Genomic DNA, 72,089 nt, shown 5'->3' with positions numbered 1-72,089 from the left:
CCTTGCCTTGTCAAGGACCTTCCACTAGGCCAGGGATGGGGCAGCCCCAGCTTCTCTGGGCAACCTGTTCCTGTGCCTCACCACCCTCTGAGGACAGAATTTCTTCTTAAAGTCTAATCTAAGTCTTTCCTTTTTTAGTTTAAAGCCATTCCTCCTTGCCTGATCACTTACCTGCCAGTGTAAAATGTTGCTCTTGCTCTGTTTTGTAAAGGCTGCTTTAGGTACTGGCAGGACACAATGAGGTGTTCCTCAAGCCTCCTCTCCTCCAGGCTGAAAACCCCAGCTCTCCCACCCTCCCTGAGAATGCTTCACAAAAAGTGCAGCTGGCCTGGGGGGCGTTGGGCAGGTGCTCTGTGGTGTTACAAATGCATTGCATTCCAACAAAAGGTTCTTTGTACCCTGAGATGCAGATACACCAGGTGTAACTGAAAAATGATTTAATGAAAGGTATTTCATGGGTTGAAATAGTATTCTGTCCTCATTGGGGAGTGTTAAACTTACATTTAGCTCCAGGCTAGCAGATGAAGCAAAATAATCTGGTTTACAGTTGCTGCAAGCGGCTTCATGATTTTTTTTTTTTGGTGGAAAGATCTTTCTGTCTCTGTCCTCTCACTTCTCCCAAAGACAGGGTGCCCTTTTCCTTAGCTGATGCTCCTAGAGACCAAATCCAACTGCCCTGACAGCTGAAGCAGGATCACAGCTCACCACGCCTTGCCTTGCCTTGGCATGGCCTTGAAAAACCTAAAGGATATAACCTGACATTTTGATTGTTTCTTGTTAGACTGATTTTACCTTAATATTAAACTAATAATTTTTGCAGAATTTATGCATTAAGCCCTCCTTCTTTTTTTCCATTAGTAGCCCCTGGAGACCTTTTCCTGTCAGCATGTTTCAGTATGGAAATAGCAGGTGCCTGGGATTCCCTGAGATGAGTTTTCCTGGTGGAAAAGGAAGCACCAGTTGTGTTGTTATAAGACTGCCTGGGCTGTGTTGTGAGGTCTTGAACAATTTCAGCTTTTGGGCTATTATTGCTTCTTTCAGGAGAGTGATTCAGAATATTCACCATTTGGAAAATACATTGTGCTTCATATAATGTACCTACAGTGCAAAAGTAGAGCAGCAAAGTCAAATCTAAGCAGAGCCCTTAAAGAATGCAGAACATTACAGGGAAATTAGGAACTCAATAATTCTGTGAAGTGAGTATGAGAATCATCCTTCCTTTTGCTTTTTAAGTCAGTAGCTTTTCCTCACATATGCAAATAATTTTCCACACATGTAATGTAATTGAGGAGTATTTTTTCTTTTATTATATTATTATCAAATTTCTTGTCTAAAAATGGGATGTCTCTATTTCTTCCCATTTCTCTTATGGAGAGTTTAAGTTATGCATTATTTTTTGCATTCTAATTACAGTATCACTCTTCTGAAGCCCTCTAAATGCAATAATTTCATTGAAATAGGCAGAAATGGTAGGGTTTTTTTAAACTTATTATCTTCCTATTATACAATTCTTCAGTCAGTGACACAAAACTATTTCTGGAAAATTAGAAATTCTTGCAGTAATGGTTGAAAACAGATAAGTTGCATTATTATTATCTGAAAAATGGAAAAACAGTGACCTGCCCTGGGGCACTAGCTAACAACAGAGATTTCACAGCAAAACCAGAAACAACTTTTGACTCTCAAGGGGGCTGTACTTCTACTAAACATCTTAAACCTTTTTCTGCCAAATAATCATAGCAGGGAAAAAAGTAGAAGACAAGTTGCATGTACTGCTATGAAAATGTTCAACATTTTTGTCATGTTGGAATGTTTTGTAAGTTCAAGATTTGTGAAATCTTGTTGGAGGTTTCACTTGTTCATGGCATGATTTGTTTCCATCAACTACCCAGAACACAAGAGAATGTAGCAAAGGCAAAACCACAATTGAACATTAATATTTGTTAATTTTATTTCTCTCCCTAGAACTGAACATTATTTTCCACTAGTTTGATTTATCTCTCCTTTGTGAGCCCTTTCCCTGTAAACCTCTTGCTGATGGGCTGAGCTGCAGCCTGGTGAGAGCAGCAGGATCTCAGTTACACATCCCCCTTTGCAGAATTCTCACCCAAGGGTGAAGCACAACTCAAGGCACCTAAAGAAAGCTTTAACAAGTGTAAGCAAGGCATGGTCCTAGGTGAGTCCCTTTCTAAAGGGGGAAGTTTCACTCCAAGGAGGATCCTCCTGCACTATAACTCCTTCTAACCCAGGGGAAAACCCAAACCTGCTAGTGATTCCTAAAAATTTACATTCACACATGGGTAAAAATACAATGAATTTGGAATGAGCCATCTGAAATGATTTTCGAGCCCACTTGGCAAGCAAAGAGTGTTTTTTTTTTCCAAGGCACTTTATTGAAGGAAACATTCACTGGCCTTTTATCCTTTAAAGTCTGGTATTTACAAGGGAAGCTGCTGGCTGTCTAATTGCAGCTCACAAAAACATCACACAGTCTCATCTAATCTCTCTCAGTTGTTGCTATATTTAGTGTTCTGTGGGATAATTTACATATACCTGAACTGAATTCTTACTCAAGTTAGAGGAGAGAAAGAAATGAAAAAGACTGAAAAAAATCCCTAATATGATTTGCATGCAATTTTTTTCTAAGCAAAAAGGAAACACTTCCCTGTGGAGACACAAGGATACCCATCCCTACACTTTACAGAAACAGATCTGGTGCCAGTGACACCTGACACAAGGGATAACTTTCCCTCAGAATGGACACTTGGATGACACTTGGAGTGGGAACAGCTCCCAGTCCCACAAAACTAACCTACTTATGTGAAGGGCTTGAAGTGAGGACAGATGGCTCTTGCAGACCTGCACCATGTTCTGATCCATGTGAGGGCATCACTCAGCTGGCCCCCCCAAGCTCTCCCCGGTTTCTGCCTCGCACCTCAGTAGCACCACATCCTGGTTTCTGTCTGGCTTTGGTCAGCAGGAGCCCCAAACTCGGGTTATCCAAGTGAGAGGAAACTCACTGCTGGTTACAGCTGTATAATAAAGTTGCAAGAAACAGTTCTCAGGGGTAAATGCAGGGATCACCTCTTCACTGGCAGTGGGGAATTACTTTTGTTCACCAAGGTCACATCTTCAGCCCCATAAATGAAGAAAAGCTGTCTGGACTTGAATCTTTCCCTGTCTAGATGGAAGATGATCACTATCACTATTTAAAACATTTTTCTGTCCTAACAGTTCTCAGTCTGGGGAAATACACATGGTGGGGAAGAGGGAGATGCCATGGCAGGGAAAGGATGGTTGTGGTGTGTTCAGGGAGTACAAACCCTGTGGTGTTCAACTGTGGGACAAATGTTTCTCCCTTTAAGAACATGTCTGTGTGTGGCAAAGCTGGTGGGCAAGAGAATTTAAATTTTAAATTCCACTAAATAATCAAAAGACAGATGAAGAGAAATAGCAAATGGAATCAAGAACCCTATAGTGGAATCAGCCAAGATGTAGATCAGAGGTAAGAATCTAACTCTGAGTACTTTTTGCTTTCCAAGATTTGAATACCATTCATTAGTATGAATAACCTTTTGAAACAAGTAGATTTTCCCTGGGTATCTCTTTCACAATAGGCAGTTTCATTTGCAGAGTCAACACACGTCAGTAATACATGAGGAATGCAGGATAGAAAAAGTATCTCACAACACACAGTGACATGTTCTTGCTTTTGCTTTCTGAATGTATGTTATCAGTTTGCTTCCTGGATGTCTGTGATATTTTCAGACTTTCTAACTGTGCACTAAAAATCTAGACAAGCCGTGTGTCCTTTTGTCTTTTGGGTGCTGATTTTTTCCTGGTAATCTTCATCTCATTGTTATTTACTTACTTGTATTTCTTTAAAAGTAAATTCTGATTTATTTGCTAACATAAATTAGGTGATGTATGGTTATAAAGCATAATAAATTGGGAGATTATATGTGCTACATGAAGACTTATTATAGCATTTCTATTTCCTGTAAGTTCATTTTTGACTATTCTTGTTTCTGCAATTAATACTTTAAAAGATTCTGGTTTATTTGCATTTATTACTGCCATGAGGCAGCATTTAAAAGCAAGCTTTCTACTATTTTTTCCAATGCAGTTGTGATGCATTGATGCCTCCCTGTGATAGCTATGAAAGTTACCGTTCAGCATTTTGTCAGTGTTACATTTCATGACACTTCAACATTTACCTATCCTGGTTTTATTGGCCTTTAAATCTTTCCCCAATAACATACCTCTAATTCTTTCAGCCAAAGTTTCTGACCCACCAGCTACTTTAACTTTTTTTTATAAAGACTATACCTGAACTCTTACCATGGTCTCTAGTGCCATATCTTATTAAAATCCTTTTTCTCTGGCAGTACCTGAAATGGAAATACAAATTCTAAGTATGTAGACTCTTCCTGAAGTACTTCCCTGAGATAACAGCTCCCTTATAGAACACTGTGTTTCATAACTGCGTTTTGAAATGATTTGGTAAACTTTCTCAGGAAATGCAGAAGGCCTAGTGCAGCTTTATTGCATAGGAGCTCAGTCTGTTGTCCATAATAGCAGTTTCGATTTATGGGCAAAAATGCTCTTAATGACACATATGATTTCAGCATACACATTTGCTTTTGATTAAACTCTGTAACACATTGGTACACCCATGTAGAACTGACATTTGTCTTTATGAATCTCATGTAAAATGACACTTTGAGTCATGCATAAGGAATTTACAAGAAGAACATGACAAAACAATGTCCTTTTTGTGAATAGAGCCCATATTGTAAGCTTTTATTGCTTTACCAGTAATACATAATTAAATATGTCTACAAAGTCTGGCTTTGATCCTGGGGCTTTCTTCCCTGGGTTTAAGCTAGATACAGTTCCTGTATCCACGATATGACTACCTAGTAGGTAAGGTTTATGCCCAGCCTGTACTGTTAAAATCAACTCTCTTGTGAATTCATTGTTCTCTAAAAACAATCCCAAAGAACAGTTTAAAGCTACAATGGCATTAAGATTTCGAGTCAAAAGGTCTAAAAACAGATGAAGAGTGGAAGATGATCACAGATGGACGGCACAGCGCACAGCAGTTGCTAAAAGACAGTATGACCCATGGAGGATGTCCCTGCCCAGCCATACCTGTTCAGAACCACCCATCCAGCTTTGCTCCAGGGCTCCCTCCACTTACACCACAGCCAAAACTCATCCCCAGGGTAGTTGTGGAAAAGCTGAACTGGGGTAAAATAATGTGGAATTCTGTAGAAACAGAGTGGAGGGTGTATTGAAAATTGTGAATCTTCATCCTTTCCATGTCACTGCTTTGCCATAGATGTTTTAAACTAAAAAAATATGAATAGCTGACACTTATTTTTGTTTTAGCTTGTCCTGAGCAATCTTTGCTGGGAAATTACATGGGGTAAATAAGAATACTTTTGAAAGAAGGCAACTAAGTGTATTTTTTCACAGTGAAATGTAGTTTGATTTTCAAAGGTATTCAGCATCTGGAGTTCCCTTCATAAAACCTCTGGAGGAAATAAATATCTATTATTTTCCCAACAAAATTTAGTCTCCATTGCCTCTATTATATTTTTGCTTCACAGTATTTACTTTCTAAGGCTAACTGATTATTACTATTTGATTCCAACTTCTTCAGCAATTAATACCTCTTAGAAAATTTTGAGGTATCTGCATACAGAACTTGATCCTCACACATACTATGACTGCAGGTATTTTGAAATATTTGGACCAAATTCCCTGTTTTGAAAATATTTATAGTAGGACAGGCAAGAGATCAACTGGAGGAAAGGATTCAAATGCTGCCAAGGAGAATTTGTCCAAGTTTCAGAGAACATCTGAAAACTCCTGTCCCATAATTTCAAGGCTATGCTGTCTCCCTTCTGACCCTAGAGACAGCCAGACTGTGTACGGCAAGGTGGGGAATAGGAACGGTGGTGGCAGCAAAACTGAATGAGAGAGACATTTGTGTCACAACTGAGACATCTGCATCAAACTGAGACATTTCTGTATCACTGTAGAATTGTTTTTTCTCAATCAGATGGATGGCAAATTGATGAGTGTTCATAGTCCTCTTTCTCTTCTGGGGAGAGTGTGACAGCACCTAAGTAAGATCTCAGACTTCTCAGGGCAGGAGCCCTCTTGCAAAAAAACCATTGCCAGCACTGCCTCTTTGTACTGCAGGAAATTCAAGGGTGTTTGATGAAGTGAAAAACATTCATTTATTTTTATGTTCAGGGTTCAATGTTCAGTTTTCTAATTTTCTCTAGAGAGACAACCAATGGCACCAGCTCTATTGGTCTATGGCAAAAGATAGAGCCTAACGTGGTGCTGAAGGCTAAGCTTGATGGCAGAAGAGGAAAAACAAATGAACAAGTGAAAATTAATTCATGACTCCAGGAAAACACCTGAATTTGTGCAACTACAGCCATCAAACTCTCTGCATATGAGTTTGAGTCTTCATTTTTGGTGCTGCAAATAGTACTTCATAGAGCCAATGTTTCCCACACCTCCTAGAAGATCTCACTGTCCGTTGTTCCTGATGCTCAGACTTACACTGCTCACACCCAATCATCCTGTATCTGCCTTTGACCAACGTTTGAAAATTTTAACACCAAAATTTAAGCTCTTGTATTAGTCAAAAATATGTTGTTTTCTCTAAAGTAGAAAAATAAACCCCAATCTTAAATCCTTTTGTCGGACAAACAACTTAAGACTAGCAGAGTTGTCCTCAAACGAGGTATGTGCTTTTTCCCAATTTGACCAGTAAATATGCCTCTTATTTCACACCTCCTGAGTGGCAATGTGCAAGGGCTTAGTAAATAATTCCTCTAGAGATCTATCTGCAGTGAACACAGCCCACCTCCACATGGCAGACCTGCTTGCTGCACTGCATTGGTAGGTTTTCAGAGGTGCTTTGAATAAACTTCCCCTTTAACTGCAATTTCTTGTAGCTGTAACTGTGAACCATGTGGATCCAGGCCACGGGACTGAGACCTGAGACACCTGAATTTCCAAAGACCCAGGTTTTGTGCAAACAGCACAGGACAGGGAGGATGAGGGAATAGGAATGCCTGACTTTTTGTGTTAGAAGAAAAGAATGAATGCGATGCCAAGAAGATTGCCTTAAAAAAACCTCTTAAATCTTCATGTTTTCTTTCAAATGGTGTCCTGGTAGCCTATTCAGATTATAATGCTCAGTTTTTGCCCTTTTCTGTTTTCTTTGCCATCTAGATCAGATCTTCCAGACACAGTCAGAGCAACACACTATAGCACACAGCACTCCCTCCTGACTACATTGCAACCTGTTTTCTGTTTTATTTTTGCTTTATTTCATTGGACTTGCAGTGCTTTTAACTTTTTAAAACCCTCATAACAGGGATTATCTATTTATCACTATGTTACTTGATGAACAAGTATATTGCTGGAAAAATGGAGAAATATCAACTTAAAATATTTTGATAAGAGAAAGAGTACAAAGCATGTGACCATTCAATTTTGTTTTAACATAGTTTATTAATTCTATAGGAAGCTGCACTTGGGGTTATTCCCTCCAACTCCCCAAGCAAGCAGATTGTATGTTACAATTCCACCTTTTTTTTCAGTGTGTAGCTTCTTTTTCCAGTCTATTACTTCAGTTTTACTTGGCCTGGATTCAAAAATGTTCTGATTTTAGCTTCTTTTAACCTTCACAGTCCCTACTGTATTGATAAACTGGTCAGCTCCTATTAACACTGCAACAGTCTTCAGATCGGGCATTTCTTTTGCTAGGTGAATATTTTCCAGAGTCCAAAGGACACTGAGCTACTTACACCCCTCCTTGATTTAATTTGTGGATATATCTCTCTCTATCATCACATTTTTCCTTGGAGTTTAGGCACCATTGACACAAATACTTTTTCTTTACTTTTTCCTGCATCAAATCTATTACAGGACTTTCCTCATTTCATAGACCTTGTAGTTTCTCATAACTCTTGGTTCTCAGGTTTTGTGAAAAGGAGGCAGGATGCTGAAAGTTGACATTGCATTTTGGGCTGACTTCTAATAGGTCTTTATATGTAGGTCTTTTGCTACTATTACTTTTAATTGAAGAGATGTTTCTTCTTCTTAACATTTTATTATATTATGTACATAGAGTGGCCATGGGAAAAGAAAAAAAAAGCAATAGACTACAATTTGCTTGGGAACAGGAAAACAATTGACTATACAACAGAAAGGTATTTTGTGTAGTGAAAAGTACAAGATTTAATGCTAGTAGTTTAAAAGAAGCTGCAGATAGAGTTGTCTCCTTCCTTATAGAAATATGAGTCTACAAGCAGCCTGTGTGACATCTTAACAGTAGCAGTTGAAGCACATGTACAAAGCAGGAAGGCTAAAAACACTTCCAGAAAGACCATGGTTTTCCCACAGGAAAATTTTTGTTGCACTAATGGCTGGCACTTAAAATTAAGGACAGTTTAAGAAGTATGGATAAACCTGAATTAGTTATTTCATTAGGAATATTTGTTTTGTAAAGATTGCAAACATACCTGTGATTTATCCGAGATAACTCACACTGAAACTAATAGCTAAGCCTTGATCTAGTGCTTTTTGATAGAATAAGAAATAAAGAACTTTTCAGCTTAATTTGAGTGTGGGTATTTCAAAGAGTGTGAGTATTTGCAAACTCAGAAAAAAAAGACCTTTTCATTAATCCATCCTTTTGGAAACAGTCACACTAACCCTCAACCACATACAAATACAAAAATCCTAATGGGACTATTTTCTTACTAAGCCTGTAATAGTTTACATTCACCTAATGGCCTGGGGTTATAAGCAAACTACTCAATTAGAGAATTTAGGCTGGTTGCCCACATATTTTAGAGCAAATTATCCCTTCTCAAATGCAGAACCCCCTATATAAAATGCCTAAACAGTCATTCCTGTTAAAAAAGCAAAAATACTATTCCCTAAATTCCCACCTTGAGTCTACTAAGTATTTTTCTTTTTCTTTACACTGGTGCAGCCATTTTATGGAGAAATATTTGTTTTTGCCTCACGTACCTCAATCTAGACCCTTTTGTTGGAATGTTTTTAACCTACCAAGCAGCTAAAAAATGCTAATGCAACTTGGTTTTTTTTTCCTTTCAGATTAAAATTTTAAAGAGTAGTTTCCCACACTCCTTATTGGTGATACTGGAACACAGAGGTCTTCTGAACACCGGGAGTTTTGAAGCTTCCAGGATAAGATTTCCCTCTTCTAAGGGCATTCTGAATTTGAATTATCTTTTAGCAATTACTATCTCTTCTACTTCTTTTTTAATTTAAAAGAGAGGTTGATGGTTTTAACCTATAAACACCCATTAAAAGTTCCTCACCCTATTATGCCAAACTGCTGCCCTTAATTGTATGCAGCTGGGTGGATCACTGAATTCTCATGTCAAAGACAAAGATTTTAAAACTACAATTAATTAGGTATCAACTTCTCATAACATACCCATTTCTGACATGTAGATAAGAGGTTTTCCCCATGTGCTGGGAATTAAATCCTCCCTTGTAGTGTTTGACCACAGCAGGGCAAGACCAGCTCAGGCCCAAAGTGCCATGAGTCTGGTTTTGGCACCAGTCGGGTTTTGAGGCTGTGGATGAAGGGGTTCCAACCTCTGCTCCTGTTCTTCCCTGCGTTCTCCTAGTTAACCAAAATGACTTTCTGGGAGATGTAATATGAGCTGAAGGGACTCTTGGTTGGTGGACGTGTAAGGAGATGAGACACAGGCCTTTCTGGAAATGAAAATATTTTATATATGTGCCATGAGTGCTGTCACAGTTATGAGCACCAGTGAAGTGCCCTTTCTCTTGTTTGAGATCTGGGGTGAAGGATGAGCTGGCAGCTCTTACTCTAGGATCTCTCTGAAACTTAGAAAGGCTTCTTCTGGGATTCCTGTCCAGACAGAAGCCTTGTGCTCTACCATAGAGGTTGTAGATGTCCTTGCCCAAGATTCTGGTGAAGTCAAAGAGCTCATCTGAAGACAAAATTTAGTTCAAAATATGAAAATGTATGCAATGGGATGTAAGTTAATAACTAAAAATAACCTTTCAATAAAGCAATGCGATAGTGAGGAAAGTTCTGAATGTCCAAAGATGACTTTAGAGCAGAGAAATTTTCCATTTTTGACATGTTTAACATTTTCAGTTCTAAGTGCCTCCATTTAAGGCTTCAAGTAGCCTTCTGACTCCTAAAAGTCAGAATCTCTGGAGTTTCTTCACTATGACACTGCTTTGGAAGGCATGGGTGTTACAAAATTAGATGGATGGGATAATCTCCTAGACCAATGCCCAGTTCAGATAATGCAGCAGCAAAGATAAATGCACATGCCATCCTTCAAAGATGCTAGTCTTCAAGCACTGTGAGGGGCAAGAGTTGAAAGAATAGATTAAAAGTCTCAAATAATTAAGATGTGTGTAATGGAATTAGCAGGTTTCAGTCCTGTATTAGGGGTGGACCCCTACCCCTGAGTAGAACCCTAACAAGTTCTGGGGAAGCATGCAGATAAAATATCCCACTACAACTGATGAGAGATTAGGGCATCATTTAATGCAACACTTAAACAATAGAGAAAGCATAATTTCTAAATTGAGGAAAGAACATGTTAAAGAACAAAAGATGATGCCAGCGTAATAAAAGCACTGAAGTACAGTGTGAAAAAGCAAAGAATTATTATAGCTATATAAAATTTTTATGTGGTGTCAATATTATAGAGATATAGTTATTAATTAATTTATTAATGCATATACTTTTTCTGCTAAAAAAAGTGTCTTCAGGAGAGTTTTAAAATCAGTAAGCTGCAGGTGGCTATTCCATCAGCAGGCTGCTCCTTTTTTTAGGGAAATCAACAACAGCTATACCAGTAGGGAGTCACACACTCAAGAAAATTCTTAACATCACCAGAAAAACAATAGGCAAATACACTTCATTTTCTCTAATGGGCTCATTAAGCAGGATTTATTCTATTAAGATAGAATTTCCTTACAAAGAATTTGGTAAATTATTTACAAAGCTAAGATTATTATCAAAGGAATATGTAAGTATTTCTGGACTCAGGATCAGACCCAAAATTCTGGAGCAATCTGGGTAAAACCAAAATGCCCAATCTATCCGTGTGACAGAATTTGATTAAGTTTTACTGGCTTTTTACTACAATTTCCAATTTGATTGGCCCTACTAAAGCTAAAATTGAACTTCATATACAAAGCTTATGTGGTTATGTTTGTTATTAGCATTGTCTTCCCTGGAGATATTTGGATTTTGTTTAACTGAAAAATAAACAAGTTAAATGCTGAATTGCCTGGCTAAGACAGTTATATGATGTGGTCTTTTCCTTTCATTATAAAGATTGTGAGTTTTGGGATTCATGTTTAGGAGTTTGTGGTTACTTTACTTTAAATCTAATATCATGGACATATAATGTTTTTGTTCAATGTTCTGCTTTTTTCATATAAAGTTCTGTGTCCTGGCCAATTTATGGCCAGACTTATCCAATAAACAACTTTGTAGGAATGCATTTATAGATGGTTAGAAATATGTGTGGTGCCTGCATTTTTCTCAGCAATAATGTAATGATTTATTTTGACTGTTAATTTTAAGCTATATTATAACAAAAAAGGGAAAATAATTTACATACCTCAGAGGTTATTTTCCTAAAATTAGGAAAAAATAGGAAGGTCCATAGGTCAAGATTTAAAAAATATTTAGCAAGTGGGAATGAATTCCTCTGCCCTTGACATTTAAACCTCCTTGATTTTCAAAGGTTAGACAATTAGCACTTGCTGAAAATCAGATCCCTTGCAGTATCCCACCTGAAGCCTTTCTGAAAGTTCTCTTGGTAAATCAAATAGTAAGCAAACAATTCAAAAATAGGAAAGCCTATTATTTGTCAATGCATATATGAGAGAGGTATAATTTAGTACACTATAAAATAGGAGAAGGATAATTGTGCTGTGGAAGCTCCCAGGAATCCTAGGATCTAATTTGCTAGCCATGGGTCATTTAAGCATAAAACAGAGACAGCAGCAAGATGTATATATCTTATATTCAGGGAAAGAAACAAAAAGCATGCATCAAGAAGACATCAAGAAGACAATACCACTTAATTATCAATGTGCCAAATATTGCTATTTTTCACGGGTCTTCTCAGTGTTCTATGATGCTAGAACTCCTGTGAAAATGAAAGGAGCTCGTGATGATTTGAAGAACAAGTTCCTAAAACAGGCAGCTAACAATGAGAGTAACTAAGTTTTCATTGTACTTTAGGTTAATAGGTTTGAGATTTGCACCAATCTCTCTTAAAATGAAGATAATTAAAAGAATGCGTAAAACTACTATTCCGTATAAAGAATTTAAGTCACTGACAAACATAAAATGTATTACACCATTTTTTTTTCTGATTTTCTGGCATGAAAGAACTGATCTAGTATTGATAAATGTATATCACTTAAAAAAATAACAGACCTAACAAAAAATATATTTTGTCCTAAAACAAAAGCCCTAGACTCCACAACATGTTATTTGTATTTTCTAGTAACTCCCTTTATTCTCAACAGGACTCAAATTGATGTGCTGTTTCTGCTGGAAAATCAGTCTTTTCTAATGCATTTTATTCTGGTTCATTTTGCCTAAACCTCTAAAGTTTTATTCCAAATTCTTCTCTTTCCCCACACCTCATCTACATTTTATCTTTGACTCATCACACCTTTGCCATTGGCCTTGCTTTTCATTTGTTGATTATGGGTCAGTTTGCAACTGGAACATAGAGAGTACCCCAAAAATGTGCAAGGAAACCCCAACACACACTGCTATAAACAGTTTCCAAGTGTGTTTTTAAAACTCAAGACACATTAATTTTATCTAAGCACCTCTATGTAGCCAAAGGAGGCTAGAAGTGATTTTGAATACTACCATTTGAAGTCATTGGAGTGATTACAGTAGGAGTTCTGCTTTTTTGTCCTACTTCTAAATGCATTTAATGAAATAAATTAATTTTGAGAAAGGGAATATTTTGGACATTCTTCTAATATAATTAATTCAAGCTCTCTTTCAGACATTTATTAGTATGACATACCAGGAGAAAATAATTTTGCCTGGGAGTTTTGCACATGACAGCACTGTAAGTTCAGATCTTAAATTCTCTAAACCTGAAGCAGTAATAGTTGTAGCAAAGGATACTCAGTAGCTGCAAAATGTTCAAAAATTCTGAACACTTGCAAATTTCACATTCTTGGAAAAGTTATTTGAAAATCCCATATGAAAAGACTAGCGGAGTTTATACCATTAAATATGAACACAAAGCAACTGTTCATTGTCCTTCAGCTTGCAAGATATAGATTTGCTTTCAAGGGGAGCCTTAATATTTGTCATCTTTAACTGAATGAAATCACAGATACTTTTACATGTGGATTTTATTATAAGAATTGGTTTATAAGCCTGCTATTTAACATGATTCTATGAATTACGAACTGTGATTTTATTTCTTTTATAATCTCTGTAGAGCTTGCCATTACTTTTACATGTCTGTGTCTGGCATTATGCACCTTTGAAATTGTGCCAGAAATATTTATTGTCCTATTTCTGGCATTCTGGGACTCTTGGTTCCGTTTGGTTTCCAACAGAACAAGGCTTATTAGCAGATCCAGTTCTTCATACTTTACTGAAAACAATTTTATATGTAAATTTAATACTTCATTAAAGTAAGCTCTTGTAACAATCAGGAGTATGTACGAAACGCATTCAATGTAGGTAATGTTCTATCTACCATTTGAGCAGTTATCAAAAGCAAAATATATGTACTAATTAGAACTTTCCTTCTCATTGCCTGTCTCCTCCAGCTTGACTAATAAGAAAGCATTAAAATGCAGTCAGGTTGAGCAGAAATGGGACACCCTTCCTGCACTTGCCTGTGCTCTGCACACACAGGCAGTGCCCTGGAAGGAAGGCTTGCTGCAGTAACAACAGCACATTCTCCTTCACCCCTTGAATCACATTTACTTGGTTCCAAATTCCATTATTCTTAATCAAGTAAAAATCCTGTTAAGGTCAACAGAAGTTTCATTCAAATTACTTCATAATTTGGCCCTCATTTTGTTGGGGTAGTTTCAACTTTGCCCAGTAGGCACAACCATATTAAAAAGGCTTTTGGAAAGTATTCTTTATTCCACATAGCTTCAAGGAATTAGATGTTAATAAAATTTAAGGATGTACTTACATGTTTATTAAATAGGAGGAATCTTGTTGGATCAGAACTCTAATTTGTTTAAAGAGCAAACTTCTCCAGGAAGCAAAAATGTAACTGACTTAGGTATTATACAGCTCAAATATTTTTAGTGAGAATAATCACAATTTTATTTGGAAAACAGGTAAAATTAGGTAAAATTGATTAGTAGATTAGTATTTTTATAGGTAAAACTGAGGTTTTTTTTTGGTGGAACATTGAGTGCTTGTTTATATAGTTATTTTTATAACTATAATTATAAATTACTCATTATAGCCATTAAGGGTCAGAAGCTTGAAGTCATGCCTATTATGGAAGCAGAGGTTCTTGCAACTTACAACATAACAACTGCTTCCAAAATTTCATACATGATCTGAAGTATGACTAATCTCAAACAGAGGCAAACCCATATTTCTGCTTCTCATGTGACAATTTCACATCAGACTTCCTCTTTTTTGTTCATGAGATCTTAATGGCAGAATATATTAACTTCAGTATTTTATGAGAAATCACTTGCCTAATTCATTGTGCCACAAAAATAATCTGAAGTTTGACCATGTTCCTAAACCTATTGTCAGAGATGTATAGTACTCAGATTAAGAAGAGCCTCTCATTTCTATTTTACACTTGATTGCCTTCCAAGTATATAACAGGGTATCAACCAAGAGGTTTGACACAAAATACATTTAATTAATTATATAAAAAAAGAATTAAATGCTTTTAAATGTTTACATTTGTGACAGAGAAATAATCGGTAAAATAACCATAGAAATAATAACAGTAACAATTGTAATAATAACTAACTACATAGTTATTAAATGTTATGTAACAATACCAACAGTAACAGCAATAGTAACAGTTGCCATGACAATAACAAAAGTAAGTAGTAGTAATAATAGCTATATTATTAACCAAAAGCAAAGATCTTAATCACAACAAGAATACTTTATGGGGTGGAAAAGTTGATCTTGGCTTCTTCTGATGACTGTATGCAACTGCTAAGAGATTTTTATATGAGCCTTTCACTTGATATTACACCTTTTGACCTGATAGATTATATATTTCTTTTTGAGGTAATAATTTTCTGGCAAGAGTCACAAGCAAAGGACTTAATGAAAGTGATGGAGCATCCAAATGCCCTACATGCTGAAATACCAAAAGGCTCAGGGAACTGGAGGCAGTTGTAAGAATACAGACATCTGAGTACTCCAAATGCTACAGTTGGATCAGAACATCAAAAGAAGCATATACTATTACACATGAGAAATTAAATCAAAACCGGGATATCTTTCCCAGTGCTGTTGCTGTGGGACACATTTTAAAAGCACATCTTGTCAAAATATGTCCCTGAAGTCACCCCAGCTAAGAAGTTCCACCTTTTTTGTATGCTCTGAAATTATTTGAATGTCAAAAATGAAGCACAATGTATTTGGTTAATCCAATTTTAACCTTTCTTGCAGCTATCAATTTATATCAGCCTTCAGGCCTCAACTCCTTCCAGCTCAGCAATTCCTTCTATTAGGGCTCTATCTGTAATATAAGCAATTTTCTCTTGCTCTTTTCACAGTCCCAGTCCTAACTGGAAAGTGCAACAAAACAAGACAAAAAAATAGTTTGGAGTCATCATAATCAGTCACATCAGTAGAGGCTTTTTTTACTACAGATATGCCTACATAAAATCAACGAATTGCATATGTATTTCCTTGCATTGATAAAATAGAATTTCTTCCTATATTGCTTTTCCAAATATATTATAAATAAAATATACACAAACATAATTATATTTTCCCCAAAGCTGAATTACATAGAACATTCAAAAATGCGTGTCAGTTACTATGTGTGTGTCATTTATGAAATACCAGCAAGCACCCATTCTGTTCAAGATGCAGAGGAAACAGATTCCAGGCCTCAAGACACGTGGTCCATTGTTGACCAGATGAAATTTTGGTGCCCACTAACACCAGTGGCTGCGGTACCTTCCACTGAGGACGGCGTGTCAGGATGCTGCAGCCACCCAAACCCGGCACCACCTTTATTCCCCCAGTGGTGGCAAAGCGGCTTTGCAGGTGGAGAGCAGAGCCGAGGAGAGCCTGGATTGTGTCCCTAACAGCCTGGGCTTGTGTCCCTGACAGCTTGGGCTTGCTTTCATCACCGAGGTGCCCACAGGGCATGAGGAAGTGGCCGGGAGTGAAGCTGTGCCCTTGAGGAGTCCCCTGTGGTGCACAGCAATGAGCCCAGAATGGCCAAGGCACTCCAGGTAACTGGGTACCCCAGTTTCAGCCTGAGCAACGCAATGCACAGCAGCACCTCATTCCCAGGGACTGGGATGGGAAAGAAATGGTGAGATGGCACAGAGTACAGTCACAGTCCAAAAGGATCTGTTTTAAATAAAAAACCCTCAAGTAAACACAATTTGGCAACTCTAGGTTCCTCTTAACCAGACAGCGTTTTCCAAATGATGCACAGACCCATGAAATTATTTAGAAAAATAAATTGGACTACTAGGCTACATATATTGATAAAATATAGGAATGCTACAAATGTTACCATGGGAAAACTCTTCTCAATAGCAGTGTTAGGGTGAGAGACCAAAACATTTTAAACTAAACTTATTGTTTGATTTTTAAAATAAGTTGATTGTTCAATGTTCTGCATATAGAGGGACTGAAAGTGCTAAATGCTGCCTGTAATGCTGGGGAAAATTCTGAAGATGTACTCTGCTGCTAAAGTGGTTATACAAAGTCAGGTTAAACACTAATCCCACTGATAATGAAGGATTTTGAAGAGAGTCTATTTAAGAGTTTTAAATACTCTGTAGGGGGCAGTTTTGAACCAGATTAATGAAAATTTTAAGCTGGCTGATTCAAAATTATGTTTTTATACTCAGTTTTATTATCCTCAGCAGTTATATGGGCATAATTTATTTTTTTTAGGTAGATCTTGGTGCTTAAGCAAACAGGGAGCTGCGTGCTATTGTATAACATCACCCAGCTGAGAGGCTCATCTGCATGTAAGGTTCAGTAATGGTAGATAACAATGATTTTTTTAAACCACCGGTTACAGAGATCCATAACTGAAGAGCAATGATTAGAACTTCATGGCAGAGGCCTGCATAAAAGCCAGCTCTGCAGAAGGCCCCAAGGACAGAAGTAGAGTTTGGCATCTCCTTCACAATTCTGGTTCAGCCCTGAACTAGGAATCAATTTTGTTGTGACTTGAAAGTATTTATGACATTTCTGGAAAAAAGAAGAAAGAAAAAAAAATGCAGCTGATTCTTGGAGACATTAGTATTACCTGCAGCATTTCCAAATGCCTTTAAACATGGTATCTCCATTATTTGCATTTATTTTAAGTGGATATGATGCTAGATCATGGAAAAAGATGTCAGCACACTTCAATGTGTTAGCTTAAAAATTAAGATTTAAATTAGCCTCTCTCCAGCAACATACCACTTTGAAGTATCAAAGTCAGAAGTGGACCATTGATCTGAAACAAAAAAGAAAGATATCCTCTCAGCAAAGTGATGGTCATTGTTGCAAGGATGTAAGTAGAAGTGGCTCTAGAGTACAACTTGAAGGGTAGGAGAGGCTCAGTCACTGAGTCTTTTTTCCCCTGGAAGGGAAGGAACAGTCCAGGCCTCAATGAGAAACATGAAGCTGTACATGTAGCTGAGCTCTGTAATCGATGGCGGAGTATTTCCAGTAGAGTCAGTGACCCCCATTATTTTGATCTGAATGAAGTGTCTTGAAGCCAGTTCTAAACCACGATTCACAGCTAAAGTTGTTACTTATCTGATACTGTAATCATGTGAGCAGCCAGATCCACACTGAGCACTGGCGGGAACTAAAGGGCTCAACTTGCCAATGTCCAGACTAAGAATGAATGCTTGCAGATGATCAGACTCGGCAGCTCTACCACTTAAAGCTTGAAGCTGATTGTGTTGCCTGGACAGCTGGTGGGATATCTTTTCTGTCCTTTCCTGGCCTAAAAGCTTTTCCTATTCTTTTTGAGTTCGTGTACAGGGTGTGGCTGGGATGCAGCAATTTTCTTCACAGCAGTCCATATTCTGCTGTGTTCTGTATTCTGTGACTAGAACAGCACAGTTGACACAGCAGTGTTTTGGCTTTGCTGAACAGGACTTGCACAGCATTGAGGCTTTACCTTTTCTCATGCTCTGCTCCCTTAGAGAGTAGGCTGGGGGTAGGCAACAATTTTGGGAGGGGAAACAGCCAGGACAGCACACCCAAACTTGCCAAGAGGATATTCCATACCACATAATGTCATTCTCAGCAATAAAACTGGAATTGCAGAATAAGAAGGTGGGAGGGGGTTTGTCTTCCAGAATCATCAATTGCTGGAAGACTTGCTGGGCATCAGTCTACTTGTGGGAGGTGGTTAGTTATTTCCCTTGTGTTACTTTTTTTTTTTTTGTCCTTTCATTCACTTACTAAACTTTCCTTTAACCCAACCCATGAGCTCTCTGCCTTTTCCTAGTATCTCTCCCATCTTCCTGAGGGGGAAGGAGCAGGAGGTTGTGTGGGTGTTTACCTCCTGACCAGGGTCAACCTACCACAGCTGGAAAACTCCCAACATTTATAGGCTGTATTATGATGCACTGTTACATACAAGAATTTCAACAATGCAGGGTCAGCTGAAGATATACAGCTTTTGCATAGGAGTTTTTACTACAGGCACTTGGAAGGACTTTCCTCCACATCTGTGCACAAGCACTTGCGTTACTGTAGCGGTAAAACTTCTGAACAGGGCATTTCAGAAGCACAGCACAAACAGAGCAAGCATTTATTCTCTGTTCCTGTATCCTCTCGGCATGAGGCAAGGGATGGGTGCCAGCGACGTCAGAAAGCTGATGGAAGTACAGCACCAGGGAGAGGACATGTGATTTCAGTATTGGGATTTAAAGACATTCCGGGTTCTGCCTCTCTCCAAAGACACATGCCGACGGAAGGAAGGGGACGGAGAGGGCAGCCCTGTGCTGTGGCCCTCAGGGGACTCTGCAGAGCACACACGGAGCACGGCGGCTTTGTCAGCACTGCCTCCTTGGCCGAACACCGCCGTCGGGAGGCCTGCAAACCTCCACAGGACAGTTTGGCCCTCACGTTCCTCCGGTTTTGCCTCAAAACACCTTTATTTTCTGTAACAGAGAGCCGCAGGACGACGGGCTTGGCGTCCCCGGCCCCGCCGGCGGTGAGCGCCTTCCGACACCGCCCGCTGCGACTTGGCTGGGCAGAGCCGCCCGGGACACCGCCCGGGCCGGGAGCGGCGCATCGGCACGTCACGGCCCGGTCGGGTACAATCCGGTACGCCACGGAGCAGCGCGGCCGGGTCCGGCTCTGTACGGAGGGGCACGGCCGGGTACAGTACGGCACTGTACAGAGCGGAGCGCAGCCGCCTCCCTCCCGCCAGCCCGCCCGCCAGCAGCGCGGCCCGGCCCGGCCCGGCCCCGCCCCGCTCCAGCGCGCCCCGCGGCAGCGAGGCGCTGATTGGCTGCCGCGCCCGCGCGGGGCCTGGTGGGAGCAGCGCCCGGGCGCCGCGCTCCTCCTGCGGCGGCGTTGGCGGCGGGCGGGATGCGCGGCCCGGGCCGCGGCAGGTACGCGATGGCGGGGGATGCGCGGCCCGGCCCCGAGCGGCTCCGCGGTGGGAGAGGGGCGCGGGGTGGCGGGTGAGGGGCGTCCGGCGCTCCCCATGGGAGCGCTCAGGTACCGGCCCCGGGGCACGAAGCGGAGCGGTCGGCAGGTGCCCCCTCGCTCTCCCTCCGGGCAGCGGGGCAGCGGTGCGGGGTGGGCCGTGGTGCAGCCTCGGAGGGGGAAGCCCGCGGCTGCGGGAAGGGCGGCGGGCGCCCTGGGCGGAAGCGGGGAGCGGTGCGGCTGTGGCGGCCGGGGAGCCGGGGGCTCCGCTGACCTCTGGCAGCGCCTCCCGGGCCGGCGGGCCCGCGCTGGCCGCCCCTCGAGCGGGCTGCTGGGGTTGGGTTTCAAAAAAGAGCGCCTGACACACCCACTTCTCGCTCCGGCGCTCTGCAGTCCGTGTGGGAACTAATTTGCGTTTTTAATTAAGGGTCTGCAAAGCACAGGGCTTTTGTGGGATGCTTCCTGACGGAAACAGCCGAAAATGAAGTTTAAGTGGAAAAAAGTTTAGTATTTTGTTGTAACTGAGGCGTCCTAGGGCAGGCTGGCGGTAGGTGGTGGGTGATGCTCCTGGTTTGGTTTTGCTTGTTTCCTTGTCCGCGGCGCTCAGCTGGAGAAACTTTTTATGGTCCCAGTGGAAGTTTCTGAGGCCAGTAAATTTTGAGCAAACTGTGAGCAGAACTAGAGATTCAATTTGAAAGGTAGAATGTGTGTTCTTTGTAGTGGTAAATATCTAAAAATACTTACAGAAAGTGGAATGACTAAGTTTGCAAAAAAGACCTGTTTCAAAAGCATTGCCCATTCCTTAAGGGGAGAGATCTGACTGTATGCAAGGCCTTGATTATAAGTTTCTAACTTGATTTTTTTTTCTTGTAGTATGTCTTCTCTTGATGTTATTCAGTCTTGAATTTCAGCATGTCTGTTATTAAAATTTACTTGGAGACTGCGTTTTTGGAGAACTTTTAATCTGTAAAACATTAACAAGCCTGAAGAAATTTGAGACTGACTTGATAAAAGTGTAATGAGATCATGATGCTATTTTCTCCACCTGGGTGGATGGGCGTGGATGTCTTAGTGGATTTTTGCCTCATTCAAAGGAGAAGCTTATTCTGCTCTGGTCTCTGAGTCTGGCACTTCTGCTTTTTGATAAATAACTTAAATGTTTTGGGAGTAGGGGAGCTGCTATGAATATTTTTTGAGAGAGCCAGGTAGTAAAATTGATAGTAGTGTTTTCTTAACCTTCTCTGTTCAGTGTTTTTAATGCTGCTTTTGTCTGTTTTAAGCCTAGGACATGTTGCAGCTATCTTACTTGTGTATTGCATCAGTGATAACGGGTGTGGAAATAAGCCCAACTGCTCTACTGCTTAGTCAGTGAAATGCACAGCTCTGTGCTAGAGTGCAGTCTTCAGAAGGGAAAAGTCCTATGCAGCAATTTGTTGTTTAGAGCATGGGAAGGAAGTAACTTGTGGATGATCTCTTGCCCTGAGGAGTAGGATAGATATTAGTGATAGGTATGTGGAGTGGCAGGTGAGGAGGAAGGAGGAGAGCTTGAAGCAGTTGGAGACAATTTGTGTTGTCATGTCAGGAAGAAGAGAGGGGAAGAAGGAAAACATCTGAGGCACTCCATAGTAATCATAGAAAATGTTCCACCTCCTCACTGAGGATTCAGTGACTAAACTGTAAATGTGAATCTAGTGGCCCTAATCCCTTAATACCTCTTTGGGGAAGGGTTTTGGTGGTATTGCAGACTTGCAGAGCAGCATCTGTAAAGCCTGTCATCATCACAGCTCCTGTAAAATCAGATGCATAGTGACACTTGTCGAACCTGTTTCTCTTCCAAGCGTTTACGAGATATTTACAAAAACCTTGTGTAGTAATAGCACTGTGAATGTGTTATTGCTATAAGTCAGAGTCACTGGTAGCTCATGGATAATTTATTCCCAAAAGATCCTCTAGCACTTCCAGTGGTGAGGTTCTCAAACTATGGTTTGAAGGAAAATGGCACACACAAAGGCCGTGTGTGCATTTCTGTGTTTGTCTATTTCCCCAGCTGAGAGCCACCATTGCTCCTAAGGGCAGTGGCAATGATAGGAAAACAAGCTGGATTTGAGAGCCTTGTGCTGGCCTTACAGACTTCTCAATTGGCTATTTGACACAGTGTCTTTATTGCAAAACAATGTAAAAGCTATCTATGTCTGTAGAAATATCTGGGAAGAAAGTGTAGGCTCAGATCTACTGCAATACCCATCATGCAAAAGCTCGCCTGTATCTGCAAAGTCACAATTGTGTAAATTTCTTGGTGCTAGATTGTGTGTTTAAAAAAGAAAGACTGCTGTTTTACTGAGGTGAGTTGCTGCAGTAGTGATTATTTTGAGAATTTGTTCGAGTCCAAGGGGTAATTGCCTTTTCTATATCTCAGCCCTTGGTACTACTAATTTGGCAGCAGCAGAGCTAATTTGCCCATCTGTTCTAGCTTCGTTCTCGTGGCATTTCTGATATGGATTTCCTTATCTTTAAGGTTGGTTTCTGAAACCGGTAGGGCCTATAGTTCTGAAGTCCTTGGCTTCTTAAAAGGTGAGGGAAGTTACCAGACTACAGCACTGTTAGTGCTAGTGAGCCATGCATATCCTATACATATTAAGTTGCTCTAGCGGCCTCAGACAATTTGAAAACAATTTTGGATTGAAATGTATCTTTCCATTCTTGGCCAAAGGAAACTTAATAAGCAAGATAATGATCACTTATGTTTCTGTCTACCTAGATCACTGCTTTGTTTTAATAAGTGTTTGTGTTTCATTCCAGAATGAAAAAGGTTTGAGTCCTGGTTGGGATTGAGCATTAGTTTACTGTCAGGGTTGTTTTGAACTGATTACTTTTTTGTTAAATAGGTAAAAAACTTGTATATTAAATGGATGGAGAGAAAGCCTGCCATCCTAAGGTTCAATTGATTCAACTATCTTCTGATGGGAAGTTGCTACAGTTTTGTTTCAGGAGCTTAGACCCCGATCATCAAATTAGTGTTGTTCATGGGTTCCAGGTTTGTGTAGGGTGAGGTGAGCTGCTCTTGCCCCTTTGGAATTGTTTTAGAGTCATTTGGTGTGCTGATGACTGGGTTGTGAGTTGTGCAGGAAAGACCTGCCAATGTAGTGCTTTTGTACAGCAAATGAGATCTTTGAAACTGGTTCTTTCAACTTAAAACTGACCACACAGCATGTTGTTGTTGGTGAGAGCATGAAAAGGAAATAGATTTATTTGAGAAATTTTCTCATGAATGGGATGAGATGTTAACAGGGTGTTAATGCTGAATGCCTAGAGTTGCAACTAAAAAGGAGTACTGAGTTGTGCTTAGGGGCAGCCGAGGAAATAACTGGAAATCAGTATCTTAAATAATTGTGCCCGATACTAAGTTTTTAAACTTGTTTTTCTGCTGGAGTATTTTGGTGGCTCTTTTTGCAGTTCATTTGTGCCTGTGTTTTTGAGAACTCCCTGCTAGTTAAGTATTTCCAGAAGAAAAATAACTTTGGCCATGTCTGAGCTGATCAACTGACTTACAGGGAGGCTTTTGAATCAGAAAACTGAATTTAAAGATAGCCCATAGCTGGACAATGGCTTTATACAATATTTTGATTTCTTAAGATGTTGGAATGAATTTGAGAATCTTTCATTATGTTGTTAGATTACTCTTAAGTGCTTAATGCTTTGTTTCTAGCTGTGAATTCTTGTAGAAGATTGATAGCTCTGCCAGCATTTGTCCGCAATAGAAGATGGGTGGATTAATTTCAAGATGGAGGGTAAGTAACATTGTGTAACAATGTAATTACCTTTAGTCCAGAAGATGGGAGTATCTAGGATATGTTGACTATTAATGCTGGCTGAATGGTAGTGCTGAACTTTTCCTGTGAGTATTACTTAAAAGTCCAGTAGTGAGAGATATCATGACTAAAAGTATTTTTTGCTAAATCACTAAGCTGTGGAACTCTGCTGTTGTCCTTCATTTCTTTTGCAGTACCAGTCTGGCACTGGCTTGATTTACTTAAAAAAATACAGTTTTAAGTCTTTGTGTAAATCTGAATACTTTTGTTGTGCATCATTGGGATAGAAACTACAGCATCTGTGACTTGACAGGTTGGTGACCTAGATAAAAATGGGTTATGTGCAGAATACATTTTTGGCTGTTTAACAAATGGTTTGGTAGCTACTTACTCCCGTACAAGTCTGTCTTCCTATCTGCTTTTATTGGTTGTGGAGTACTGAGTTTATGAGGAAGAAGAGGCATGAGGTTTTTGACTACTCTCCTGGCGGGTGTGAGTTGCTTGAGTCCAGGTTTGCCTTTGCTTATTAACAATTGACTGCAGAGTCTTCCATACAAAGCTCCATTAAAGGTGAAACTTCAGGTGGAGTGTAAGTTTTGTGTAATAGAAACTCACTTTCAGGATGATGCAGTGTGAGCTATGGCTTTTGAATTTGTAGTGTGAAGGGTGGGGAAAGATTGTGGCTTGATAACTCTCAGAAATTAGGAAAGATTCCCAGAAGGTGGATTTCCAGTTGCTCCTATAGGGAATTTTACTGGTGATGACAGCCCTTATTTGCAGGTGCTTATGATTTATTTATACCATGTGTCCTTATATGGAATGAATAGTAGTAAAAAGCTGGAGTACTCAGATTAGGGCTTCCTCTCTATATTCTCTGTGTTTTGCCTATTTCTGCCACTCATCAATTCTGTTCTTGTTTTGCTTTCCACCTACACATTCATTATTGCAGTAGAAGCATTATAGATTTTCATTTTTTGTGATGTAGGAGAGGAGTTTCAGGTAAGAGTAATGCCAGCTGTAAAACAGTGATTCATTACAGTCCTTTCTATTTGTCACACTAAAGTAGGAAAACTTCTTACCTTTATGTAAAATAGATAATTTATTAGTCTCTTATGAGTATGTCTTTTTGTTGGGAAACTGTTAATGTACAGTAATCCACAAAGTACTGCGTTTTTAAAAGTGAGATTAATATCTTTATTCTTTCCCTTGTAAGCAGGCAAAGCCTTCCACTGTAGAAGTATTAGAGAAAATAGATAAGGTATGTGTTTGCTTTTTTGGTCTTTTGTTTGATTTTTTGTTTAGAAATATATGTCCTTTTTGCTGGCCATGTATTTCTGTCACATTGGGTAAAATACTCTCATGAAGTTTTAAATTATTTTGGTAATTATTCCAGTAGTAGAGATTCTACACATCAGAGAAATTGTTATAATTTTTCCCCTTACTGTTTAGTCATTAAAAAAAATACCAATACCGTATAATAGATAGTGAGAAGCTGCAGGGCAAGTATTTATTTAGAGAGCCTGAAATGGGAGTGAATATGAAGCTGCCTTGATTACACAATTCAGTTATAATTAATTGTTAAAGTCCCCTGTACAGGAAAAAGTCACTAATGCAAAGTTTCATTCATCAGGTTGATTAGAAAAGCTTCAATGCATGGTTTTATGTGTAGAAGTTGCAACGGTAGTGGTAGTAAGTAAGGTCAGGGGCAGATAGTTTATTCAGTAATCAATTGTGATTTTTCACCAGCCTTTGTGACAGATGTCTGTACTCTGTGGGGATATGAACTGTTTTGAAATATACTGTTGATATTTTTGTTTTCCTTTTAATGAAGCTGTGAGTACTTCTGTTGTCACTTGAAATACAGTCAGAATGGTTAACATAGCAGAGCATTGCTCCATCACTTATTAATATATCATCATACAGATGTTCATGATTTCACTCTTAATGTGAGGAAAATACTGAAAGGAAAACAAGTAAAATGGTGGAGAGGTTCCAGCAATTTGCCATGTTAGTAGAAAAGTGTCAGAGGCATTTAACATTCCACAGGTACCTGATGAAAGCTTTAGAATGCTGAGTATGGTTATGTGATAGTAAAGAATGCCATGCATAAGATATTGGTATTTTTCACTTCTCCCAAATATACTAATGCATTACAAATGTGAAAAAGTGCTGATATTAACTTTTCTTAGCAATTGCTAATAAGGTGCAAGTGGCCCATATCATAGCCTTATTAGTATGGAGTATTTATGCTATGAAAGTTATCTTTGGGCAAATATTGTCATTTATCAAAGAGCTGCTTGACTTTTCTAATCAGGTGTCAGACTGATAGGAGTGATTTAGCAAATATTTACAGGCAGCTTAGTAAAACCTCTTACTAATTGCACTAATAAGGCTGAACCCTGTTTATTTGTAGGAAATACAGACATTAGAAGAATTTAGAGAAAAAAATCAGAGGCTACAGAAACTATGGGTTGGAAGGCTTCTTCTCTACTCCTCAGTTCTTTACCTTATTACGTGCTTAATTGTGTATTTGTGGTGTCTTCCTGATGAATGGACAGCAAGGCTGACAATGACACTTCCATTTTTTGCATTTCCATTGATGTAAGTAAATATGCCTTTTTTATTTTCTAACTGCTGTCTCTTTGATAAAAGGAGATGGAAAATACATCTCAGCAGGGGTTTGGGTTTGCTTTGACAATCCTTGAGATGTCATAACTTGCTGAATTTTTTCTTCTAAAATAGATTCAAGTAGTTAGACATTCCCCTTTCTTTGAGGGGAATGTCTGTCATGGGTCTGGGTTTAGTATAGAGCTAGGTCTTATCATCAGAAGATAATAGCATCTAAAGTTACTTGGCTTATCAAAATTATCCTGGGGCTAGAGAGCTGTGTCTGAACAGCTGTAAGGTAATGTAGTGTATGCACAAGGGTTTTATTTTCACTCTATTTCTTGGGTTTTATTTTTATTGCGATTTGAGAACTAACATTACTGTACAGAAGTAACTAAAGGTATGTCATGTACATGTAAAATGTAGTGTATAAACCTGGGAAAAATACAGGAAGGAATGGAGAAACTTACTTTATGTGTTAGGTGACTTAACACAGAATGGACTTGAAAATTTGTTGCCTTAAGTGTGTTGAAAATTACTTTTACATAATTAGCTGTTTTTCTGGAAAATCACTGACTGTTTTCTTCAACAAGAAAATATACAGACCTCATTGTATGTGAACTGGAGAAAATATTGCCTACATATTTGTTCCACTGAGCTGATTGGCTGCTTATCCTGATGAGTGGCTTTTGTTGTCTAAGAAATCCACATTTCTAAAAGTAACAAAAAGGGCTCCCACCTCACTGAACAGCTGCTTTGCAGCCTCCCCTTCCTCCAGACCATCAGGGAGGTGAGAGCAGCCTACTGAGCACCTTCCCTAACAATGGGGAGCACAGTGCATTGACTAATTTGCTGAAATGATCATGAGTACTTCCATTTGTACAGCACCTTTGCATGAAAGCATGCTTTATAGGTGCCCTAGCTTTAGACTTGAAAGGCAAAGTCAAAGTAAATATTTGAAGCTTTGTAAGTTTGATAAGCATAATGTAACATGTGGAAAACCCCCAAGGTGAGGATGGTGTTTGTATGTCATACTGCATTATCTGTAATATACTGATATATTGCTGTTGTGTGCTCCTGTGGAGAAAATACATGGGCAGTAGGATCTTGACTGGAAAGGATTAATATAAAAATTAGAGCTCAAATTAATCTTTGGCAGCAGTGTGAATTAATTTTCTTCTTAAGGACAAGCATTTTAAAGTCTTTGTTGTTAGTGTGAGGCTTGTTCGTGCTGATAGGAAAGGCTCGTAAAAGAGGAAGTATTACCAGCCTCCTTTCACATAGGTGTGTTAGAATTAGTGTAGAAATGAAAACTTATTATTGAAGGTGATGGCTTCTTGTGCTGTGGTTTGATTTTACATGTTGGACTTTTATTCTCTAGTTTATCTGCCAATTCTGCTTATTTTTCTCAAGATGGCTCTCTGTAAAATTCTGATTTAGATGTCAGCTTACTAGCACTTAGAATCAGTCTGTTGTTCTCTTATGGCTTGCAACTGTTTATCAGATTTTTTTTTTCCCTTAAGCTATTCCCCTTCATCTTTTTTTGGCAGATATGAATGGCAAGCAGCTGCCAGCTTGTCTTTGTTCTCGGTCAAGAGGTGACTCTATGCTGAATGCCTGGTGCCACCCAGTAATAGCTCTAGAGATTTTTCAGACCTAATCAAACTGGAGTATGTCTGCCTTTTCCAGCTTGCAGTCAGTCACCAACTTATTTCTGTCTTAGGTCAGTCCCTCAGGGTCTCAGCAAGTTACTGCTGTTGGTCAGGCAAGTTAAGTTTTAGGAATATAACTTCATTAATTTTAAATGTATACTGAAATACTCAAAGTTGAAGAAATACGTTAGCATTTTAGAAGGGTGCTCTTCTTGAACTGATTTTTATTTGAATTAGTTTTAATTTGCATGTTCTGATTTTCAAAGGAATATATTTTCTTTTTTGTAAAATTGGTTGACATGGTCTACTATTAAACTTATGTCTCGGATTTCTTACAGAGGAAATGCTTTTTTATTTAATGATATTTGACTTACTTCATATTTAGAATATAGCTTTAGGTAGAAGACTATTAAACATACTTATAAAAGGAAATAATGCTTTTGCCTTTGTAACAAGGTATTTAAGGCAATTTAAACCTCTAAACATTTATTTCTTCTGGTACTTTGTAAAGATGCATTTTGTGTTGTGCAAGCGGATAAATCCACCTGTATTAGATCAGTTATTATAGCACAACTTTGAACATGGAATACTTTAACTTCTTTGTTTCTCTTACCTTGGATATGCTGCTCTCAGATTCCTGGTGCCTCATCCAACTTGCCTAACTTGGGCTGTGTTCTTAATACTTGAAGGCATTTTTAACTGAGCAACCATTGTATAAATACAGTAGATGTTCTTTTGAATTAAATCATTGTGAAAACTCTTAAAGCCTTTTGGCTGCTTTCTCATGCATGCTTTTAGCTAGATAACTTTTCTAGCCTTTAAGATTGCTTTTTTTTTTTCCCCTTAAATTAAACATTGCTAATTTAGGCTCTATTGTTGAACATTAGGAGGGTTTGGGATGCTTGGAATGGCTTGGTGTGTGAGGTTTGCCACTTGGCTTAGACTGAATAACTTACCAGGAAACGTGTCAGCTTAATATTAGAAGCAATTCTAAGCTTTAAAACAAATGAAGTCCTGATGATTTTACATTTGAAAGAGACCTTTCAAATGTGAAATAGTCATAGATCAGTTTAACTTCATCTTGACAAACTGCTCCAACTAAGTCAGCTGAAGCCCTACAGAAACTGAGTAGACTGAGGCCTCTCTAAAATCACTAGGACTCAGGTCAGTTTATTCTACTTGGGAGAGCATTTGTACAATAGCTCTATCACATGGTTTTCAATGGTAGTAGAATTCTTCCCACAAATCTCTTGGGCCTTATTTTTGGGTCTGAACTGGTAAGTTTCTTTTTTTGGATAAAATGCATTATTAATCTATCAAATAAGAAGTGATGACTAAGTAATTTTCAGCTGAACATTTTTTAGCAAGTGATGACACTGCTGCTGCCGCCTTAGTATTTCTGCCTTAAGTAACAGTTAATTTCAATTGAAACGATGCTTTTATTTAGAGCAATATTGATGCCTTGTTGACAAGGTGCTAATTTAATTTTTACTTCTATGAATAGTGTTTGAAGTTTTCTGTCTTTTGTGTTTGTGAAATAAAATCTCATCTGCTAAGTGTTGTTTGCTAAATAACTTCAGAAATGGTTACTGTAAAATAAATTAATTAATGTAATTCTTCTTTTTGTTCTAAAGAATCTGGTGTATAAGAACACTGCTCATTTTTTTCTTTTCCAAACGGACAGAAAGAAATAGTAAGTACTTTTTCTTTGTATTTTTTTTTAAGAATATGTAGCTAGTTGAGAATGATGCTTGCTATGATAATGTAAATGCTTTTGATCATTTGGCTTCCAGAAGGACAAGAGTAGCCTTTTAGTTGATATTGTAATGGGTAGCATTAGCTAAATGTTTTTCTACTACATAGTTCATGAAAGAGCAGGAAGGAAACTGCTTAATCTTTCACTTCACTTATAAAATTGTGCTAACTTTCTCCTGTCTTTGCATGTGTCAAAAGTGTAATGCAATAAAATCTGATGCAGAATAGGATCAAGGGCGAAGGAAGTATAAACAGTGGTGGTAGTTCCCTTGATACTTGCATCTCACAAGTATTCCAGCAGTCATCTGTTATCCTTATACAAAAGGGGAGAGATTTATAGCAGATGTGTCTAATTTATTTGTCAGGATAGCTTTTCTCTTCCAAGTTCTCCAAAGCATACTTATGTTTTCCTGAGGGGAAAGGTATAAGCGGGTGTTTTTCTGCTTTTTTGAGAGCTAAGGAAAATTGGAAGTCGTGTAACAAAACCAAAAAGTAATGGAGGTTTTCAAATATATATAAAAAGTTGTTAAATTTTGCATTAGAATGAATCTGCATGCTATTTAAAAACAGCATCTGTGGCACTTGTCTGCAGTAGTTAGAATTCATTTGAGACTTTCCTTGAAAGCAGTCCAGCCTGTAACAATATCTCATGGTGATGTGAGCAATAATACAGGCAAACTTCAGTGTTGCACTGTGTTTTATGACTTGCAGAGCAGCATGATGTATTTAATTTGTGACAGCTTACAAGTTAAACATCACTTTTAGAATTTTTCTCAAACCGAATGTTTGCATTTGATATGCAAGCACAGAACATACATTTTTATGTAGAAATGAAATTGTCCATATATTCTGTGGTGCTGTGTGATTCATTTCTAAGGTGAAGTGAATGACTTGCATTTCATGGCTGAATAAGAAAAAAAAGTATATTTTTTACTTTGCTTAAATGTCTTTATTGCTGTTTTGAGCATACACGAAGTCTGGTGCTTTTGTTGAACCTGTGTTTAAAGGGTTTGGTAGATGATAGAACATGCCAAAAGGGATTATTTCTGTGTGGTTCCAGAGACTGGATAAAAATGAAGTGTTTTACCTCAGAGATAATAGTCCTATATTTGAAAAAGAAAAATTGAATGTAGGGTTGAAGCAGTAAAGCAGGAGAAAGCATAGCTGAGAGAGCAAACTATCAACCAAGTTGCTCAAAACCAAATGTTTATTCTGGGATAAGTTAGTATAACATACTGAGACACTGGAGGTTGTTATTTAATACAGTAAAGCTCTGTGCTGGATAATTTGTATATACCAGATTTGGGAATGATGCTGTGCATGAAGAAAATTTGTAGCTAGACTCCAGGGAAGGTGATGCAGAGAGATGATGGAATTTCAGTTTTTAGGACTGGTGGCAAACAACTTTTAAAGATTTAGGCTGATCTGTCCCAAAGCTGGAGAAAATAAATGAGGTATATTGCAGGTATTAACTTCTCTAGTATGATTTTTTTTTTCCTGTAGGTTTAATTGAGATATGTTGGTTTCTTGAGAGTACTTTGCAATAATTGCCATTTGGCCATGTTTAAGGGGCAGGTGTTTCTTGAGGTTCTTGTTGAGTACAGGAGGTAAAGTGATCAGAAAGAAACAGCCACACTTGAAACTGATTGCATTGCTTTGTGGATAGCTGTGCTTGAAGATGTTCTAGTAATTTCTGTACCAAAAGCACTTGCAGTTTCTTGAGTAACCATTAATAGCTGGCTGTATTCTGCTTTTATTTGGTTTCATGATACCACACTGCATTGCAATACATTTTAAGCTATTAATCTGTGTGGGGCAACGTGTGAGGCTGTGTTCTAATATAAATGTAACATTTGGTGAAAGGAGATACGTTAGTAATTTGAAGATGCACACTTTCTGGAATTGTCCATCTTCCGTGGTCCATCCCAGGATTAAATATGGTCTTTTTCCATGTCCTATAAACAAATGGGGATGATTGTAGTTACCCTTTTATTGTATAAATAATAACCTTTCAAATATGTGCATGCCAGTTTTAGTATTTTGCACATTTAATAAAGAGGTCTATTTGATTAAAATGAATTTCTGCATTCTGGAAAAGTTCAAGTAATTATTTGTTCCCTTAATTTTAAGTCATGTTTTTTCTGAAGTAGGTTTGAATGTTATGGAATACATATTTATAAATAGTAAAAATACGAAAAAAAGTGTGTTTCGTTTGGTTGGGTTTGTGTCTTGTAGTTCTGTGAAGCTTTTTCTGTCTTTAAAAATGGGTAAGAATAGGTAAATTTTTACAGGAAGTAAGCTCCCAGTGTTCAGTAGAGCTGAGAAAGTGTAAAAAGTTGTACAGTTTGTTGTTAAAATCTTCTTGCTGTGAACAGAGGTAGTAGAAAGCTAATTTGTTGAAAGAGTATCTTCTGCATTAGGTGATGGTTTATTACAGTGAGTTTTCTGTCAGTGTCAAGCTCCAAACATTGTCTTTCAGAAAAATCCCACATGCGTTTGGCCTTTCTTCTTTCTCTTCCTCTTAGAGAGGCTAGGTGTTGTGCCCACTTGTTGCAACAGTCTCTTAACATTTAGTAGTAAAATGAATTTCTGGTAGCTGTTCTTACAAAACTGGGAGCTTTGCTGTATTCTGAGAATATAGAAAGGGGGAAATAGATTGAGCTTTGAAGCTTGGAATTGACCTGGCATTTGAAACTAGTATGTGTTAAGAGGTTTATGTGAAATACTGAAGCCAGTAAATCTGGTACTCAGATATGTTAATGCTTAGACCTCAAGCTTTTTTCTGTATTTTTAGTTATGAGATTAAATGTATTTGGTCCATTGTTGTACCAGTTTTAATGTAGGTCAAAGCAGGGCACTGGCTGGAATTGGTTTGCTTAATGAGGAAATGGTACATAAAATTTTTTAATAGTTATAACTGTAAAGTGATAACAGTGGGCTATAATTTATAAGCAGTTTCAGCATTTTAAGTGATTTATTTTCACATAAAAACTCTAGTTATTTTATACCAAGTTTACTGATGTTTAGAGTTGGTAGTGGTCAATGCATAATTTTTCCTGATATCTCAAGGTGAAGTCAATGTTTGGAGTGTGCTGAAATTAATTTATATTTGAAAACTAATGTATAATGTCCTTCTTTTAGATGACGCACTGGAAGATCTGAAATCCCAAAAGAAAAAAATAGTAAGTAAAATGTCAAGAAAAAATGCTTGCTATGGTTCACTGCAACTGGTGTATGCCAGATATTTGCACCAAACTTGATCAACAGTTAATCTCAGTAAGAAATATTTAGGATGGACAAGATTCCAAGTCTTGGATGACTTGCCCTCTCTGTGAAGTTTGTGGCACTGTTTATTACTCTGTAAGGAAACTTGTTGAGAGAGGAAGATGTTTTCTTACAGCCACTACCCAAATACTCTTTGTCCCACAACCCTACCTTGCCAAAGCAACTCCTCCTCCCTCCAGAAATGCCAAAATTCTATTATGAGACTTTGTTATTAATGAGTTTCCCAAAGTATTCACCTCATACCTTCTGGATTTTGCCATGGTAGCTAAATTAATAAAAAACCCTGAACAAAGGTACCAAAAATGAGTTGGATAAGAGTCTGGTATTATGTCATGATCTGTGTTTTACCACTTAAAATGTAGATGTAAAAAATAACCCGTAACTCAGTTATGTCATTATCCTTTGGTAAAGAGGATTTGCTGATATTTAAATGGATGTGTCCTTTGCTTGTAGTGGTGATACAAAGGGGTTCAAAAGGTTTACATTTTCTAGGGAGGAAAGACATGAGCATGACAACAATGTTAAGTTTATGAAAACTGCTTAACTGAATCATTTAATATTTCCAATTAACGTAGTCATTTCGTAGCCTTAAAGGAAAAGTTCTTGAAGAAGAAAAGCACAGTGGAGAACAAAAGAATTTTGGAATCTTAAATGTAAAGTCTTCATTTCTGTTTTAGTTTTTTGTAATCATGAAAATCTTTTTTTATTGAACAACTAGTAATTCTGAATTTTTGTGTGTGAGAAGCAATTAGGACAAAAGCCATCGAATAAAAGATTAGTCAGGAAAAACATAAATGTGTATTTTCCATTTGCAAAACACCAAAACAACATACTGTAGAAAAACCAGGATGAAACAATGCACAATACTGAAATGAAATGCATGCAATGAAACAACTGCATAAATACTTTGTAGACAAGAAAGAAATTATAGTGTAACTATGGAGAATTTAAGTCTGGAAGTATAAATTGCCATGAGTATATATGCAAGTCAAGCTTTAATCATTAAAGACAAACTTCTAAATAGGATTAGTGAAACTGAGTTCTGGGAAGTCCAATAATGTGTAAGTCAGCTATTTTTTAGAGTCTGTGATTATCACATGATCTTGTGGGTGCCTTGCTCCTAGCAAGGAACCAGAAACAGAGGAGTTGCTGCAACTTCTTGAATCAGTGCAGTGTGGGTATTTTTTACTCAGAAGGTGGACTCAGGATGTTCATCATAATTTAAGGTATTCAATTAAGCATTAAAATTAGATAATTATACGTGAAACAGAACATGTTGAAATGAGCTGGAAGGGGATGCAGGTAACAAGACAGAATATAATTAGTGTTTTAGATAAAAACACTGAATCAGTTGCATTCTGTAAAATTTCATTTTGGTAATACTCAGATTTGGTTTTGTTTGATTAACTTCCTTAGGAGTGCCTCTGGCTAATTTTTAGTAAAACAAAAGTGAAGTGAAATAATGAGGAGAGAGAGGATTTTTTCTTTTCTTGTTGAATTCTGATTTGCTGGTGAGTTTGCAAATAGGATTAGTTACTAAGAAATTTACGTTGCGGTTCTCAAAGTATTTAGGATAAGTAAATTATGTGTTTCCTGTTTATTTCCAATGCAAATTGTTGTCTAGGCACTGAGCCTGCTGCAACATCTGTGCTTTTTCACTTTGTTGCAGCTCAGCTACCTCACTGCTGGATAAATCATACATTCAAGACAATTGTCCTTTTGAAAAATGTTACAGTAGCTTGTGTTTTACAGTCATGTGGCCCACCTTCTCCCTGCAGACATTACTTGTGTGCTGAAGGGACATAATGTGGTTACAGGGCTTACCTGTAAATAGTGTAAGCTCCTCATCTGCTATAATGCCCTAGTGTATTTGCAGTGACTGCTCAGTAGAAATTAATTTCTTTCTAACTTGGCTGGCTTTGATGACGTAGTCATGTGTATACTCATGTGGGTAAAATACTTGACAAATACAGATACTTCATCTGGAAATTGCCATTAGTATTGTCTATCCTGTACTTTGACTCAAAGTTTGTGTAATATTTATTTATCATAGAACTGACTATGCTGGTTTTCTCCTAGTGAATACTTTACAGCTTGTTCAGTTATTAACTGGGGGTAGGGATTAAGTTAATCAGCTGTAATTAAGGCACCACTTCAACATACAACTTTGTTTCCCTCCTTGATCATAAGGAGGGATGCTGTGATTGTGTTTGTGACTGTTTAGCTGTGATTTTGGCCTCAGAGTTTCTCAGTTAATGAGGATGTCAGCCCTTAAGCCTGAGCTTGGGTAGATGAGCAAGTTCAGAGGGTTAAGCATATTAAAGCAAGGGCACAGGACATGTATTAAGCTGATACAACTGGGAATTAGTGGAGAGTTTACCTGGAACAGCAGTCTTAAAGATGGGATAATTCTTAGCCTGAGGACAAAGTTGTGAAGCTAGTATAGTAATTACCATGCTAATTTTAGAATTAAACTTTGCTGAAGCTTGCTCAGCTACTTTGAATACTAGGCTAAGTGTAATATTAGACTTTGACAGACTTGCAAGCCATTTCAGGTAAGAGTTTAGAAATTGCATCTGTTAAACTAGGAAAAAATACCCAACTATTCTGATTTCAAGGCTGGCTTGGAGTTATGTTAGTAATGGGGAAAAAATGCAGCATATGAGTTCTGTTACTTAATTTAATTACTCTTTGATCAACTTTGTCTTCAGTCTTCTAGGTGTAGACAGCCATTGATATTTTCATAACTTCAGTATGTGATAAAAGCTCTGCTAGGAGTTGGTTCTTATATAAGCCCAGTTTTGTCTAACTGGTAAATGTTAGAGTACTGAAAATATGCAATTGGAAACTCAAAATACAGTTTAAAATCATATTTACTGACAAAGGGTCAGTTAACTCAGTGGTTTTAATGTTGGCATGGATCTGTTCAGAGTATACTTAATTACTGTGACTTAAATGGTATATTTCCAATTTCAATGAAACTTTTGCTAGGTGTCCTGGTATATTTTAAATGGTAGACTGAAGTGAATTTCATGGCTTTTTGTGAATATAAAGAAAGGCCTCCTCATAGTTGGAGGTAAGTAATTCTCAATTTATGAACTCACGTAGTAGTATGGTGAACGAGTGGCTTGCACTCTGCCAGTACTTAAGTCTTTGGTTGCTGAATTGCCTTTACAAGAAGCTTAAAATACATTACTCATACTATTCAATTCAAGCAGCTGATGTCATTCCCACAGGAATTCTGTTTGGTTGCCCATTGGGAAGGAGTTCATCCATACAATTGTTCATAGGAAGAGAATGCTTCTTTACCGTGCTTCTTTATTAAGATCTGATTAATTCCATGGAAAAAATCATGCTTAGGCTGGTATTACCTTTCTTAGAGAGTTAACTCATGATTCGGGTTGCTCAGCCTTATAATTTCATTGATAAGGATAGACTATGAGTTAGCCCTTGGCAGAAAGTAGGAAATTATTTTGTAGGAGAAGAGAAGACTATTATGGAAAAAGAGTAGGGTGTTGAGCAATTTGCTGTGTTAGTGTTCAACTCCAAGTTAACCTATCCAAGATTATGCTTCAAGATGGGGAATGTTCCAGAAGTCAGTGTCTTGATTTGTGTTCATAAACGAGCTTCCTGTGTTGGCACAAAAGCCAGTTTTCTCTGCTGTGCAAACACAGAGGTAGAATTTAAATTTTACACAAGCTCTTACTTTCTTCTGGTACTTACTCTGATTTGCTCACAGTAAGTAAACCTGGACCTTTTTGATTCTTTATTTGGTATTGTCAGCCAAATTTCAATTTACTTTAAAAAAGTATGACTGAAAGTTTGAGAAATGTGAATGTGACTGTAGAAGTCTTAGCAATTTCTATATATTTTCAGGAAATTTGTAAAGAGTCAGTTGTGATACTGAATTCTTGTTCATTTTTAGCTTTATTAGAATTTTAAAGCTATATATGAATTTCAAAATATGAGTAACTTGTTGAATTATCCAAAAACTATGTAATGTGGGGGATAACTTCAACATCTGAATCTTGTGGTGAGAATTGAATTTTGTTTCAAAATAATGTTACTGTTTTTGCAAAACTTATGTATCCACAAATAGCTACTATACTATCTAATACTTCTGCAGCAAGAAGTGCTTTTGATAAAGAAAGTGTCAAGTGATGGTGGAGTATTCTGGTTTTTCTCTCCCCTAAAGGTCACTTTGTCCTGCAGAAATCCATTACTCACTTTTCTTTTTGACTATACAGGCAATAGTATACATTTTATGTTCATTGCTGTGAAGTGAATTGGGTTTTTAAATTCTGATTTGGCAGACAAATATTAGCACTGACTGTTAAAGCTTCCCACTTTGCAGCTTCACCTCCCCTTTTGCACCTTCACCAGCCTTACCCCTTTGTATAAAAGTCTGTCTTACAGTTTTTACTTTTATAAGCAATAAATACTTTATTTTTTCCTATTGGGTCATTAATTTTGCTCTTATTGCACTGTGTGGCATTTGTTTTATGAAGTTAGTGGGTTAATTCCAAAGTGATGCTGAAATACAAGTTTAGGAAATTGATTTTTACTTCCTTCTTCACTCCCTTTTGTTTCAACAGTCCTTAATTAACAGCCTGGATAGTATTCCTTGCCTCAAACTTCAAGAAATGTGTGGAGGAGTGAGTGTTAAATGAATACACAGTAGCCATTAAACTAGTGAATTTTTATTTCGCTTCGAAGGTCTATTTGTAATCCTGAGGTCTGTCTAAATGCAAAACTCCTGCACAGGGTCTATGCAGAATGGCTGAAGCTTTCGTTTCTCACTAGCTAAATAATGGCATAAAATTCATGTTAACCTGCACCATTTGTTATTTTAGCAGTGATAAATGAGTTTGAGAGAATTTAATTTTTTGACCACTGACCTTTTCAGTTTTGCAGTTTATGCCAACAGCAAACTTCAGAACAAACAAAGTCCCCACTTTTAGCTGAACATGGCCATTAGTCAGCATATCTAGGAAGAAAGGTCTGCTTAAGATACTGTAAAATGTATTATAATTTCTATCCATGTTAGGTATTTGTCATAGCTTCAGCTATCTCAGTTTTAAAGTGAAGCTGCTTCTGATGTTGGCTGTTAACCACTAAAATGATACTTTACTAGTGATTACTTTTTTTAATTAAGCCCATGTATTAGCTATAAAGCCACTTGAGTGCATTGTAAATAAAATACTGTAATAATGAAGTGCTTTAATTACACTCCCTAAAGTATGCATAGTTCTCAGTAAATTTTTTTATTTAAATTCTTAACGTGTTCCTTTTTTCTGAAAAGCAGTTTGAATTGCTGTAAAGATGTAGATCCAGCCTTTAAAGTCATTTGAGCAAATTCCATGGCTGTTCTCTAGTTAGTGAGTTTTCACAGCATTTGCAGCAAGCTAATTGCTTCTGCTAATAAATAATCTAAAATCGATGCTGACAGCAGTTAATTGGCACAGGGACTTTATTCTGTAAAGCACTTGGCTAACGACCTTCCTTAAATTAATAGCATTAAGTGCTATGAGGAAATAAATCTAAGGAATTGCCTGTCATTTCCTTGTCATGTCTAATAACTTCCAATAATGATGGCTGATAGATTTTTGCACATTCCATTATTGAAGTTGGTGCTTGTAATTATTCTCCTCATTATATGTAAACAATTAGCAATATTTGGTGTTTCCTTGCAATAAAGCTGTTAAGTACAAGTAGTCCATTAGAGTTTGGAAACTATTTTTGAAAGCAAAATTTATTTTCCATTGAATACAGCAAATCCTCAGGTATCTGAAAATGCTACTGGTTCATGGATGAGCTTTGCCTTTTGGTAACATTGATAAGATGCTTGTAAATGGGAGGCTATGGTGGGGGGAAATACTTTGAAAAATTATCTATTGATGTATGGAACCTTTCTGTTTCCAGCTTGAGGAAGTAATGGAAAAGGAAACGTACAAGAATGCTAAACTAATCCTTGAAAGGTTTGATCCGGAATCAAGTGCAAAGGTGAGTCTTGTTATTGATACTGATGTAATATGAAAGGTACTGTGGAGCTGAGCATTCAGATAATGTTATTTATCATTAATTGACAGGAGACTGAACTACCATCTGCTGGAACATCTGCAACCCCAAGACCTGGACAAGGTAATAGCCCTGTAAAACGGGTGCTCTTTAGCATAGATACTCATCTTTCACAGCAATTTCTAGTCTAGAAGTCTGTCTATGATAAAATTTGTAGATCAATTAACCTTTATTTGGGGTTAATAGACTGTTCATTAGGCTATGCCCATTACTGTTCTGTATTTTTCAGGCAAGGGATCTATTACTAAAGCCTGATGTTCTAGACAGCAGGATATTTAATGCTGCTTGATGTTAAAGCTGAGAGAAAATTAACTTCTTGTGGCATACTTGCAACTTTTCTAGAATGCTAAGGTGTGTTCAACTCTTGTGTAATATTCATTGACTTAGCTTTTCAATTGTGTTTCTATTTATGGCTAGTTAGACCTTTCCTAATGCAGTGCTTAAGCTGCATCTATTTGGTGCTCAGAGAGGAATAAGAACTGGTGCATAATTCAACTACTTTCTAGTTGCAAAGAATGGACAGTACTTTACTGGTTTACATTGTTCCATTTAAAGGTGCCATTGCATAAAATAAAATAGAAAAGCTTGAATGTGTTTCAAGAAGCCTTGTTTCTAGATTGCCCACACAAGTTTCAAAACTAGACAGATCTCACACACAGTAGAATGCTTACATTAAAAATGTGGTATTTTTGCAAATATTTATGCAGACAGACAACTATTAGTTTTTGTTAAGGTTGAGTGTAATATGCTGCAGTTAAACTGAAAATGCTTGTATGAGCACAGTATAAAGGCTGCCTGCTACTCTAATACTGAAGATTGTACTCACACTTTAAGACCAATCTTTGTCATTAACTTGCTGTTATAACCTGAAGGGGCTGATGCTCACAATAAACTGCAGAATCTGATATGCATAGTTTTTCATAAAATACAGATTGCTTTAGAATTCAGTATTAGAATTGTCAACTTTGTGTTTAACTCTTATGGGTAAGCAAAATTCTATTTTTCCCATTTTTCACTCGAAGTACTTGTTTTGTTCAGTGCAGAGCACCTGGATTTATGATCAAAGGTGTTTATAAGCTGCATCATCAAATCTACTGTTTTGTTCTTCTTGCTTAGCTTCAAATTGCCATGAAAATATTTTAAAACTGTCCCTACTTGTTGACATTGACAGTGAGTAGTTGCAGTGCAGTACCTCAATAGGGAAGCTTTAATCTCTTTTGTTGCTTAGACACAACAGCTTTTTTTCAAGTTGGCTCAAGTTATCTGTCTTTCCCATGCTCCATTTCTCTAGCATGCCTAGTTTTGTTCAGGCTGAAGGGCCATTCTGACACCCTGTTCTTTTCTCTGCCTTAATACAGCTTGTGGGTGGTTGCCAAGAATTTTCTGCTCTACCTGTAATGTGTAGGTAGTCTGTTTTTGGCTCTTTTTAAAGTCTTTATAAAATTCATCCTTCTTGAGCTATGTTAGAAATCACTCCAGTAGTCCAGTAGTAGGGTGACAGATCTGTTTGCAGAATGCAAGTAAAATTGACCAGAGGATGAAACTGCCTGGAAATGTGTTTCTATTAGAAATCTACAGGTAATTAGCTATAAATTAGACAGTGGTAAGTCTTTCGTCACTCTGGCTTTATGAAGAGAGAGCAGGACCAGTTTTGAAACTCCTTAGGTGGTACCTGCCTGATGTCTTCACCTCTACCCAGGCTGTGTAAGGAGCTTTGGTGAGAAGTGAGTTGGTCAGTGTCTGTTAATTAAGTCTTGTGCATGTTTGGGTTTCCAAAGTGTAGTGCCCCTGCTTTTGATCCAGTCAGGCAAAAGCAGATCAGTTGGATCCAGCCTATGCTGTGTTGTGTTGATTGTGTCCTGACTGTTAGCAGAAGGGCTGGGAGGGAGAGGTTCTGGAGAGCTAGAATTATTTCTGAGAGCCAGTCACTGTAGGCTGTGGTGTGTGTTAATGAGCGTGGTATGAACAGATATGTGAAACAGTTGTTGCTGAGGAGTTTGCCCACGCTATCTGTGATTAGAACTTTTTATTTAGAGCTAGCTGTAAATCAGTCTCGTGGGCTTGGTGGAAGGAATCTTTTAGTACTGTTTCATTTGCAAAGAGTGCTCTCTGAGACTGTCATGGTATGAACCAACAACCTCTAAGTGGGGGCACAACTGAGAAAATGTACAATTCTCTTTCAAACAGATTCAACTTTTTGGGGTGCATGGGCATTCTTGCTTGATCCTGAATAAAAGTGTAGTTTTGCTTTGGAAAGGGTTTTGGAAAATAAATTTTATAAATCATCATGGCTTATGGTTGGATTTTATGATCTTAAAGGTCTTTTCCAACCTAAGTGATTCTATGAGTCAATGTAAATTTGTTCATATGCAGCATAATTTTATTTTCTTTTTTCCGATCTGTTCTCTAACACATGGAATTTGGAATTGGTGCAGCTTTTTGTCCCCATTTAAGTGGTTAGTCAGACTATTCTAATTTGGAGGTGCGTTATAGTTCAAGAGGGACAAGCTGTGCTTGCCTTTGGCTTGTGAAATTTGGCTTGTGAAAGACTTAATTTCCAAATAAAGTTTACTTACCAAATCACTCTTCTTGTATGAAGTAATTATTTCAATTTTTAGCTATCAAAAAACCTACTAGCTTATTGCTGTTCACACTAAATATCTGCCAAAAATGAGTATTAGCTTCTGTTCTGTGCAGTATATAACTTACTGTAGCTAGATGACTGTATGTGGTTGTGCTATAATTTGGTGTATGTAGTATGTGGTAGAATTAGTGGTTTGGAATAATAAAATACCTCTTAGTAAGTTAACATTAAAGCTTCGCCGATCTTCTCTTTGCTTGCTTTGGACACAAGCTAGCCAAGCAACAGAACTCATTTTCTTGAGCTCTGTAATGGAGTCTTTTCAAAAAGATGATAAACAATAACTGATACATAATCAAGTTGGACAATGTTGTGTGTGAGGCAGCTGATGAAAGGTTAGTTTGTTTGTGTGGTTGTTACTTACTGGTTGAAATGAAAGCTTACACATCATACTAATTGGTACAAAGGTTTAATCAGTATTGCATAATAGTTAATTCTAAAAAAAAACTAAAAAAAACTGATAGCAGCCCAATTTTCCTGTGTGTTTAGCTCTTCTTGCAGTTTTTGTGATTTTTGACATGTGCTGCTGAAATAAGTAATGGTAGTTTTAAGATTATTTAGGTCAATCTTTGTTTGTCTTAAAAAAAATCACAAAATCCAAAAGGAAAGGAATTTGAAAATTTAAGTGCAATTTTATCTGTTCAGAAATGTTTTTTGAGGGGTACAGTTAATGAATATATACTTTAGTACTTTGGCCATAGAGAAAATAGGGTAAGTGTATAATTTCAGTGAAATATTTATCAGCAATATCCTGTTGTTGGTGCCTGCTCCTTCATTTACTATGACTGTTAGCAGGGGTGTATTGTAAATGAGATCACTCTGTGACCTGAATTAAAAATAATGCAATAAAAGATGGTTGCAGGCTGTGGGATGGATATAGGCATGAGGAGGAAGGAAGAAAATGCTTGGCTGGTCTTCAATACTAAAGCAAACAAGTTATGTAAACTATATATTGACCTGTGTAGTGTAGTGCTCTCTGAAAATAATGTGTTCTTCTTTACAAAAATCAAGGTGTTTTGAAGTGAGGAAAAAATAAAATAGTTACGCTTGTAAACATGAAACATGTCACTGCCTCACCATTGCAGTTGTGTAATAGTCTTTAAGAGCTCATACTGAATCATGAGTTGAGTAGATACCTTTAAAGTCATGTGTCTGCTCTTGTCTAAGTGTTCAATGCTGGTAACTGCAGAATTTGAACTATAGTGTATTTGGAGAATAAAAGTTCTATTTTTAAGCTGTTCATCTGTCTTCATGCTGTTGACTTTTGGATACACAAATATAATTACTGAGGAAAATCCTTGGAAAATGTCAAAACTTCATTAAAACTATATCAGCAGTAACTGTAAATTGTGTTAGTGTTGAGGTCAATGGACGTGTTTTTTAGCTATGTTGTGCAACTTGGAATTATGGAAATCTAGAACTTGGCAAAAGACTCATTTTTAACACATTGCGTCTTAAGGCAATTTGAGAAATATATAGATCGTATTCAGTTACTTCAGAAGAGTATTAGGGCTGTTATTGTGGATGTGCAGAGCAGGAATTGAAGGAGTTCATGGGTAAAGGGTCTGTATGGGATACTAAAATAATGAGACAGGGCTGTACTCTCCTTGTCCATGACAATGCATTTATGGATCCTGGATCTGGTATCAGGAATGTAGGCATCAGAAATTCAGGTTTGTGTGTTACTGAATAACATCTACAGCCACTCTGTGCAAGGGAATACTGGAATGGATGGGCTTTTGGTACTGCCAAGAAGAATACTTCTCACTGTCTCATAATGCAGATTCTGGTGACTTTTCTTACCTGGGGAGCAGCAGCATGTTGGCAAGTTCTCTTAAGTATGAATCACAGAATAGGATGAAAGCCAAGTGAACTTCTAAGTGAAGGGGGGAAAAAAGGCATTGTAAATAACCCAATATTTTGTGGAAACTAGCAATGAGTTTTGCATTCTTAACTCTGTAATGAAACTAAAACTACTGAAGCACATCTCTCTAATACTTACTGTAAAGTACTGGTTCAGCATCTTTATAAGAACAAAAATATGGGGAAAGAGTCATTAAAGCAGCAGTATCTTTTTAATTGGAAGTAGTTTAAAGAAGACTTGCCTATTCCTTCCTTCAGAAGGAATAGGCAAAAGGGGCAAAGCTCTTGCAGGAGGCATGGAATTACTTAGAAATAATGTATTATGGGCTCAGAATAAATGTGAATATAGCCATGACCTATTGAAGCAGACTCAGTACTCTTAAACAATTAATATGTTTAAACCACATGATCTAGAAAGACAGCCTTCAAAATGTAAAAGTAACATCCATATGTAGAATTTATAGTAGTGATCTTGGACATTTTTCTATGTAAAACAATAATAGTGTTTTGTAATGAAAAAAGAATGGATTAAGATGTCTTTACAGATGTTTAAAATGATCTTGGAGCAAGTGGAATTAGACTTTATATTTATCACTCATTTTTTGTACATATATGGACCTGAGATTTTTCCTTGAGAAATCACATACATTATAGCTTAAATTTGAAAATGAACACGACTGGAAACCATAACACAAAGTTGACTATAAATCATGGGTTTTAATCAATATTTTGTATTTGGAGATGGGCCATGCCTGTTGGTCAGGTGGCATAGAGAAAATGCCATTATCCTAGTGTATTAAAACTTGAAAGGTTACTGTTTATGGCTCTCAGAAAAAGATCTTGGAGACATGTGAATGGGGAGGTTCATCATAAATGAATTCTTACTTCATATAAAACTCTCAATACAGGAGAGTTCAGAAGCAAGTCACCAAGGAAATGCTGATGGAATTTCTGGAACTACCACACCAATTAATCCCAGTTTCCAGATTCTGAACAGCTGAAATAGTGAGGGGGCAAACAGACTTGTTAAAATCAAGTTAAAATACAGAACCTTCAGACTTATTGACTGATGTAATTTGGATGATGAAGTTGTGTGAAGTAATGCAGCCATGCGCATGATGTGGCAAGGAAAAAGTAGTGATTTGTTCTGCTTTGTAGGAAACTTAACTATATGGGTTTTTAGTAAGACTGGAGTTTTTAAACGTGTAGTTTTTAAAGTAGTGATGCCAAAGAATTTTTAATTCTTTCTTCTGTTGTGTATTAATGCTATTTATATGTACAGATAAGTAGGCAAGACCATAGCCTATGTATGTAGCAATTTTCATGGCGTAGATTGGCTGTATTCTCACAGAGCTGTTACATTTGACCTAGTGCTTCAGTGATAGCAGCTCTTTCTTAGCCGGTGCCAGCTGATGTAGCACGCTCACCTCCTCCACCCACAGCAGGAGCTTGGCATGCTGGTATTGTACTTTTGGGGACAGGGATTGCTCCTTCAGACTCAGCACACCCATCTTGCAGTGGCTGATTGCCAGTGGACCTGGAAACTGCCTGCTAAGCATTTAAACTTCCAGCCTGACACAAAGTCAGCAGATAAAATCTTTCTAATCTTGAGACTCGTGGAAGTGATTTTAAAGTCCAAATGTAGTGTTAAATTCCATTTGTTGTGGAGGAAGACATGCAAGTGGTTCAAAGTGATGTCGTGCTATATGCTAACTCTGTAGGGTGTTACAGCCTTAGGTGTGGGTGTTATTCGGGTGTCCCTGTAGGGACTAACCTGCTACTTGTTAACCATGTAAATATCTGCAGACCTAAAGCAATGGTTACATTTCTGTTTGATTTGTTGCAATAGCGTGTGAACCTCAGGCTTGCATGACTATTACAACATTCAAACCATGGTATGTTACTATGGTCATATTTGGCTTCATGTAAGAACAACTGAGGAAATATATTAAGTTTTTAATGATTGTGATTTAATAGTAGTGGTGTGAGAAGAGGTAAAAGCAGGGATGTGTTCTGGCAGAGCCCATTCTTGCTTTGTGAGAATCCATGCAGGTGGTTTGATAATGGGGTTACTGAAACAAGCCAGTGAAACTATATCACCTGAATGAAGCATTTCCTTTTCTTCTGGTTTTAGAATTGTTTCATTTATCCAATCTGATTTTTTTTTTTTCATAACTCTGGGCATGTAACCTGAGCATACTAGATATTGAATGAATAGTTTTGGTCCCATAGAAAGCTAAATAGTTGAAAGCATTTTTAAGCCACGGAGTAAAAAGTGGTCAATTCTATTGGTTTGAGTCTAGCTATTTGTATGTCCAATGTTCTGCCTTAGCAGATACTTTGTGATTCTGTTCTCTAATTTCCTTCTAGAAGAATTTTGCCCAAAGTATTTAACAGTTATGATAATTGAAATATAGTATTCTATCTGGTATTTACTTTTCTGTGGTATTTACTTCTATGAGCTGAATGATCAGCAGATGATGTTTAGTTTTAGACCTTATTGGTTTTGTTTGATTCTGTAATTTGTTAATTGGTATAACAATATTAATGCACTTTTACTAATATCTTGCTTATGCTAGATACTAAATTCAGTATGTACATATTCTTGTCAGAAATTCGTCAGAGGACTGCAGCTCAAAGAAATTCTTCTACACCCCCACCTGCAACTCCTAAACAAGGCTCTTCAAAGCCCCCTCTTCCAGCATCTCCTAACCTGCAGAGAGAGAGCCCAGCTCTGAGCGGGCTCCCGGAAAGAGCTGCTACGCCATCCTTGCAATCCAATGTTTTACCACGGCGCCCTGGATCCCCTGCTACTTCAGTGCCTGGAATGGGTAAACACAGCACTTAATGTTATTTACAGTTTATATTGTTTTCTCTGGTTACCAATAAAAGAGGCCATTTTCAGACAGTATGGAAATGGCATTTCATTTGGAAATAGCAGAGCAGTTATCTGATTAAGCCGGAGTTCCATATTCAATTAGCCATAACTCTTTACAGCTGGCACCTTTTGATGCTGAAACCTATTGCCTGAGCTCATTTAACTGTTATGGCTTCTTTGTTTAAATGGCAATAAAACTTTGCAGTATTCTGTAGTCAACAATATAGCATACCTTTTTATGTTCTTAGTTTAGAAGAGCTCTATGCTTGTATAAATCAGGTGCAGAGGAGAACACTTTCGGAATACATTCATGCTTCTCACTAAACCTTGCACATATTTTTTTTAACATGGATCTTGACATTTATTTAAATTTTTACTCTAGAAGGTATAGTCATGCAGCCTGTACTCATACATTAAAGTGTGGAATACCAAATACAGCAGAAAAGTTGTCTGTGTTGTAGCTGAATATTAAAATGACATTGTTGTTTTAGTACAAGAGTCCAGAGTTTAGCAACAGGTTGAAACCTGGTAGGAATGAGTATTCCTTAAAATTTGGTTTCATATCCTGAAAATGTTTTTCCCTTGATTTCCTATTTGGTGTTCAGATGGGATGGACTTTTAATAAATAGAAAACGAACTAAATTGTATTGGAAGGATTGCAAAATTTGAGAGTTTTGGTTGGGCAGCACCATTCTCACTTTCCTTGTGGGTGGTAAAGCTGTGTGTGGGGTTGTGCCTGGCCTTTCATTCTTTGTTGGATGTTTGACAAGTTGGATCACAAGGCAAGAAAGGAGATGAAATGCTGTCTTGAAAATAGAAGGGGCACAACTTGCCAAGAATCTCAGGGGCACCAGTTTAACGTGGAGTAGTTCTTTACTCTGTGTACAGGGATCAAGAATATTTTTCTCTGCCCTGTGTTCCTGATTTTTACTTGAAACTACTTAAGTCTTACTATGTCCTTCTTTACTAACTTCCATGATACAATCAAAAAGTAGAGCTGTGGATAATATATTGACACCTGCTCTCTAAGCTCCTGGGAAGCTGAATGTTAAAATACCTTTTCCTGTTGTTCAGCGTAGTGGAATAAACTTGTCATGGAAAGTTGTGATCTCCCTTCTCTATAGAGTCCATTAAGCCTTATTTGATGTTAGTAATTCTTTACCTGTGTTATGAAGCTGCTAAATTTGTTTTTATCCCTGAAGTGAACTGTAAAGGCAAGTTATTAGTAAGTCTTGATTATCTTGAAGTACCAGATATTAGCTTCTTGCACCAGGAAATTGGTCATTTGGTTGCAAACCACATTTACTGGTATCTGATTACCAAAAATTCCGTAATGAGTTTAAAATTGCATGCTCCTTTTTAAGGAAGCTGACTGTAGAATAAAGTATTAGCTGTATAATAGCTTTATTCTTAGGGGAAGATTCAGGCATGTTGAATAAGCTGGATGAAATTCAGCCTTTACTGTATAAATGTTTTAGAGGAAGAAGGAAAATGAAGTAACTGACTTGTTTGAAAGGACAGTTGCCATCGTTTGTGATTTAAAATTTTCAATGTAGTGTTTGTGCTAATGCTTTACAGGCAGTTTTCCCCCACTAAATAACTGGAATTTTGACCTAGCATGTTACTTTGCCATAGATAAAAATGGGAGCCACCGCAATTCAGTTAATATGGAAGCCCTCTTTTTTCTTGAATTTCCCCAAACCTTTGAGGCATATAAAATCTCAGTCATGTAGCTGTAGAGAAAAGTTCATAAATTCAGTATCTATAAGAATAATATGGCATCTGAGTTTATGCTTGGCCTGCAACAAATATGAATAGCCTTAATTATCTCTATTTTACAGAAGATTAATAATTCATTTTTGTTATACTATATTTTGTAGGGGAGAATCAATTTAATGTGTATTACCACAGAGCTCCCATATGTTTGAAAATTAATAACCAGCAGGTAGTTGAGAGTTTGCCAAGCTTTGCAAAAGTGACCAGTCTTTCTACAATGATTGCTTTTGATGTTTATATTAATTACTGTTGTCCATAACAGCATGAGAACCAAGATGGTTGGTTTGAGTTATTAGTAGGCAGGTAATTGAAGTTGTTGATGGAATGTGTTGTGATGCTTCATTCTACTTTATTTAATTTTTGCTTGGGTTATTGACTTTCAGAAACTTCATATATTGGTGATTTACAAGTTATATGAAAACTTGGTTTTCTGAATAAAGGCCTAAGTTAACATTTGAGTGTAAACCAGGTATTCAAAAAATTATTCTAGGGCTTTAATTTTATTGCAGATTGTATCAGCCTTTTTTTGATGGAAGTATTGGATCTTTCAGGTTTTTGTAAAGCTCTAGGAAATGAATTTTGCCTGACCTCTTCATTGGACAGCTTTAGTAGAGTGCAGTTTATATTGCACTGAATTTATTCCATTTTGCTGCTGGGACAGTTGTCTTGGTCTAGGTTCCTACTTGTGGACAGAATACAGGGATAACTTGGAAATGCATTCACTGATTCTTATCCCCTGAATTAATTTCTCTTGTTTGTGAAAGTAAGGCTTATTTTAAAAACATTTGTGTTGAGTATGGATTTTTTTTGTACTTAAGTGATGGGTTGTAAATGGCAGTATTTTCTGAACGAGTTTTCTTGTCCTTCTAAAGATTAAGACGGTCCGTTTAGGTCAAATATCCAGTATTGACAAGAAGTGTCTTGAAAGATGAGCTGTTAGAAATAGTACAGCCTTAATGTCAGGATTAGTCTTGTTCTATGTGTAGCACTACAAGAGGGCATTGCTGATCATATTTGATTCCTACAATGTTTAACATTTGCCATAGAGGATGGAAGTTAGTTGTATGTGGCATTGAGGGTGGGTTTACCACAAAGTAGTACTTTCTGCCCTTAGTTACTTTTTCGTTTGTTGCTTCTATCTGTGAAGATTAAAAGGAGGAAGGCTTGAAATGGGAATTTGCTGGCAGTTACTTTTAGTGCTATTTAAACATGAAGCCCATCTTGGATCAGGTTATTGACTAGTAAGGCTTGCTGTGCTGTCTTTGCCTCCTGGTCCGGAACTTGATTTGTTCCGCCTGAAGAGGAGGAGCGGGGAGACCTCACTGTGGTCTTCAACAGCCTCATGAGGGAAAGCAGGGAGCTAGGCACTGATTTCTTCACTCTGGTGGCCAGTGACAGGGCCCAAAGAAATGGCACAAAGCTGAGCTGGGGAGGTTTAGGTTGTTATAGGGAAGGGTGTTTCACCCAAAGCCCTGGCACGGGCTCCCCATGGAAGTGGTCATAGCACCAAGCCTGACAGAGTTCAAGAAGAGTTTGGACTGTGCTCTCAGGTACATGGTGTGATTTTTGGGGGGTCCTGTGCAGGGCCAGGAATTGGACTCAGTGATTGATGGGTTCCTTCCTACTTGGCATATTCTGTGAATACTCTGCTTAGGAGGTACATATTACTTCTATGTGTATGTTTATCTAGGTGCTGGAAGCTACGACTGTGCATGTCCTGATCCTGTCCCTGGCTAAGTTGCTATAAGAAAATGAAATCTAAACAATCCTGAAAAGCTTGAAGTCAACTGTTTTTAACACAATATCTTTCTATTAAGTGTCCTTCTGAATTTATTCAACATACTAACAAACTATACTCTCTTAATTGTCCTACAAGGGTAAATTTGCAGAGTTGAGTGTATATGAAGATAACTTAGTTAATTTGTTCTTTCTTAAAAAGCCTCTATTTGTTAACAATTGAATACTATTGATACATTAAGTTCTTTAGAAATTATAGAAATTATAAATTTAATTACATGTCCAAGGTGCAAAAATTGAGCGATTTAATAAAATAAGCTAAAGAAGAATTTTGAACTATTGTGGGTTGAAGAATCTTACAGCTTTCTTAGCAGACTAAGAAATATATCCATGTATATTAAGCAGATATAATTATTTTGTTACACTAGCGCGCACAATAAAATATAGTACATATTTATACAGTGGAAAATCATTTTGATATCATTCATGTTCTAGGTCTTCATCCTCCAGGCCCCCCTTTGGCAAGACCTGTTCTTCCTCGAGAAAGAGGAGTTGTGGATAGAGTTATTGAATATTTGGTTGGTGATGGTCCTCAGAACAGGTAAATGTTCTTTAAGAAATACCTAAACACTTAGGGGAAAGGAAGCTTCTTAATCTTCTTGTTTAAGCCATGTCAAGTTTAAAAGAGTTGTAAATGAATTTGTCCAAAATTTTCATAATTGAGAAATGGCTTTTTCTCAATGCTTCACTTGAAATATCTTTACAGGGAAACTGGTAATATTTGGGCAAACCTGACCTCTGTTCTGAGTAATATTAGCTGTGTGATACAAAGAAAGATCTGTGCTCAAGTGGGTGAACGACTTATATTTTGAACGATAAAAAAAGAAATCATTTGCCTTAGCACTTTAGTTTTATATCTGTTATAAATGTTTTTCAGGTTGCCTTCAGAACTGTCCAAACATATCAGAACTTAACATGTTTACTGTGGTTACTTTTCATATTAACTGTATTCTAATGAAATAAAAGCTTAATTTGGATGTTATTTTCTGACACTAATAATACTAAAAATATGTTGAACCGTAGTTTAAAGTGTAGCTGAGACTATTTCACTGTGGTTAAAGCAACTTCAAAAGGTATTATTTAATCTTCAGATTTAGTTTGCTTTCAAGGCTAATAATTTCATTGTGGAAATGACCTTTTGGAAGAAAAGGTTTAAAGTATTAGTCAATATGTGAGGTAAAATACATTTCCCTTCAGTGTGCTATTACTTGAAGGTACGTTACTATATATTATTCATGTTTTCTAGGTATGCCCTTATATGTCAGCAATGTTTTTCTCACAATGGTATGGCTCTGAAGGAGGAGTTTGAATACATAGGTAAGAGCTAATCTTTTTTAGACTGTGTTACTTCCCTAATGTTTCGTAACAAACATGCATCATACTTCATTTTGGTTGCAGCTGAGTACTTAGCTGACATTGTGAAGTACCACCTCATGTGGGAACATCTTTTTGTAACTTATTACTCTGTTTTTTAAGATTTACTTCAAGACTTGGAGAAGTACTTTATTGCGGCCTTCAGGTCATGGATTTTATGTGTAGAAAACTATTCAGTAGAAATAATCTTCCTCCAATACATCCCTGAACATTGCTACTGGCTATGAATGGTTCTCAGAAGGGTTTTATGTTGAGAAACTATCTCACATTAAAGTGTGCCTCTTTTACCAGAACTTAAACTAAATTTTCCTTTGGCAAGAAGATCTTGGGGACGTATTGGAAAAAGAGTGGGAACAAGCCCTAGGGGCCTATATGTGAATTTATAGCTGACAATAACTTAAGACAGACACAGCTCTTTATTGAACACAGATGTTGTATATTGCCTGCTTTCTACCACAAGTGTAAGCCTGATACTTAAGAAACTAGGGATTCCTAGATAAATCTTACATTTCATTTTGTTTTGTTTATTTTTATGAGTAAATATACTGCATTGTAAGAATAAGCTAAATGTTTCCTATGAAACCAAAGATAAGTAGTCTATATCTTATCTTAGTTCTTATGAGTTCACAACTCAACTGTACCAGAAATTGCCACTTCCCCCCTTGCCTTGGTGAGAGTGGGGAGGACAAAAAGAGTTATTTAAAGTATTAAATGGTATCCAGTACTTCTGCAAAACAAAATGCTTTTTCTTAATTAAGCACCACTGGAGCAGAATGCTCCTCAGAAAGCAGAGTGAGACATACTTTGTGGAATTCCTAACATCTCCTAACACTTCCTAACATCAGAGTGTGAGGAAAGTGGTGTCTGAAGGGTAGGGGAAAGAAGTCATTTGCCAGCTTAATTCTTTTATAGGAAAGAATAGAGCAACACCATGGGGCAACATCTGGCGCTACTGAATTGCCTTATTTTGTTCATTGTGGTCAAATCTTTCACAGTGTTGGGCAGTACTCAGTTCAGCAGAGCTGAAAGCAAGCAGGTTTGTAAAAACCAAATGTCTGCTGAATTGGAAAAAGGACTTAGAGAGAACAACTTGCGTAAATTTGGTGGAGGTGCTGTCTGGTACTGATAGTCACTTAGTTAACTCTGGTTTTAGTATTTTAAACCATCAGAATATAGTGTAGGAAAAGAGGTGAAATGTGAAGTTAATTGGTGAGCTGCTGACTGGGTGTGCTTTGTGGTGTAGCATTTAGATGTGCCTACTGCTTCTTCCTGAATCCTGCAAGAAAAACTAGACCTCAAGCTCCACGACTTCCAGACTTCAGTTTTGAAAAAAGGCAATCCACAGAATTGCGATCTGAAACTGAGCCTCTAGAACCTAGAGAGAGAAGGCCCCAGGAGACTCAACAGACAAAAGGTAAGTACTAATCTCATGAAGTCTGCTCTTTTTCAAATGTCTAATGAAATTCACTGTCATCTAGCTCTATTGAGCTAAGTTTTCTGGTAAGAATGACAGTAGCTGAAGTACTCAAACACTGCTCCAACAGGGTTTCTGGTGAGGTGATCAGTGAACAAAATCTGTCAGTGTTAAAGGCATTTGGTCAATGCCCTTAACATGCTTTAGCTTCTGATCAGCCCCCAGTTGGGTAGGCAGTTGGTCTAGATGATTGTTGTTGGTCCATTCTAATTGAAATAGTACAGTTTATTCTGACTTCATAATGAGTGCAGTTTGTAGTTTTTTTCAGTTCTTGTCTCTGCTCCTAGCTTAGGTTGTTGATAGTAGCGTCTTCTTTCCTGTACCCTAAAATTTCTTTGTATTTGTCATTATCTTATGCAAATGATGGTATAACAAATTTTTTCACTCTAGTGTAACTGACAAACAGAAAAGGCACTGTAAATTGCAGAAATTGTTAAGGAGGGAGTATGTCCCAAAGTAGTTAACTTTCACTGTGTTCGGCAGGTCATTTGATTGAGGTGTGTTGGAATTTCTGCCTTTGTTCCTTTTGCTCTTTTCCTCAGGGCAGGAAAATCTAGTAAAACTGCCTTGTTTAATTTCAGGTAGTTCAAAGACAAACTGTCAATTTTAATTTAACATAGTTCCTTTTGAGACATTTTATAGTCTACAGATACAGTAGGCATCTGGTGTACAGCCAACAGGAAGATGCAGTCTTTTAAAAGACTCCAGAAATCATAATTTCAGACCAGAGGATCTCCAGTTAGATGTGCTGTTGAGTGCTTGATGGGACTTCACGTTAGTTTAAGCAGGGATCCTGGAGGAAAACTATCAGATAGTGTGCAGCCCTGAGGTTCAGACTAGAAACACACCAACTGTGGGAAACTGTCAGAGTGTAATGGAGTGCTTCTGTGGGATTATTTTCAACAGGGAGTACAAAATAGTATTGGGTGTTACTTTCTGGCATGAGAAGGCTGCACAAAACCAGTAGGGAAGTCATAGTTAATGGTGGCAGTCTCTGGCCATGGTCTCATGAGGGTGCACTGTAGTGAAAACTTGGTTTCTTTTCCTGTACCCTGGTGCACTCTTACCTCAGTAAAAAGTGCTGTTACTGGCATGAAAGTAAGACTGAAATCAAATGGATGAAACTGGCTCATTTGCCCTTAAATCCCAGTGTCATTTTTTTAGCAAGGGGGAGGGTAGCTTCTTGGACTTCTGAACTTTAAAGATTCTTACAGAAAAAGGCATACTTTGTTGCTGGGATCTGTAAATGTGCTTGTTTTCTTCTGTCTGACTCCAGTAGAGAGATCCTTCAAGAGGGATACTCTTGGAGGCATGTACTCAAGGGTTTTTGAATATTTCCATTAGTGCAGGTTTTTAGAGAGAGGTAAGGAGATGTGCTTGCTAATTAATCTGGTATTAGCATTGAAAGAAATTATTATGAAACTATGCCTGTAATGAGTCTGAGCTGCTGAGTCAGCCTATAGATGTTGGAAAAAATGTAAAATCTGAAGAATTACTGTGAGATAGCAATTAACCATTTCAGATGTAGGAATGAAAACTGTGAGATAAGTTGCTTTTTATGGAAGCAGAATTTTATCAAACACTTCAGCAGAAAAATAGGATGGATTTATTGCAGTAAATATGATTTTACCAATTTACCTTTAACAATGAAAATTACTTGTTTTTTTCTGATGCGGTCTTGTATTAATGTGCTGCTTTATTTAAAAACAGCAGGAAAAGAAACAGCTGTGAGCTTCATTGTCCAGTTGTCTTTTCCTGATAGGAAGTATATGGTAAGATTTTGCACAAGAAGCATAAGAAATAAGTAAGTGGTGCACAGACTTCTGGTTTTCAATGTTAAATAGCAGATCTTTTCTGAATATTTATTCTCCAAGACGATACAAACCATTCTGTTTTGATAATTACTAAGCAGTCAGAAATAGAGTATATCTTAGTACTTTACGTAGCTCTGAGAAATGTCTTGTTGATTTAGAGGAGGCCAGTGCCTGCCTGTGACTTGCCACAAAGGAATCTCTTCTGAATAAGAAAATATTTTCACTAAATCACTTTTTCCACTGGAACTGTAATATGAAACATAACTGCTTACGTGCAGTTGGGTTTTACTAATAAATGAACACATTCCTTGATTGTAAGTTTTAAGGTATGAAGCTATCATTAAGGTAGAGCTCTGGGGAAGGTTTTTGTTCACCATTAGCTGCTGTCATAGCAAGAATAGAGAATATATCTTCACTAACAGATGTAGACAAACATTAACATCAGGAAACCAACTTCACCACAATGCTGGCAACACAGGGGGGTACAACTCTTATCTGTAATTCATTTGTACCATAGCTGTATAGCTCAAGGAAACAGCAAAATAATGTGATAAAGAAATGCTATAAATATTTTTTACCAGTCAGCTACTTTAGCTAATGGGTAGAGCATGAAGCTGAATCTTTTTTTCCAGTTGTGTGCTCATGTAGTGACAGGTATGTTACATGCAATTCCTGTGGATAAGAGATCTGAAGAATGCTTATGGGGGAGTGCCATTGGCACTGAACTTGGGAATTTTGTTTTAGACCTCTGGAAAATGGAGTCATCAGCTGTCAGTCTGGTGCAGGTTACTGGCACAAACATCGTGCTTCCTTATTCAGCAGATTAATGCAGGAAATTTTAGTACCAGAGTGAAGCAATAAACTTCAGCTCTTTTCTTACCTTTCCCATAAATGGCTTGATTTTGATTCCCTCCTCCTCCCATCAAAGGCTAGTTGGTTCTCTTATGTACTTAACTTAAATGTATCAATGTTTGGATCATACTGAAAGAGCCAACAGGAAGCACTTTTAGCCTCTTGATTAATTTTACCTTGCCTTTATTTAGTACTGTTATGCTGTATTCTTGATTCAGGTTTAGCATTTCCCAGTATTTTGAAACAAATTTGAGAAAAAAATCTACTTCATCAGTGTTTTATGTTGAATGTCTGGTGCTGATATTTAGAGGTCTTCATTTGATAAAAATTTGAACTTCAGACTTCACCGCGGTGGTCAGCACTTCATGGACTACTTTATGTGATGTCTCTAGATTGGTATGGAATTCCTTGACCAACTTGCTCAAATATTTTTATGATTATTTAATACTGTCATTTGTAAGGATTCTTGGACTACAGGAACTGCTAGCGTGTTAGAAAGGGTTTCCATTATAAAGGCAGATGCAGAAACTTGGCTTGTTCAACTGAAGGGATCACAGTAATGATCTCTGCAGAAATGATGACATTTCAAGTGTGTGCTCATCGTGAGTTCTACAATAAATGCAGCTTGGCTTTGGGCAAGTGTTGCAGAAACCTTTTCTAGGAATAAAACTGATGGAAGACAAAGGACTGATATGTCTAGAACTTGATTTCTCAAGCAGACATAAGTCAGCTCACCTTGACTTTAATGACTTGTAAACAAATTCTTTTGATTTAAAAATGTATTATGTTTCCAGTCAACCACAGTTCAGTTTTGCTGAACAACATAAGTTGCATTTTTGGTAGGACATAAAGGGTAGAGGGAATGCTGTGCTATTATCTGACTTGTTTCAAAGGCTTCACAATAGCTTTCTGTGACACCAAAGCCATTAACAGATTACTGTGAGACACGTGTTCTTTAAAGGCACTTCAGACACGTGGCACTATGTGAAAATCTGTCTTAAAGGGTAGCTGTAGTAGTGAAGAAAACTTGTCTCAAAGCTGCTTGAAAGCACAAGCAGCTTTATTTTAGAGCACTTAGACTATTTTTATGAATTCCCACTTAATAGGCATTTTCTACTTAATTTAATAGTGATGCAGTATTATGATTTCACTGGTTACTCAGTCAAATCCTCTCTGCAACAAGAGCAAGGGTGGCTGACTTCTTGCAATGTGAAATGCATGTGCTTTCTAAGTACTAAGCACTAAGCAGGAGTGTTGGGGGGAAAAGCTGTTGTAGCCAGGAACAGGTTTTTTAAGGTTGCATTATTGCAGCTCTTAAATATGCAGCAAGTGTAGGGCTGTGTTTGCTGTTAAGATCATGTGGATGAAGTTACATTCTGTGGTTATATGATGTATTAAGTATTCCTCATCAAGAACACTTAAATTTTCTTTTAAAGTTTATTGTCAGAACTTTCACTTGTAGCCTGCTGCTCTTACCAAGACTTTATTCATGCACTATTTAAATCAGGTTGACTTTAGGCAAGCTTTCCAGTAATTGCTGTGTTTAAAATGGAATCGCTATATATTTTTAATGAAGACTGATCATGTTTGTGGTTGGAGTTAGCATCACTTACTCTGAATGCCCTGGCTACTCATTTAAGGGACCTACTCTTTAGTTTCTTGTAATTTTCTCAGACTGCATTATAAGACCAAAATTTTTCATGCAAATTTGTATTACTGTATATTCTGGAGAGTTTCAAGAGTTTCAGTTAGTTTGCCCAAGTACACAGTGAAGGGAAAAGTCATAAAATACCTGACCATTTTTGTTTAGATAAGCAGTGTCTCCATGCCTTTTAGTAGAATATAAAAATGAGAGCACTGTCCTGTTGTTTTGAATATAGTTAGAACATGCATTTCTTCAGGTTTTCTCCTTTCCATTAGAAGCTTCTGCTGATGGCTGTGATTGTCCTGGGTTTTAGATCAAAGATGTTATGAATGCTGGGCATCCTTCTGATGAGACTGAGCAAAACAGTCTCTTTTCTTTCTTTGACTCAAGCCTGAAGACCGGCAATAAAGGAGGGTAGCTCAAGTGTGGAGGGATTGGAGCAGGAAAATGCACAATCTTATTCATAGAATTCGAGGCTGAAGAAAAAAATACAGAGATGAGACAGAAAGAAAACTGACAGTTGGGAGATAAAGATTGAGCATAGACAGAGATGGGATCAAGATGGAAATTAGGGAGCAGGAGGAGAGAGTGGGAATCTCTGGAAAATAACTGGGAGCATTAGTTTGCTTGGGCAGAAATAGGGGGGTTGAAAAATTTTGTAACAGGAAGCCAGGGTAGGTGTTGAGCAGCCTGTGGTTGAGAGAGCAGGGAAAGAACCAGGAAGTGAGTCAGCTACAGACTTGCTAAAATGAAAGATCAAGTCTGGGAAAATGATGGAGAAGCTGGGCTGCTCTGAGCAGTCTGAAGTGAAGCCTGGAACTAGCTAGGTAGAGGTTTGTGTGGAAAGAGGGGTCTTCAGTTTGTGATGACACATGGCGTTTGTACAAGGTCTGCTGGACAGGGGTGTACAGCAGCTCTTCTACTCAGTCACGGGCAAAGAAGCCGGAGCAATGGTTCTAAAACTTTCAGCTCTGCTTGAATTCTGTATCAGCCTGAGGCAGTCTGATTACTTTCAGACTTCTACCCAACATGTTTTGATCAACATGAACATGTGGCATTTGGCTGACACTGTTTTCCTGAGAGGTTGGTATTGGGACCAGCGCTGCTTGATATCTTTGTCAGGAACATGGACAGTGGGCTTGAGCACACAGCAGGTTTGCTGATGATGCTGTGCTGTGTGGTGCAGGGCAGAGATTCCATCCAGAAGGACCTTGAGAGGCTTGAGAGGTGGGACTGTGAACCTCATGAAGTTCAACAAGGCCATGTCTAAGATCCTGCATCTGGATCAAGGCAATCCCAAGCACAAGTACAGGCTGAGCAGAGAATGAATTGAGAGCAGCCCTGAGGAGAAGGATATAAGGATATTGGCTGGCAAGAATCTCAGCATGACCTGGCAATGTGTGATTGCAGCCCAGAGAGCCAACCATGTCCTTCCGTTGTATTTGACATATGTTTATTTTTTTTTCCTTTCTCTTCCTTCCCCCCCACTCTGCTTAGATAAAATTATTTTTGTTGTAGTCATAACTGTCTTAACATGTTGAATTATTAGGCTGTTCTAATTTTAACCTAGGGGTTTAACTTTTATTGTGATTCTTCTTCCCATCCCACCAGGGTGGCAGGAGCGTGGGTGGGGAGTAAGCAAGCGTCTGGTCTGCAACCCAGTTGCAGGCTGGCTAAACCACAACAGACCCCTGGCGTAAGAAGGGCATTCTCCTTTTGGAGCAAGTCTGGAGGAGGGCCACAAACAGGGTTAGAGGGCTGGAGCACCTGTCCTGTGATGACAGGCTGAGAGGGTTGGAGCTGTACAGCCTGGAGAAGAGAAGGCTTTAGGGAGACCGCAGAGCGCCTTCCAGGATCTAGAGGGACCTCAAGAAAGCTCAAGAGGGACATTATACAAGGGCATATAGTAATAGGACAAGGCAGAATGGATAGGAACTGAAAGAGTAGGTTTAGATTAGGTATTGGGAAGAAAATTTTTACTGTGAAAGAGGGATGAGACCCTGTAACAGGCTGCTCAGAGAAGCATCCCCAGAAGTTTTCAAGGCTCAGTTGGATGGGGCTTTGAGCAACTTGGTCTAGGGGAAGATTGGAATTAGATTGATCTTTAAGGTTGCTTCTAACCCAAACCAGTCTATGAAGTTAATAACATTTGATAAGGCTAACATTTTTCAGCTGTAACTTTGCATCAGTTTTGCGCACTGTTCCCCTTTGCAGTATGCAGTAGTACTGTAGTGTTGAGTAACACCAGTCAATAAATCAACTGCCATCAGCAATACCACTCTACAGTACCTTTGTGTCATTTAGTGCAACACTACGTTGTTTTTCAGTGCTTATGTTACTTCAAAATATGACTCTTCTTATATGCTACTGAAGTCCTGTTGTGAAGCTAGAATATACTTCTTTAGAGGCAGTACTGAAATGTTTTTGATATTAAAAATATGCTGGTTATCAAAGAAACTCCCACCCTAGATGAAGAGTAAGTATACTCACACCTGTGCAACCATCCTTCACTACCCCACGGAAGACAGAATATGTAATAATTTTGATTGGCTGGTTAGATATATTTGTTTGTTTTTTTCCTTGACTATCAGACTCCTTATGTTTAAAGTAATTTTCATCAAGAAGAATGTTCTAGTTTCTATACAGATTGAACCCTTATAAAAAAAATGTAAAACAGTTGGTGAAACTGACATTACCAAAGATAAAGAAACTGAATTGCCGTTGTGTTTTTAACATCTCACTTTAGTAAACAAGTTTAGAAGGCTTCTGTTGAGCATGAGCATATGCAAGTAATACATAGTATTTTCTTTGTGGGAGCCAAGCTCTTTTCCATAGTATTTTTTTTCCCTTAAATTTTAATTGTTTTACCTGTGACCATCTTAGAAAAATCAAAGTTTTTATGGGTTGAGAACGTCATGCAGTTACCAGTCAAAACTTGTATGCAATTGCAGAATGCTTCATTTCTTTTTAATAATATTAGCTGCCTCTTAATTTCTGGAAATGGCTATTGTGCTGTTTTTCTTTTCACAGAATCTGAAGATGATGGGGCCCAGCTCGTTGAGACAAATGACACAGATGATAAAGCACCAAGTTCTGAGCATCTAAATGATAAGCTAGGTGAAGAAGTTGAAAAAGAAGAAGCAGAAAACATTTCAACAAGTGAAGAGGCTATTTCAGAGTCTGCTTCAGCTGAACAAAGTGAAGAATCTTTAATAAAAGCAGAATAAAATACTTCAAGTGCCTTCTGTAGCTAGTTTTTAGCTTTGTTCATGCCTGTTGTTACTATTCAGGTGAGCTTTTTTTAATGGTACAACTTAAAAATCTTGCTTGGGCTTAAACTGCCTCAACTGCCACAGTGTGTCAAAACTATGTGTAGAAGTGGATATTGTAAATTCAGCATGTCTCTATAAGTTAACACATAGAATGTGTAGTTGGTTGAAGTCTAACAGTTGTAGCCCTTGTTCAGTTTGCATATTTAAAAACTTCAAAGTACAAGCTTTGCTAAGGGTGACTTACAATTTGACATCTCTTTAGCTGTCACACATAAAGAGCAATTACTGATGGCAATTGATCTAGTAGGTTTGGTCTAGTGAACCTAAGATGCTTTTTAATGCTGCCCTGTTAAAATGGATTGAGTACACGTTTAATACACAGATGTTTACAAGCTAAAGTGTCATCCGACATTTGACTTAAGCATATGGAAGTGTCAATGCAGTGGTGTTAATATTATTCATTGTCTAACTTCTTGACAGAATTCAGTTAAATGGCACTTGGATAAATGGCATCTCCTTTGGTGTTTGCGTTGCAGATGAACCAGAGGCACCTACATGCAAAACTGTTTTGTGTTTACATGAAATATAAGAAGTCTCTGCACTTGATTGTACTTGAATACAAAGCACTATTTATACCTGTACTATAATGACAAGATATAAGTGAATTTTGTGCCTTTGTGTATTTTGTTAAAGGAAAATAAAGACATCTAGCAGCAATACTTGCTTTGTGATTCCTAAAACTGAAGAGAATTCATGTTCTGCTGTATGCAGTTATTCTGCAGTTACTTTATGCAAGTTCAGAAGAAATGTGCCACCTTAAAAGGAGCATGTCTATTTGTAGCTAAGGTGGCTTTGATAGAATAGAAATAGATCCCTGATGAAAAGGGGAAGTGCATGTGCATTTGCCAAAAGGCTTTTCTAACTGTACCCAAAGCTAGTTGATATATTTAATGTTACAATTGCAATGAATATTTGCTGCTGGATTGCTGAAAATGTAATTTTTTTTATTGCATTGCTTTTTAAGCTAAGGACATTTGTTACAGATTTCCTGTTAAATGTAACAGCTGGGATCCTGGATTAGAAGTTTTCTGGTGTCTGTGAGGTACCTAAGTCAATCAGATTTTTTTAGAAATAAATGCTGAACATATGTGACTTGGTTGATTTAGTAATATTTAAGATAAAAGTTTTATTTTGTACAGTGTTGTGTACCTCACTACAGGGAGAGGCAAATTTCAAACCCATTTTTAATCTAATGTCTTGATTCCAAAGGGAAATGGTTTTTACACTGTAAAGACAATAAAACCTCTCAGTCTTAGTAGTTTGAGAGTCCTCTACTAGAAAAGCATGTTTCTCAATGTGACCTTAGTATCCATGTCTTTATACAAGATATAATTATTACATGAACAACAGCAATTAATTTTCTTTCTCAACTACATGCTTTGTTTTCTGATTCTTTGGGGATAGTTTAGAAGCTCAGCCTTGCATCAGTCAGAAACAAGTGTGGTCTGTGTTTAGATTAAGAAGGAATTTTTTACTGTTTCACTATATTAATTGCTATTAATATTTTATTTAGTAGTCCTAATAGAATGTAGGCATGTGATTAAAGGAGTACTCATAGGTGTTTGACTATATTTACATGAACAATTAGCAAATAGGCATTTTATGTATGACTATCTTAGTTGGGAATACAAAGAAAACAGTCCCTTTATAGGACATGTCTTACAGTTTGAGGAAAGTACAGGATACAAAGTGGTAGGGAAATGAACTTTTTAATACTTTTAGAGAATATATTTTAGGTTACAGAATTTATTTAAAATGGAAACAATTTTGCCTGAAAAGTGACAAAGCTTACTTTATTTTTTTAAGTTGCTAATCTCTACACTGCGTTTTGTGCCTCACTGATTTATCTGCTTAAAGGCTTATTTCTTTGGAGAGAAAAAAATCACACACCATGTGAGTAATTCAGCACAGTAAATTGTTGGATGTACTTAAATTACAAGTGCTAAAAAGAAGTAAAATTTGATATCCTGATCCATCATATGGGATGAAGGCATGAATTACTGTTGATTCAGAACTTAAGGTTACTCTAGGCACAGATATTACTTCCTTTTAAAAATGTGTGTCTGAAGTGTCTGGTCTTTTGTAGAGTAATTCCAGGTCCTTTCCATGACAAGCAGTTTCTGAGCTATAATGCATTTAATATATAGAGAATTGACTGAGAAAACTTGATATTGGACCTACATATTAAAAATATTCATTAGCCTGGGAAGTGTATATTTTCACGTGTCCTGCTTTTGCCAAAGAAACTGATGTTTCTTAGGATTTTGGGAATATGAACTTTTTTTTGAAAAAGGAGCCTTAGTATTTGGAAGGATTGGGGTGGGGAATTATTTCTCCCAAAATGCTTAAATGTGACGTGAGAAACTTTCCACCGACATGATTGATACTTTTTTTTTAATATATCACTGAATATATCGAATGTATCAAGTAGAGACAGTCAACCTGATGTGATAACTAATACTTTTTAGAATGTGAAAACCTGCTTTGTGACCTGAAAATACCTACAAACTTTGAGCACAGGAAGATTTAGCTCTGTTTTAAGTGCGTGATAGAATTGTTCTAAAAGACTCATATTTTAAATAAGTGTATGAGCAGTCATTTCTCTTAACTACTTCAGAAGGCTTTGAAGATTGTGTAAAGGATGTCCTAGAATTTTGATTGAGAAAAATCTATTTTTAGCTTTCTAATTTTTCAGGGTTTTAAAGCAGCTCTACTAAATGAGGGCACAGGCTTAATCTGTGGGTGCATTCAGGCTCATGATGATACATATGACCATTATGGACTGAGCTTTTCTCATTTTACAGTAAGCATTCACATGTTACTCCTGCCAAGTGTGGGTGCCCAGTCCTGATACGAATATGGGAAGAGGATTCTGTTTCTGCAGCAGTTGCTTCTTGGCTTCTGTGTACTGTAACTGTGGCAATAGTAAAAGGCAGCTGTCCAACAGGAATTGAATCCAAAAATACCTGTAAATGAACAGCAGTAGCTACACTTAGTCATCTCTTTTTTATCACCAAAAAAAACTTGGAAGTAGGAGTATGTAGACACAAAAATTACAGCAATTGTCATATTTAATCCAGTTGCAGTTTGACTCTTAAGAATGAGGAAATGGAAGAAAGTAGAGGGAAAAAAATTAAAGAAATACTGTAGTTCCACATTTTGTCGTCTTCTGACTTCTTGGCATGTACTCAAACCTCAGTTTTTTCAGAAGTACTGGGATTTTTCACAGGACTAGGTTTCTACAATATTGTAGGAGCCCCCTTTCTCTCTGTGGCCAGGATGAAAAGCAAAATTGAGTGGGGTAGTGAAGTAATAATTGACAAGCTTGTTGATGTAGTGTTTTTATTGACTCTGGAATATTATAACTGTAGAAATGTCCTTTATTCACTTACAGGTTATAAACTGGGAAGGAGTTATCTTGGCTGTGTAAAAACTGTCACAAAAGACAAATAAGTGTTCTAGTTCAAAATAAATTGAAATGAGGCCGTCAGATTTACATTTTACTTTAGAAGTGAGTTAAAAAAGGCAATAGTATTTAGAATTCTAGTACTTCTTTTAAAGGAGAACACAATTGATTGCCCTTGGACATTTTGAATTAAAACATTAAGTGGACTCTTGGTATGGCGATTTCTTACAAAATCTGTTTAGCCTCTATGCAGGAAAGAGACGGTCCCAAGGAATGGAAAATGAAGGTAATGCAAAAGTTTAGGAAAGGTCTAGAGATTATCAAAAGCAAGTGACTGAGGGTGGGTATGGTTGCCTTGAAGTTAAGAAGATTGAACCCCATGTGTTGCATGAGTAGAAACCAATGGAAGGACTTCATGACGGAGTGAAACAGTTGAGGGAGAGAAGGGATAGTGTTTTTTTTTTTCTTTTAGAACCAAGTCTTAATCAAGAGATAAGAAGGATGAGCTTGAAGAGATTTTTTCAGAAAATGTGGTAGGATTTGGCTGTTACCACATGGCAGTACATAACTCAGGTTATTATCATGTTCCTATGTCAGAAATAATAAGGATGGAATAGACAAGGAATCTTATTAAAGAGTTTTGTTTGCTTTTTAGAGTTAATTCCAGAATGAGCATATGACAATAACTTGGTAGAAAAAAAACTGTCTGACTATTATGAGACACTTAGAAAGTTTTTTAACCTAAAGGCTGGGGAGAAACACTTCTTTGTTGGTATATGGTTCTGAACTTAGCTATGTTTGTGCACTTGTGGTTTTGTGGTGCTGAAGGAGTGAGGCTAGAAGAAACTTTCATTATTGAATAGCTAAGTCTACTATTAAAAACTTTACAGAAATTAAAGACTTTTGAAGTCAAAACACAGTTCAGTATAGGAATACTGGATGTAAAGAAAGTTTTAAATAAGCTACTTCTTATTTATTCTGCTTCTGGAGTGAGGTTTTGTTAGGTATTCTACAATGAGGAAAACTGTTCATGGGGTAAGGGGTGTCCTGTCTGTGAATGTTGCACTAGAAAAATAATCTTGAAGATTCATTTTGTGTCTTTGGCAAATAATCATTTGACCAGTTCCCTGAGTGTTCTCAAGCAAAATCTTTAGGCCTTCATTTCCTTCAGTGTCTTAAAGACTGTTTTTGGTTTAGTTTGGTTTTTTCCCCCAGTCTCTCTTCAGAGGTTCTTTCCTGTCTAGTCAAGTTAAGCCTCAGATGTCAGCATCTCCCGTTTCAGTTCCCTTCTAGAATTGGTAAAATGCAACCCTGTCCAGATTTCCGGTGTAGTGAGCCTCTGAAGGAGACTGTACAGAAAACATATCCTTAATACTGGCTAATTTGAACAAGGGCTGCAGACACATCAGGTGCAGAGACATTAGGAGGAAAGTAAGTTTTCCAGGAATAAAGACTGGAAGTTTGTAAGTTCCTAATAATTTGGGCAAATAGCCTAGCAGGAGGGATTAGATTTAAAATGAGAGGGCGATAAAAGATTGCTCCATGACCAGTGGATTGTGTTTGATTGATGGCATGTGATTTCTTATAATTGCTTAAGAATGTACTTAATGGCAGTATATGGGTGACAGAGATTTTTGGTGGTTGACAAAGAGTTTTGATTCACTGACAGGAAAATGTATGTGAAATGATTACTGGTCTTTGGCAGTGCTCTTCTCTTCCATGATGTGGTCTTTAGGTGGAATTCATATGTCTCAGGTTTGTGGAAGGTGTTGAAGGCAAGGAATTACAGCTGGTGGGGCTGACTGGCATAGGGTTGTTGGCTCCAGATCCTGGTATATAGTCATGCACCAATGTTTCCGTCAGAGGACAGACTGTAAGCTTCCAACAGAAGTGTCTTAGTTGAGCTTGTTTGGTAATCTGAAATTCAGTGTACTTCCTGCTTTGGATTCTTGCTGTTTGTAGGAAAAGAATGACACCCTGAGTAGGTGGGAATTCTAGCCTTGGGTTTTTACCAGAGGTTTGTTTACACAACAAATAGGATAATCTCCAATGGTGTTTAACAATGGGAACTGCTACCCCCCAGCATTTAAAAAAATAAGAAATTGAGTTGTCCCTTAAGATTGCGAATCTCAAGGAATTCGACTTCACCGTTGCTTTTGATTTGTGGCCTCTCTGGGGTCTTGTCAGGTCACATTCAATCTTTTCTGTGAAAGAATAACGATTCTGTGATTCTATGAAGAATAAGACCTAGAGAGGTATATGATAGGCAGGATAGTAAGAAAGGGCTTTAAAATGAAATGTATTGATTATACAATAATTTGTTCCCAAACCATGGGGTTTTGAGATTAAAGCAAACACATGAAAGATTCTCAGTAGGTTATTTAACTTTGCAACAGTGAAAAATCTAAAGCACTGTATCATCATATAACTTTCAAGGTTGCATAAAATCAATTTGATCATGACTTAAATTTTTGGGTAGAAGGGGATGTCCTGACCAAGTCTTGTAATACTGGTTATTTCTCACAGTAGTCACTGTGGGAATAAACCTATTTCAGGACTGCCATGTAGGTACCTAGCACTGTACTGCTAGGATTTTCAGTGAGCAATTACTAATGCTTTTCAGGAGGGCTTCACAAGCCTTTGCCACTGTGAAATCATGTATTCTCCTTTTGTTGTGTGATAAAAATAATTTGCAAAAGGGAGATTGCAACTGCCAGAGAAGAATACATGCAGCAAAATCCCAAGATAATCAGAGGAGAAAATAAGGGGTGCAGATACTGGAGAGCTGACAATTTTGGGTGTTCAATTTGTAAATTCAAATTCATCTCTAAATTTGTAAACTTATATTGAAATAATCATTCTTTCTCTCTTTCTCTCTCCATTTTGCTGCTGCATTGAAAATAGAGAAGCTGGATTTGTAGAAAACTCAAGCAACAAAGACCTTCCAGCTCCTCTCAAGTGGTCTGCCCTCTAATTCCTTGCATCTCTTCAAGGAGTTCTGCTCAGTTGATGAAACTTAATTTTTGACTTGTTCAGCACTCAAAAACATTTTATAAAACCACCAAGAAAATTCATTTTAAGAAAACTGTTTTGAATTATGTTTTAAAGGAAATGTGAAAGTTATTTCTTTAGGAATGTTTGTACTTGCATTTTTTGTATATTGAGCTTTTGTTTAAACAGGAGTTCCTGTATATTTATAGATGCTATTGTTGTAATAGCCTTGTTGCATTAGTAAAGGGTATGTGTGTTTATGTACTATAAATATTATCTTAATCAGAAATATTATCTTTAATCATTCTAATCCTAGAGGTAGACTTGACTATACATCGCCTGCAGTTGAAATTCCATTAAAATCACTGGCAAAAACATTAATTAGTGTGAATTCTTAGGCTCTAATAGACTTCCTGAACTGTCTGTCTTAGCTTTTCTGCTTGTAATTGAGAAAATATTTGAACTTGTGCTCCCCTTTTGAAATTTACTATTTTACCGAATGAAACAAATTTTAAAGCATATGAAATGAAATTGCATAGCTTGTTATTTGACTATATGCTGTCTTTGCTGTGTATGTAACTTCTTGAAGAAAAACTGATCATGAAAAAGCTATTTATTTACCTGAGCTTAATTGAAGATTTGAGGTGATAATTCTGTTTAATAGTTCCTTCTGTGCTGGCTGTACTTAATCAACTTGAGTTTTGTAGTTATTTGGGTGTTTTTGAGGACCCCATATGTTACCAAACAAGGATGAGGGGGCCCCTGCCTCTTTAATGCAGCCCCTGCCCCCCAGTTGGACTGGCATATGTAGGAGAAGAAAGTTGTTCAAGGTTGAGTAGTTTCTGATAGGACCCATTTGTCTGTGCTACAGCCAATTGTGAGAACTCCTGGCTCATGGCACGAGCAGCCAGCTCTCTACCCTCAAAGGTCAGCCTGGTACGGGACTGCAAAATTTTGTGTGTGCTGAAGTAGAGGCAGGAAAACCTGCCTTGACTCAGATTGAAAATATGTGGCAGCTTCAGAGAGAATTGTGGAGTTGTGAAGGTGCTGACTTTGGCCCACGATTCCATAGACGTTTCAGGGTGGGTATTGCAGCTTTTATTGTATCTAAATGGTGATTTATGTCCTTATTCCTCCATTATTGTCCACAAGGTACTGCCCTGTGTCACAAGCCTGTATTACCCAGTTTTTTCAGACTGTTTCATTTTCATTAGCGCAGCTGCTTTAGCTTGTGGTCAGTGTACTGCACCTCATTGATAATCTAAGAGGGTATTAGATGCACAGAAGTGACATGTAACCCTGTCAGTCTGGCTTGATTGACCCCTCAGCTTCCGAAACATGGCTTCATTTTTGTTTTTTTAAATCCAAGTTAGCCTGCATCCATTTTCACACAGATTCCGGGCAGTTTAAAGGTTGGTCGGATTCGAATATTGCTCTTTCAAATTTGATAATGTATGAGTACAGAACTGTGACCTTTGATACGTAGTAATACATCAACGTGACACGAGCAGTAAGTGCAGCAATTACCTTTACTACACTTCAGATTGTGTTTTAGTTCTCATCTTGCATGCAATTATTTCAGGAGAAAAAAATGCCTTTAAGTTAAATATTTTTTGCAAATAGGATAAGTGCAGAAATTAATCTCTGGGGACTTTCTGATTTACAGGTAAATGTTTTCAAATGAATCTTGGCTTTTAAATTAACATGGTTTTAGTGGTAGAAAGGAGTCTGGTGCCATTGGCTTTTACAATATTTTTATTTTCTGAAAGAGTTTCTTTAAACATTTTTGTTGTGTTCTAATGTAATTTAAATTTCATATTCTAATTTATGGCCAAAGCCTGATCCTGCAGGCAGTTGACATGTCACTGTGTTCATGTTGCTCCCATGATAATACTCAGGAGTTGGTTATGTGCATGGTAATAATGCAAGTTTACATGCTTTTAGGTGCCTTTTAGAACATCAGAGCATCTCAGACGTGCATCACATACTGATTTAAGAGGCTCTTTTTAGGTGCCCCAGCAATGTTTCATCTTTCTCCTGAGCAGATCAAGACGCATTTGGTTTATTTCCAGATGTTCTTTCTCACTTGTTGTTATAAATTATTTGGATAATGATAGTGCACAACCACTACCTTGCTAGAGCTATAAAAACACAAATCAGTACTCCTTGCCAAAGAGCATAAGGCCTTGAGAGGACTGATAGCAGTTGTGGTTTCTGTTCTGTGAGCTAAGAATCAGAATAAAATTACTGTGTCGTTCTGAGCAAGCAATTGAATAACCATTGGATGGTGACTCTGTCATTGCTGTCTGTCACAACCTAAACTCAAAGGGATAATTTGAAGTAGGACTTCATGTTCTTGTAAAATACCTGCCTCCTCAGCAGCCCAGCACTGAGTGATGTTGGTATGCTAAAGTTAGGCACTGAACTTTAATTCAGGAGCTGGGAAAGTGCTTATTTTGTTCTATATTCAGGTGAAATCAACACCTTTTGTAATGGCATTCTTTAAGCTGTCAAAAATGTAAACCCCTAGTCCCCAAAACCATTGGACTGTTCTGGGGCACAGGAGGCAGCTGACCCCAGTGGCTGATGTGGAATAGGGACTTGAAAGGAGCCACTCCCTTCCAAACCATGAGCAGAGGGGTGCTTTTGCTAGGCTGGCTTTGTCTTTTAGTTCCTGCCTGTGGGGGCTGCTCACTTGCTGTACACGTGCACTTGCTGTAGATTGGTAAAACGAAAAGCTGTTCTAATGCAGCGGAAGGGTGTCTTTTTTTTGCTCACTATTTTCTAGCAAGTAGCTATTGTAGTGTTGTTTGTCCCCAGGGAGTAAAATCAAAACAAATTTATTAGATCACCGTATAACTTGCTCCTAAGCAAGCTCTTGACCATACAAATTGTTTTGCAAAGCCACAAGGAAGGTGCTACCTGGGGACAATGAGCAACTGTGGTTTTGCTTTGTTTCCTGTTGCTTTTGCCCTGTGCCACTTAAGGGCACCTGAGCCCTTAATTCCTTTAAAATATGCAAAAAATTAGAGTTTTTGGGTTTTTTTACTGCCATTAAATTTTAAATGTTAACAGCCAGTAGTAACTTTGGGAAAAAAAACCCATCCAGTCTACTTTTCTGCAGTGTTTTCCATTAAAAAAATGTAAATACTGTATATATGGAAGTCTTGGGTCTATGCTGCTGACTTAGCAGGTGATAACAGCTCAGTGGGGAAGTTTGTTTTTCAGCTGGGGGGCTCCATGTTTGTAGAAAGTTCCTTAGGCTGAAAGGCTGCCCTTGTGCAGGTAGGTGACTCTGGGTAGAGAAGTGAGTTTGTTACTTGACTGCAAGTAATAAGGGGATAACAATGGCAACTACTCATTGCGTGTCATTATTTGTTGATTGTTATTTGCTCATGCTGAATTTATTATTTCTGGTAACAACTTTGGCTTCTTGAGTTTTCTATATTGTATATTATTAACCACTTTTTTAAAAAGAGCTGACAACACTGGTATTCCCTAACAAGTAGAATCTTTTTTATAGTATCTATAAAATATTTCCTTTCATATTTTAGAGAAAGGGGTGAAGGTAATATTTTTTCCATGATTCATACTGTAGCAGTATGACTAGAAGTATTTATTTTTCAGAAATGCTAGGATTTTTGTTTGTTTCAGCTATTTGCCTAGATCTATGTGATTTTGGGGCTTTTTAGAAAATGGTGAATGATAGCCTGGTTGCAGAATGTATTTTCTTTTTAAGATTTAAAAGAAAAGACCTAGCAGGTTGCAATGGTAAAATCCTCCTGGAAGGAATTGGTTGAATTATTGAAGAAATGGTAGGCAGCTGAAATTATGGACACTTAATGGAAAGTACTTGGCTAAGACTGTGCACAACATCTTGTGAATACTCCTGATACATCATAATAAGGCATTATGTTTGTCTAGTCATGAAGTCTGATCTATTTGATTTTGAATCTCAGATTGTGAGATTAATCTCTGATTCTGAATAAGTGTAATGATTCTGAGAGCTGGAACATTGTTTGCCATTGTGAACAGTACTGCACCAACCTCAGAATGTATAATGTAATAGACGCAATTTTGTTTGATTTTTGTTTTCCCTAGGCCAATTTAATTTTGATTTATTTGCCTCATTAACCCAAGAATTCAGAAAATTGAATGCTACCTGAGTGAGGTATTATTAACACTAGTGAAATATCTTCAAATTCACTTAATGCTTATAAATTAGTCTTTTGGAAGTATTTTAAAGGCATAATGATGCTGTAGTGAAAATGTACAGCATCGTTTAAAAATTGCAAAATGCATATTTGATTTCAGAAATAAGACTTGGTCACCTGACTTAAATATATAGTGATCTATTATTTATGCTTTGAAAATAGAGCTGATAAAAAGCATAAGTGTTCTTGATATTATATTTTGTCATATATAGCTAAAAAGATTGAAATCCAGAGAAACAATTTTCTGAAGAAATGAAATAGTATGCCCTCCTGAACCCCTGGGGAAAATAGCCTCTCTGTTTGCTCAGAATACGAAGCAGTAAAACAGTATAAGTAAAACAGACAGCCCATGTCACATTCCTATTTGTACAGTCTGGAATGATGTTTTAAAAACATTTTCTAGTTATTTTTGATAAATAAATGGCACCAATAACATCTGCAAACCAACCCAGCTGATGTAAGATTTTTCAGATCAGATTTGTTTGTCAGTGAAAGTTCAGAAAATTGCCTTGCAGAACTTAAGTTGTATAACTCCCAAAAATATGCATAACAAATGTGTAAGAATATATTTTGTTCTCTTTTGCCTTTCCTTGGAGAAACTAATGCTGATTCTCCATTATCTTTGCTTTTGGGCTTAGAAGGTAGCTGAATAAAAATATGGGATATGAAAAAGCTGAGCTGCTAAACACATGTTTATGAAGTGTTAAATAGCTCTACGTTCATATTCATAGCGGGGCGTCCAGCCGTGTATTTGGAATAGTGCACTCAGGTTAAAGCTCTGAGATTTCCCCCTGAGCCAGTACTGCTGCACAGAAAGCTTGGCTTGGTCCTTCTGAGATCCTTCCACAGGGGCTGCTCCCACCTCTGCTCAGGCTGTGTTAAGGACTGATGTGTCTTGTCTGGCTGTTGCTTTCTTCAGGTTCTGCCA

The 72,089-nt window shown here is 37.6% G+C and overlaps 1 protein-coding gene across 2 annotated transcripts; it reads left to right on the top strand.

The window, feature by feature from the left end:
- Window positions 1-19,796: 19,796 nt before the first annotated feature.
- Window positions 19,797-61,531, top strand: LNPK (lunapark, ER junction formation factor). 2 transcript variants are annotated; one of them, XM_084209380.1, is made up of 13 exons: window positions 19,797-19,881; window positions 23,625-23,706; window positions 24,944-24,985; window positions 26,141-26,328; window positions 29,621-29,679; window positions 32,883-32,923; window positions 38,949-39,029; window positions 39,116-39,167; window positions 46,221-46,439; window positions 50,495-50,600; window positions 51,306-51,376; window positions 52,677-52,847; window positions 60,249-61,531. In XM_084209380.1, the coding sequence occupies exons 2-13, from the start codon at window positions 23,680-23,682 to the stop codon at window positions 60,443-60,445; spliced, it is 1,254 nt and encodes a 417-aa protein (XP_084065506.1). In that variant the 5' UTR covers window positions 19,797-19,881; window positions 23,625-23,679; the 3' UTR covers window positions 60,446-61,531. The 2 variants fall into 2 exon arrangements, with proteins under 2 accessions (XP_084065506.1, XP_084065505.1); XM_084209379.1 differs by having other exon boundaries at window positions 24,941-24,985.
- The last annotated feature ends 10,558 nt before the right edge of the window (window positions 61,532-72,089 follow it).

Source organism: Fringilla coelebs, assembly GCF_963513975.1.
Source record: "Fringilla coelebs genome assembly, chromosome: 7".
Classification (NCBI taxonomy): domain Eukaryota; kingdom Metazoa; phylum Chordata; class Aves; order Passeriformes; family Fringillidae; genus Fringilla; species Fringilla coelebs.
This window is presented reverse-complemented; position numbering and strand designations above follow the sequence as displayed.

What these genes read in the sequence shown, in the direction of transcription:
- LNPK (XM_084209379.1), top strand. Translation starts at nt 23,680, where the DNA reads ATGGGTGGATTAATTTCAAGATGGAGG. An exon ending in TATTAGAGAAAATAGATAAG is followed by an intron (nt 24,986 to 26,140) that starts GTATGTGTTTGC and finishes GTTTATTTGTAG; the next exon opens with GAAATACAGACATTAGAAGA. An exon ending in GGTGATGGTCCTCAGAACAG is followed by an intron (nt 50,601 to 51,305) that starts GTAAATGTTCTT and finishes CATGTTTTCTAG; the next exon opens with GTATGCCCTTATATGTCAGC.